Below are 72,089 nucleotides of genomic sequence, written 5' to 3' on the forward strand. Positions count from 1 at the left end.
TCTAGCTCATAAGTATTCTTGCTAGCCAATAGCATATCATCCACATACAGTGCCAGGATTATCAGGCTATTATCCTTAGCCCTTTTAGTGTAGAGGCAGTGATCAATTTCACTCCTTCTAAGACCTTGGGACCAAATGAAAGCATCAAACTTCTAATATCATTCTCTAGGTGCTTGCTTAAGACCATAGAGACTCTTCTTTAACTTGCAAACTAAATGCTCTTTGCCCTTTTCTTCAAAGCCTTCCGGCTGCACCATGTAAATTTCCTCATGCAGAGCCCCGTGCAAGAAAGCTGTCTTGACATCCATCTGCATAAGCTCCATATCTTCTACTGCCACTAGTCCAAGCATGCATCTAAGTGTGGTCATCTTCACAACTGGAGAGAATATCTCATCAAAGTCCACACCCTTCTCTTGCTTGAACCCTTTAGTGACCAAAGGGCCTTGTACCTAGGCACATCATCACATGTGACCTTCATCTTGTAGACCCATTGACATGGCAATGCTTTCTTTCCATGTGGCAAAGAAACCAAGTCCCAAGTCTTATATTTCGTAAGTGAACTCATCTCTGATTGCATAGCATACTCCCACTTGCATTGATCCTCGTGCATCATAGCCTCTCCATAGCAAGAAGGCTCCTCGCAATCAGTAAGCATCACATAGTCTACCCCTGGAACAAACCTATCAAGTGGTCTAGACACTCTAGATGATCTTCTCAAGGGCATTTCAGCTTGCTGTCCCACCTGCATATCAGCCAACATTGGCTCATCATTTCCACCAATAGATGATCCATCATCTACCCTTGATTGTATACCTGTGGGAGTACTTGATGGTACCATTTCTTGCACATTTGGTGCATGGACAGCTTGCTGTCTATCAACATATGTAGGTGGATTCACATTCTGGAAAGTGATTCTCCTCACTTCCACATCCCTCATGGGTGCCTTATGCATCTTCTTCTCATTGAAGACTATATCATGGCTGTGTATGATCTTCTTTGCTTCTGGATCCCAGAGATGATAGCCCATCTCTCCACTTTCACCATAACCATGAAAGATGCATTTCCTAGACTTAGGATCTATCTTCTTTCGAAGCTCTTTTGGCACATGTGCATATGCCTCACACCCAAATATATGCAAATGAGAGTAAGAGGGCTTCTTGCCACTCCCTCTTCAGGAATACCACCATCCAAACTCTTACTAGGTGATCTATTGATCACATGATCACATGCACTGCAGTCTTCATTGCCTCAGCCCAAAAACCACCAAAAAGACTTGCATTGGAAAGCATGCATTGCAACCTTTCTTGAATGGTACGGTTCATCTTTTCTGCAACTTGATTTTGCTCTAGAGTATGAGGGGATGTGAGCTCCCTCTTAATCCCACATGTTTCACAGAAATGCTGAAAGTCATGAGAGAGATACTCTCCACCATTGTCAGTCCGTAGGCATTTAAGCGTTCTACTTGACTGATTCTCAACCAAGGCCAGCCATTTCTGAAATACCTGAAACACATCACTCTTCCGAGCTATAGCATAAGCCCACACTTTCCTAGTTGCATCATCAATGAGTGTCACATAGTATTCAGCCCCGCCTAATGACCGTGTAGGCATGGGACCACATACGTCTGAATGCACCAAGTCAAGCTTTTCAAACTCTTTCTTTCCCCTTCTTTTATGGGTTGATTTAGTCTGCTTCCCATAGAGACAGTGCCCACAAAATTCAAAATCAGAGAAAATCAAATGCGGTACATAACCCAAATGGCATGAGTTTCATTCCATCCTGGCTCATGTGCCCCAACCTAAGATGCCACAAAGTACTTGGCTGCTCAGTTATTGCAACAACATGATCAAACACTCCTGATACATGTAAGGGATACAAAGTCCCACACTTGGCACCCCTGGCCAAAAGCATAGAGCCCTTCTGAATTTTCCAACTCCCAAAACCAAAGTTGGTTTGAAAACCAACATCATCTAGCTGACCTGTTGAAATGAGACTCTTGGTCAGCTTAGGCACATGTCTCACATGTTTCAAAATAAATGCAGACCCATTTGCAAAAGAAAACTTTATGTCACCTACTCCCACTATGTCACATGCATAGTCATTTCCAAGATGCACACAACCTATCTTTCCAATGTCATAAGTGGAGAACCATTCCCTATGGGGAGTAACATGGAATGAAGCACCAGAATCCAAAATCCAATCCTGGGAATATGCATCATCTGAAGTGGTAAGCAACTCTGCAGATAAACTAGACATGAAGAGAACGTCATTGTCACTATCATGTGTGATTGCATTGATCTCCTCGATCTTCACTTTTCCTTTGTCCTCCCTTGGACTCTCTTCCTTCTCATTTGCACCCCAATTTGCATTCTTTTTCTTATCCTTTTTCTCTCTTTTCAGCTTGTAGCAATCCTTTTTCATATGTCCCTTCTTGCCACAGTGGTAACACTCAATGTTCCATGCCCTGAATTTACTACAAGACTTTCCTCTTTCTTGGGACTTCCCCTTGAACTGTGATCTGACCCCTTTGCACATTTAAGGCTGCATCCTGCTTGTTGCCATCTATAGACTTTCGTCTAATCTCCTTGGCCAACAAGCTACCCACAACATCATCAAATTTTAGTACTCCACCAAGTGCAGAGTTACTGATAGCTGTACGAAAGGTATCCCATGAGGATGGCAATGAACATAAGAGAAATATTGCCTTAGTCTCCGCATCAAAATTCATCTTCTGAGTGTGAAGCTGGCTGAAAATAATATTGAATTTGTTCAAGTGAGAAGAAATGGAGACCCCTTCCTTCATCTGTAGCTCAAACAACCTCTTCATGAGGTAAACTTTATTAGAGGCAGTTTCCTTCTCATAAGTGGCACACATATTCTTCCACAAATCTTCTGTAGTCTGCTCATTTACTACTGTGAAATAAACTAACTCTGCAAGATGAAGTCTAATAGTAGACTTTGCTAATGCATCCAACTCATTCCAATCATCCTCAGATATATCTGCAAGCTTAGCTTCAATCTCTACCAAGGGTTTAATCTACTTCTTTTGAATAAGCACATCCCTTATCTGTTCTTTTCACAAAGAAAAGTTTGTCCCATCGAACTTTTTAATGCTGAAAAACTCCTTTTCAGACATGGAAGAGGATGCCATGATGGAAATGAAACAAAATCCCAAATGCTAGTACCTGCAAAAGAGAAATCACACCAAATACCAGGTGCACCCAAATGTGTATGCCACAATAGAGTGAAATGTCACCAAAACTCAAAGCTCAAAGCATCAAAAGATATAGATGACTCATTGCATGTACTATTCATCCATATGAGCAAATCTAGCCCAAAAGAAAATGCCAACTACAATGGCAATCCAAATCGCCAATAAGTGCCAAATGGCTCAAGCATAAACACCGTCCATGGGCATATGCATCAATAATATCTCATCCAAGAGAGCATAACACTATCAGTGCATCACCTGCAATGTGTCAAAGCTGTCCCTCAGCATAAAATAGCATCCATGTGCAAAGCGTCCATAAAAAATAGCATCCCACAAGGTAATCTGGGCCTATCAGTGCATCCAATAAGGATCGCAATGCTTCTAAATGGCCTATAAATCATCCACTGCAACCCAATGCACACCACGAATGAGCGCACACCGCTCAAACTGCAACTAGAGTGATCTGCATAAGGTATGCTCAAGAAATCATGGTCCCACGGCAATGACCGCTACTAAAAAATAGAACCTGAGATGCCTCAAAGCTTGGTCGTCATTGCATAATCAGACTCAATAAGAAAATTTCCAAATATCTCTCTTCTATTGGAACTCCAAAATCCCAACCGATGAGTGAGAAATGGGAGTCAACACTTATCCACTGCCATGTGGCATAAATCTAAGGTTTCAAAACCTTACAATGAAAAATGCATAACAAAGAGACGAAATCCAATACACAAGGATCTATAACTGTGAAAATACTCCATTGAATCACGCAAGAACTGACAGGTAGGGGTTTTTGGGCGTTCGAAACGCAATGGGATAGACAGTTTTGGAAACCATGGTCTCAATCACTAGGTCCAACACACAGACTGAAAAACGTTTTTGGAAACAGAACTATTTGTAAACTCCACCAGAGTGTGAATGATGAGCAACATAGAAGTTTTAGGACCTCTTGAGTCCACCAGAACTAACAGATCTACAAATGGTTGCTCCAAACTTGAGTTCCAACACCCGGGCAGAAAAACGTAGGAACTGACACAGTGAGTCAGAAATCCAATGAAATGATCCCAAATTCAAGAATGAAGGTGTTTCCAAGCTCTTGAAGTGAAGTGGACACCAAAAGCAAGCAATAGTTGCCTCTACAAGTCAATACGGAGTCTCTGTCATCGAACGGAACATGGAAAAGCTTAAAAAACGACTTTTTTCTTTGAAAACACTTAACATGCTCTCAAAACCACTTCGCAAAACCAAAGTGACTTTCCAAAGGTTCCTTCAAGGTCTTTGCAAGTAAAGTCACCAACAAAGCTTCCCATAGAGCTTCTCCTTCCACCCATACAGCTACTGAGCTTCCAAGCATTCACGCATGCTCACCTAGATCACCCGGGCTCTAATACCAGTTGAGAGTGCTCTCAACGGAAGCAAGAACGGAAGAGGGAGAGAGAGAAACACAGAGCCACACAAGATTTGGTGGGTGCAGAACACCCTAATCTTCTTTTTTCATTCATTTATATATGTGTTTGAGTATTGTACATAACAGGGGTAAAGGCACAGTGACCTTTAACCCCCACAATTGTTCCATGGGGATTAATGCCCATGTCTCCCTGATGAATGCACAGTCTATAGGCCACCTAGATCCTCATCATGTGTTGCAAGGGAGAGCAAGTTTTGTAGCCTAAGGTCTTTGTGGGAGCCAATTGTTTGTCCAAAGGGAGATCGTGAATGGCACTACATTGAATGCATTTGTGGCACATGCAAGAATGCATTCGTGGCACATGCAAGCATTGGAGTCTAAAGCTAAAGAAGAAGACATTTCATGTCTGTCCAAATGAAACGAGGGAAGACAATCATGTTGCTCTAAAATGAAGGAGATTTGAAAATGTCAATGTTGAAGGATCCGATAAAAAGAGATGGCTACTATTGCATAAGAGCACCCAACCAAGGGAGCTTATAGATCACATGGTTCAATCCATCCCAAAATATGTGCTTCAAAATTTCACGGCCAGCTAGTAGGATAAGAAGTTCAGGATGTGTCTTACTAATTTTCCCATGACACTATTGTCTCTGTCATAGATTTTGCTAAAAGTTATTCATTTCAAGAACAAGATGAGATACAAAGTGCTCACTGGTACAACAAGTAGATAACAATTCTTATGCATATTATGAACTATCATTTGCTTGATTCTCCAATGACTGATGCCAATCTACTTGCTGACTCGCAAGAGTCTAGGTCAGTGCAACACACATACCATTTCTATATTTCAAATGATAGGGAACACCTTATTTGTGCAACATGCTTTTCCACTACATTGGGAATGGCTGAAAAAGGGAAATCCCCATGCAAAAAATATAAAACAACATTGGGTGTGGTTAGATGGTGCTACCTCTCAATTTAAATCAGCCCATGGATTCTACTTTGTCTCAAGGTTCAAATCCCTCAATGGTCTAGACATGATATGGAATTTCTTTGAGTCTATCTGTTGCAATCAACACGGTTCTATGAGGGTGCTGGGATGTCAAAACTAAGGGCTTGTTTGGAAGGGGGGTATAATTTGTAGTTGTCTCACTGCATCTAGTGAGAACGAGGAAGATGACCCATACTTTCTATTACAGTGCACAAAACCTAAGCATAAGGTTGAGGAAGCATTTAACGACAATTTGGGAACAACCTATGAGAAATGGGAATTGGAATGTAGTAGTCAAATCTTTTTGGTACAAAAAAACATCCAAGAGAGGCTGCAATTATGAACTGCTACATACGAGCTCACAAACATTTGTGTACTCTCATCTAGTAAGAGCTATTAAGTTCCAGATGCAACCTATGCCACAACAAAAAGAAGGGAAAGAGTGTCTTCAAATTGGATTTAGACATGCATGAGCACATCTTGGGGTGCCATGGAGTGGTCGACGAGGATGACTAAGATAGTACTAAGAGAATGTAGTCTCATTGCAAGGAAACAATATTCCACTTATCCTAGAGAATGGAAAATGTATTTGAGACTATGCTTCTTTTAGTAAATCCCAAACTAACCACCGCGCTTGTTTTTGTAAATCCCAAGCAATAAATCCCAGGCTTGTTTTTAATATATCCCAAACAACCACCACACTGGTTTTATCAAATCCCATAACGAATCCACAAATCCACAAATCCTAAACGAATAAATTGTAGGCCATTCATCTTGTAATAATAGAAGCAAACCACCACACTGGTGGCTGTTAATATCCTAGTGTGCAACCAACCACCGCACTGTGGGGACCACTTATTTTGCATACTTTGAAGTCTAAAAAGGCAAAAGAAATCAAAACTTGCAAATGCAATTCAAATTGTATCAAAGAATAGAAGGCATAATGCTTGGAAAGCATCCATAGGGAGTTGAGGAGTCGCACGTTGGTTGCAAGCTAGAGTGAGAGAAGGGAGCAGATGGGTCCAACCAACAATAGAAGCTATGGTGTAATTGTATACAGTTATGAAATGAATATCTTGCTTATTTTGACCACAGTTTGTGTACTCACTCTTGGAGTCCAAGGTCTGTGTGAGGTAAGGAGGTTGGGGAAGGTGGGGACAGGGTGAAGGAGAGGGAAAAGAAGGAAGGGGCACAGGGCGCGGGGCAAGGCGGGGGGTGGAGTGGTAGCAAGGGTGGGGGGAGGGGGGGGAGGGATGCGATGGCGGGATGGGGGGTATTGGGGAGGGCGATGAGTGTGGGCAGGAGAAGTAGGGGGGAGGGCAACAAGGTGGAGGGCGATGAGGGTGGGGGTGAGCCTTGCCCTCAGCCTTCCCCTCCCCATGAGAGGACTTCCTTAATTGATCAAAACATGTTTGAGAACCTCCCTAATATCGAGAGGCTTTTAAATAGGGGTCAACGGACTGCAAGAAAGAGCATGATCTTCCCTCTCCTGGTGATAGCACCCATCATGGACATGGTCCCTGTGCCTATAAACAGGGTAAAGCAGACACCAAGGAAGCCCCATCCCAAAAAAGGTGAAAGCTCAAGACATCGCGAGAGGGGGATTTAGAGGAGGATCAGTGAAGAGAAGAGCAATGCAAGAAGTTCAAGGCAGACAAGAGGCCATGGAACCATGTTTGGGTACCTGTACAGTGTCCACCAAGAGTCAGGAAGCCATATAAAGCAAAATGTGTTTGAGAATGGCTCTGGCGAAGCAGCTATGGATGAACCCAAGGTTGAAGCCCTAGAATCTCTTGGAGCCCACCGTTAAGACTTAGACTACCCCCTGCCCTTGAAGGCACAATCTTGTATCTGAGGCCCAAGGTCCGATCTTTTTTAATAAAATATATCTACATTTTGTACACTATTGCATTGTTGTGAATTCTCCATGTTTATGACTGAAGCTATTGTTCATTTTAATGTAGCTTTTGAATTCTACCAAATCTTGTTTTTTAATAAAATATATCTACATTTTGTACACTATCACATTGTTTTGAATTCTCCATGTTTATGACTGAAGCTACTATTCATTTTAATGTAACTTTTGAATTCTACCAAAGGAATTTCATCGTGGGATAGAAGGAAAAAGTGTCCAAGACGTTGTGAGGAGCCCAAATTTCCCTAAACCTGCCATGGCATGAATTTGGGCATTCTCTTTGCGAGAATGCCCAATTTCACGCCGTGGCAGGTTTAGGGCATGAATTTGCGAGAATGCCCAAATTCACGCCGTGGCAGGTTTAGGGCATTCTGGGATCCTCGCGACAAAGAGAATGCGAAGATTCACACCATGGCAAGTTTAGGGCATTCTAGACTCCTCACGACGTCCCAGACACTTTTGCCTTCTGCACCATGTTGAAATTCCTCCAGGATTTGACAAAAGTGAACTTTGGATACCTAGAATTGGTGAAAATCATACTAAATTGGCTAGAAATGCATTAAATTAACACAATTAGAAGGATGGAGAAAATATATCATCGACGACTTTAAAAAAATACAATGGAATAAACATTATGAATTCATGAAGAGCAACAATGACTTAAAACAAATAACAAAGACATGTAGTCATTAAAGTCATGTATCCGTTGAAATCTCATTGAAATATATGTTTATATTTACAAAAGGCCTCACACAGGCTATCTTTCTTCTTAGCTAGTTTGAGTACATTGAGAATAGGGGTCTTTGAATCCCCTAGTGGACTCCTAGATATAAACCTAGCTGCAATAGCCATCCTCCTCTCCTGCTATGCCAAAGACATAGCTGTTGTCGTCAATGCCCTGCCGTGAATCTTTAATCCAAAAGCATTGATAGCAGCCAGGGGTGTACCAAAATCACTTTGTCGGCATTTCAAGTAATGTTGGAGTATCCAATAGCGCGCGACAATGCCTTGCATTTCAGCAACTCTGCAGGCCCTCGAGGAGAAAACTTGTCGTGAAAGACCACGAGGTGCTCTGCGACTTCGCCCAGGTAATGGGCCAAAGAATGATCTCTCCCAAATGTGCTGCGAACATTACCCCGTCGATATGAGAATTCATCAACCTCAAATGCCTCTTGCAACTATCAACAAACATAAGAAGACTAACAAAACAAATTATACCAAAAGAACATCAAAATACAAAATATTCTTCGAACTTACTATTATAGCATTTTTGGCTTTTATCCCTTCCTCATTTGCAATGTTGATGGAATCAGGTGCTGTGTGATGTTCCATTTTGGGAGGTGGAAGCTTCTACATGAGAGGGCCATGCATCATATATGGACGTCTGCATCCCTAATTGAAACCAGCATCATCAAGAGAAACTCTTCCATTAACGTCTGGTCTTCAGAACCTAAAACCCTGAGATCTTTGACACTTGTGTCAGCATAGAACCCAGGTAGGACTCCGAATGCCTCATCCTCTTGTAGTCCAAAAAGAACCTCTATGTCATGGAGGAATACATACTCTTCTCCATCAATGATGAGGGGGGGCCATAAGTCTACTTCTGGGTCAGCGGTTTCTTATGCAGATTCTTGCTTTACTCTTATTGGGGTCTCTTGAAGTAGGCTCAATGCTTGAGCCTCTTCCATCTTGCATGGTCAAGACTCTCTTCTGTGTACATGTCAGAGTCTAGTCTAGAGACGAGGATATCAACAGTTCTACTAGAGGGGGTGCTAGACAATGAGGCTTCTTCCTCTAAATTTCATTTTTGGAGAAGAAAGATGAATGTCATCTCCCATGAAAGGAATTTAGTGCCTGTATTTCATGTGATCCCCGCTTCTAGGATGTCTTGTACTTCTACTGTCCTAAACCCTTCCTTTGTAAGATAATCACAAAAGCGAGCCAAACGCTTCACAAACTTGGGTTCGCCATCTAGGAACAGATACTTGATGTAATCTATCGGAACCCATCCCTTTGAAAAGTTGTCAAGTGTATATGCAAAGTTTGTGAAATTCTCTTGCATGTAGTGGATGAGATCTATGAAGTCATCCTTGGCTTGCATATATGTGCCTAGGACATCTAAAGTCCTATTAAACACAAAAAATAGCTCTTCCTTGTGACGTCCAAATGCAGTTTGCGAGATGAAATCATGGAACACAGCTCTAGCTGAATCCATGGCAAATAGCCGACTGATGGAGTGAGTAATTTTTCAAGGTGAGAGTTTCTAAGACTCTAAAAGTGAAAGTGAGAATGTAATGTAAAAATGGCTCTTTCCCCTTTATATATATCAAAACCCTAAAAATTAAAACTAATCATAAAATCCCCAAATTTTTTGAAAAACATTTACCATGAACTCAAAGGAGAAAACATCAAAAGAAATAACATGTCAATTTAATTTTCCATGATCTTTTGAAACAAGAACTAGGATATGGCAAAAAATTAAATGCTGCACTAGTCAAACACATTGTTAACAATCTTCAAAGTTGTATGAGGAATGAAAATGGTGCTATGCATGCACTTCTCCATACAGTGGCTGATCTTACCACCACTTAAGGTAAAGTTGAAGGACTCTGACATGCCATCCTCCATGTCCAATAGGTGTTCTCGCACATCCCTGAGAGTCCATTGTGATGTGACATTCACATTCTTGACATCTCCCTCTTCAACATCAATAGATAAACTTACCCCCATATTGTCTTCATCATTAGAGTCTAGGGGAAGCCACCGGGCATTTGTTTTCTTCCAGTGCTTGTACTGAAAAGCTAAATACAACATTTGGCATGACAAATGGTATCTAATAAGCACATTGTCTTTACATGCGTGACATTGAAACACATCACCCTTTTGTTCACTTGACCTGATTCCCCAATTCATCCCAAGTAAATCTTCAAGAACATTTTCATCTACATGCTTGCAGGACCCCATAGTTTTTGTTCTATGCATATGTATATTCTGAAACAAAGAAGCAAAAATATGCAGAGGCATAAATCAAGATAATCTTACCCATTTGGATACAAATAATTCCCACATCCTTTGCGATCTTATCCTTGTATGATTGCAATGTCCTCGAGTCGACATTGCTACAATCCATGTCTTGAAGTTGTGGTGGTGCAATGGTTTGCAGACGGCCATAGCTTTGACGATGTTGTTGGAGCGATGTATGTTGCATTATACCAATACATATTCTTATTTCGCAAGGAGGCCAACTTCTCCCCTACATGCATTTGCTTACCTAAATCCTCATGAATCTTAGTGAACTTGCCTACGAATGATTCAAGTGGTTCCCACTCCTCGAAGTCCGAAGGGAAAACATCTGCCCATGAATAAGAGCTCTTAGAAACCAAACACAAAATTTCCAAATGGACTCATTACACTTACAAGTGAAAAAGGTACATAGATAGAAAGGCCCACGGTGTGATGGTATCCTATATTGATTGAATGATGGAGGAAGCCGCATATCTTTTCCCATGTAGACATGTTGCACTTTTGCGAGCCATCCTTTCTTCCCAAACTTGAACTTCAAGATGCACCCCTTCCACTCATGCAAGATATCACCTCGCAGAGGGCGAGCATCGCATCGCAAGCATTTTCTCCAGTAGTTCAAGGACTCCATCTATCTTTCCCTCCTTGCAGATTGCAAATCCATGGATGAGAGTGTTGCAAGTTATAGTGTCCGGTCTGCATCCCTTCTCCATCATTCGAGTGAACATCAAGAGAGCCATGTTGCATCAGACGCCTTGAGCAAGCCAGGTATGACTGTGTTATAAGTCATTGTGTTTGGATGGCACCCCATAGAGGCCATTTGCTCCATGAATGACATAGCTTTGCTCCTTTGTATAGAGTAGCGCATTCAAGAGTGCATTGCCAAGCGAAGAGGAGAGTGAGAATGAAGGTAGCAAATTGAGGAGAGGAAAATTGGGATCGGAGCTACTAGGAGAAAGTGTAAGAAAGTCGGAGTTGGGCAGTGGCGAAAAACTGCTCCACAGAAGTTGGCATTATGAGAGCCATTGTTCTCGAGCAATAAAATGACCTGGGAGGGTGGAAAGCTTGGGTAGAGTCTCACACCTAAACAACGATAAGACAACGATGCATGCTAAAAGTAGAGCAACAACCAGGAACTACCAATAATATTTCTTCCATGTGTCAGTCGCGCTACTAAAAGGGGAGTTGACTTACCCATAAATATAGCTTTTAAATTTCCAAAATTCCCAAGAAATGCCTCAACTGGATCCTTAAGCACTGTCTCTAGGAGAGCCAGTGCTAAAAGTACTAGCTTTTCAATGATCCGCTTAAAGAGTGTAATGTGCATATATGTACATTGCACAAAGGGCTATAAGTTGGTATAGGTTAGTCGTGTAATAATAAAATAGTTTCTTAAAAACAAGGAACGATATGCCTCTTAGGTGTCCTTAAATGGCCCTCTGCACCCTTCGAGTCCATTACTAGGTAATGTATAATTTTCTCGACCTAGTTTGTGGTTGACCAGGTGAGTGTGTAAAGGTGCGCATTTGTGGACCCTATGCCACTAGTCAAGGGCAACATACGACCATGGAATCTGGATGGGTAAGTGTGGGGTGGGTGCATTTTCTAGATAGATGCCTTGGGCAAGGGGTTTCCTCGTGCTCTCAAGCAATTCGCATTGTGAACACTGAAGTGCACACGCGTTTTCTATACCTCCACCCCGTTTATGTGCTATTCAATCTAGAGACTAGTAGATGTAAATCTCAACAATTTCTCGTTTGTCCCCTCTCGATTGTTGAAACTGATAGAAATAATTGAAGCCACAGGTTAGGGCCCATTCCCATGTTGGCAAAAATGCCAACATATGCCAAAGCCTGCTAAAGCTTGCTCTGTTCCCATGAGGACAAGCGCAATTCTGGATGCCAAAACTTGGCATTTTTGCGCCAAGCTGGAGAGCAAAAAATTTGCTCTCCACCCTATCATTACGGGGCCACGGCTCACTGCAGCTCTCCCATTCGCTGTTCCAGCCCTTCTTCAATGCCTGTCACACTGCCTTGCTTCCGTCGCATGCTACTGCAGCCTCCTGGGAACACTTTCCGTCCTGATGCTTGCATTTGCCAGGCTCCTAGCATCTTTGCTAACCTAGCCCAACGCGGGAATGGGCTCTTACAAGCTGGAAATAACTGAAGATTTATGGAAACTGAGAGCCAGATCCTACAACGACTTTGGGAACTTAAAAATGGAAAAACGGACTTGGACTGGCACGAGCTGAAGGAAACCGGTGATGCAAAAAGGATCGAGTTCCTGCAAAGATCTGGACTTTCATCTCCAGAATATCTGCGCGTCATCGACTGCCAAGCTTCTCTAGAACAGAGTGTCGTTGTGCTTATTGAGTGGGATGTTAAAGGGCCGGAATCAGCGGGAGGTGGCTACACAGCCATTTCCCACACTGACGGGCAAGAAGTGTATTGACGTGTTCAACTGTAGATGTGCTACAAATTGCTTCACGAAAGTGCCTCGCGCTGCTCCTGCAAAAACGCCATGCAAGGGCCATCCTGATGAGCGGGATCGGGAATTGCAACAGAAAAAGGTTAACGCCGTCCTCAACATGTTCAAACTTCTGCTGAGGGCGGGGGCACACTATGCCTGGAGGCTGGCACGATGGGGTGTGTATTGCTCAGCACGACGATTACGAGGTGAGGCATGTGGTCCAGCACATGGGTCGGATCCATGCCAATGCAAAGGAGACAGTGATTTTCCTTCACTCCATAGACAAACCTATGGCACCGGAAACCCTGACCGTGATGTGATCATGTCGCGTTGGCAGGCTAGGGTGTGGACCTTCCAAGAAGCAGCACTTTCCAAGCGTCGGGGGTACTGTATCAGAAAGGGTGAGAGCCTACTCGGCTGCAGAAGTTCGAGATCAAGTTAGCTGTGTGGTACGAAGACGATTCCAGCATTGCCATCGTTGAAGAAACCCAATTCTTGAATTTAGTCTGCGAAATAAAGGATGCATTGTCGGAAATAGGCGGCAGCTTTGTAAAAGGTAAAGATATCCACCAGATTCATCACAAATATGAAAGGAAGACCTTTAAAAGTATATAGTAACATTGCTCCCTGTACGCACTGCCAGGTGATACATCAGAACAGCGCAAATTCCAGATGTGGACAAAGTGCCTTGTGTCATGGCAGTACGACTTGAAAAATAGCTATGTTTCGTTTCCCACCATTGAGAATGCACTTGAGAATTGCTCAGCTCGTGACAGCACCCACGAAGGAGATCGCATCAACAGCATCCTTGGGCTGGCAGGGGTGCAGGATTTTTATGTTGGGGAAGAATGGCCTTGCCCTTGCAGTCTTCACAACCAACAGGTTTTGCCCAGCGTCAGAAACTATTAAGCATTCGCATCAACCAGGTTTTCTCGAACAGGTTTGCTCCAGCCTGTCTGACCTCTGTAGGACATGGCCGCGTCTTCAGATCCAACAGGTTCGCTCCAGTGTCAAGGTACACTGTTAAGGCTAGTCATCATCGTCTACATCACACATGGGCTCCCAGCCTCTCTGGACACTTGATGATGTCCCCCTGCCATTATTATTACCCCATTATTACTCACTTCCGTATATTTCTCTTTTACCTTTTCGGCTAAAATATTTAATTAATACCTATGGGTTTTAAAATTGATGAATGCGCAAGTAGGACATTGTTCCTCTTAGAATTGCTTTTGTAGTGATCTCAAAGTTCTAAAAGTGCATTGCTCATGGTGGATTTAAGACTTTCAATTTGAAATGCATGGTTGAATGGGTTATTTAATCATAAGAGATGTGTGGATGTAATTGGATTAGTTTTGAGAGCATCAGTTTTTCACATAGATTTATTCACATCTTTATTATTCTTTGCAAGGCCATTGTAAGACTAAACGATCTTGTATAAGCTGAAAAATGGGTCTTGGATTAGGTATCCCTATGTCTACGAGAAAATTGGTTTGAGATTATTTATAAACCAACGTAGGAAGGTCTACATGCTTGACATTCACAAAGACTTTCTTTATGGGTTTCAGTCTCATTTTCACCTTGTAACTCCAAAAAAATCATGGTAAAGATTTAACAAAAGATATCACCAAGAAGCCATAAATGACAAAAAGTATTCTACTATAGTACTACACTTTTTCTATCCTAGTCCTTTCCATGAAATGCATGCCTCGATCCCCTGATAGACTTGAAGGAGTATGCACAACAAATGAACCCTTACTTGGGAATACTTTGTCAGTGGAAAAACTACCCCATAGTTCCCAACGTAAGAAGACTACATAAAAATATAGTCCCTAAGAGCCTCAAAAATTGATTAATGATACTATGCCACCCAGTACCCAAAGCACATGTTAGGCTAGTTCAACACCATTAGAGGTTGATCTTTGAGAAGTGCCGGAGTACTTCAAGAACTACACAAGTAGTAGTGTCCCCATAGCAATGCCAAGACAACTAACAGAATCTAAAGTTCAAGAAACTGATAGCATTGGAGAGCCTCCAATCTATGAGGGACCGGCAAAAACTCGAACAATAAACCTCGCCCTTTAAGGGGAGGAAGAAAAATTGATTTTCATTGGGAAACAGCTTACACAGGAAGATGAAACCAAGCTCAAAGCACTCCTAATGGAATACCGAGACTGCCTAGCATGGTCATACAAGGAAATGAAAGGAATTTCACCAAAAGTGGCAGTCCTACACATGATACCTATAAGGGAAGGTGCCCACCCTAAGGTATGTGGACCTTATTGAACAAATCTAAAATATGGCACCATTGTTTATGATGAACTGGAAAAACCCTTAGATGCTGGATTCATCTATGAGATCGAGCACACTGATTGGGTTTCACCCATCGTCATCATGCCTAGATGCAACAAGAAGCTAAGAATATGCATTAACTTAAAGAATGTGAATGCCACCATAATCAGGAATCACTATCCCCTACCCTTAATAGAAATAGTGTTGGAAAAGGTGGCACGTTCTGAGATATATAGCTTCTTGGATCGCTTCAGTGGCTATAACCAAGTACAAATTGCTCCTGCAGACAAAAAAAAACAACATTTGCTACAGAATGGGGTATATTTGCCTATAGAGTCATGCCATTCAGCCTTTGTAATGCCCCAGCCACATTCTAGCGAGTCATGTTCACAGCTTTCAAGTCATTTTTGAATAAGTTTTTACAGGTGTTCTTGGATGATTTGTGCATCCACTCGAACAAAAAAGACCACTTCAAATGTCTTGAAGCAATTCTAATCAAATGCAGGGAGTATGGCATCTCCCTAAATCCAACAAAATGCCAGTTCATGGTCACCCATGGAGTTGTTTTGGGACACATCGTTTCTCAACATGGGATTGCAACGAACATGGAAAAAATCAAAATAATCATGGAATTGCCTCCTCCTACAAATTCCAAAGGTGTACAGGTCTTTATGGGACATGCCGACTATTATAGAAGATTTATCTTGAGGTATGCCATGATAGCCATACCACTTTATAAATTATTAGTGGAATTCTTAAGGACAGAAGAGTGCGACCAAGCCTTTGAGCTTTTAAAGTGGCGCCTATTCAATGCACCCATCCTTATATCTCCCAATTGGGATATTGATTTTCATGTTCATACTGATGGCTCCAAGTATGCAATTGGGAGTGTGGTTTCTCAACTTGGTGAACATAAGAAAGACTACCCATTCTACTTTGCCAATCGACAATTCAATGATGCGGAGATCAACTATACTACCACAGAAAGAGAAGCCCTAGCAATGGTGTATAGTGTTAAGAAATTTTGGCACTATCTATTGGCAAACGATTTTGTCTTCGACACCGACCATCAAGCATTGCTTTATCTTGTGAACCATCTGTGTATAATAAGAAGAATAACCAGATGGCTCCTCTTGCTTCAAGAATTCAGCTTCAAAATAGTGGTCCGCAAAGGTGCCCAACACTACATTGCTGATCACATGTCTCGTGTCAAGTCAGGTGAAGAAGCCACTAGAGTAGAAGATGACTTGCTAGATGCCACACTATTTTAGATAGATGCTGTTCTAGATTGGTGTGCAAATATCATTGGGTACTTAATGGCAGGAAGAACACCCCTTAAAATGAAAATAGTGGATGCCAGAAAACTAATTTTAAGGGCACCCTATCAACTCATTGCAGGACAACTATACAAGATGGGCAAGGACCAAGTTTTAAGAAGGTGTGTAATGCCTCATGAGATCATGCCAAACCTGAGTGAAGTCCATGAAGGCATTGCATGAGGACACTTCGAAGGGGAAGCCAGAGCAAGAAAAGTCCTCCTTGTAGGCTACTGGTGGCCAACACTTTGGGCAGATACCTATGAATATGTCAAAGGTTGTGATGTATGCCAATGGACTACTAAACCACAACACAAATACTTAAATCCCCTAACAATAGTTGTTGCACAAAAACCATTTGAAAAATGGGGGATTGACTATGTGGGTCCCATCCATCCAGCAGGCAAAGGGAGCACAGATGCTACATTATTGTGGCCACTAATTACTTTACCAAATGGGTTGAAGCTAAAGCAATAAGAAATGCAGATGCGAGAAGCACAGCAAGATTCTTATACGAGAATGTGATCACCCGATTCAGATGCCCCATTGAAATTGTGTCGGATAGAGGCACGCATTTTGTCAGTGAGGTAATCCAAGAACTCTTGTCTGGCTTTATGGTAATCCATAGAAAAAGTACAACCTACTACTCCTAAGGGAATGGACAGGCCGAATCCACCAACAAAATATTATGCATTATCCTCAGCAAGGTAGTAGAACCACAGTGTTCTAATTGGGTAGAGAAACTAAATGCAGCCTGATGGGCATACTGAACCACACTCAAGGTAAGTACTTACAGGGAATACAGCTTTTCAATTGGTGTACAGGTTTGAAATTATGGTCCCACTAGAATTTGTAATACCAGGCCTACGCATAGCATTACAGGAATGCATGGGAGATCATGCATCCCTGAAAGAAAGACTATATCAATTGGAGAAGCATACAGAGACCAGATTAGTTGCCTACCATGCCATGACAACAGAAAATTGCAAAAGAAAGGCATGGTTTGATAAGAATCTTAAAGCCAAAGAAATCAAGGAAGGTGACTTGGTCTTCGGATCAAAAGTGATGCCTGAGTCCTAGCTGCCCTATGAAATCCTAGCAACAACAAAAAAATCATATAGTTAGTCCCTACCTAGTTACTAGGTCACGTGCACTCACATCCTTTTGCTTAGACACATAGTCGATTGCATGAATAATTGCACCACACACTTTCATTCAACACTCTCAAAGCATGTGTTAAAAAAACATCTCTCACAATACACACACAAATGTCATACCTGCAGGCCAACTAATCTAATGATCAATGGTACACCATATGAACATGGATGCAGGTTTAGAAACAATGCCGCCACTAAAGAGGATGCGAAGAAAGAGCCCACCACCTCAGCCAACGAGACCCCCTCCAGAGTTTGTAACCATCTACCCCCTCTTAACCATGGCAACCACATGCATTTGTGGTTCAAAGCGATAGCTCTAAGGAGGATTCTGTGCATGACATGGAAACCCAAGAAGAACAAATGCCACCCCAGTCACCACCGGCCTACACAACCATTGATGGAGCCCAGTCCTTGGAACTTGTATTGCCACCTACATCGACTTATGCTCTTTCCAACACAACAACATCTTTCTTAGAGCAAAGGGGTCTGGGCAGTTTGTATGAGAGCCTAAAATCTTTGGAGGACATTCCTACAATGACCACATACATCACGGACTTTCTCCATTTATACCACTCCAGCGATGCATAGGTTATGCACCATCACTGTACATCAGAGCCCACTCAACATTATCCTCGGCAACACAGTAATTCAAAGGGCCTTCTCACTCCCAACTCAAGGTGCAAAAAACCCTACAAAGGCTTGTCAACACTAAATTTCTCGAAATACAGCCCTCCTCTCCAAGGGCACAAAGTTCCATAGGGACGGGATATTACTTCGCGCCATCATTAACCCTCGCCTCAAGGAAGCAGCATAATTCCTATCCACAATCATGGGGGCTAAGTGCGGTAACAATCGATCCCTTCCACTAACCAACAGTCACAAACTTACGAGCCCCTCACACTCCCCTCACAGCTAGCTTCTTCCCTTCCCTTGTTGCTAATCCTGCCCTCGAGGATTACCAAGCTGCTCAAACCATTTGCCTAGTTCTTCCCCCCCTCCCCTCTGATTCCCCTTCCACAACTAACACTCTTCCACATTTCTTCCCCATGTCCCCAATTTCTCTCCCTACCCCGTCATCACCTCCAACACTACTTGTGCTGCCATCATCAAAAAAAGACCCAGAATTTGATTTTGAATATTAGGATCCAGATAATACAATTCGCACTCCCATCCAAATTCATATGATGGGTATGATTTTGATGTGATACCACTTCCCAGTAACCCCATCAAGGAATTTCGGAGCAAATATCCTGATATGAAATCTCGAGGTGGATGGACCCTGGATAACTTCCCTACCAACCTTCGTCAACGTCAAGTTAGTGAAGATTGGGTAAGCAAGTTGGATCCCCAACCTGATTGGTGCCATCCCAAGCTCTTTGATGTAATCTTCTTGAAAGAGTACCTGCATGCACCTCCATGTCTCAGAACCCATCCCAAGTTCTATGCAGTTCCACGACGTCATAGATGGGAAGCCAACAAACACACTTTGGGTGAAGATCACACCATTAATTAGCCAATGATCGAGCCATACTCTAGTATAGAATGGAATAAACAAGGCACACCGATATCGATGCCCAAATTACAAGCCGACTCTATCAAATAGTTATCTTCTTGGAAGCACACCACATATCTCTGTTCGAACAAATGGTGGATATAGGCTACCTGGAGACATAGCAAAAATTGTATGGTGCCAAGGCTTTATAGTAGGATCAACTAGCATGACACAAGCTCCACAACCACTGGATTACATGCATGGCATCCCAACTCCGTGACCACAATAAGCCATAACCCAAGGGCAGGTAATAAAATGGATCGGGGAGTATGTTGTCTCTCTACCAACATGGACTTAGGTAGCACAGAATGTGTGTGTAAGGTAGCGGCAAAGCTCCACTTGTACTTGCATAAGGCTAGGAATAATCTCTCTTAGGAATCCTCAACATGCAAGTTCTACTTGTAACTCCTACATGCAAGTCCTACATGCGATTCCTACATGCATGTTCTACATGCAACTCCTACATGCATGTTCTACATGCGAGTTCTACATGCAACTTGCAACTCCTAAATGAAAGTTCTACATGTAGAGAGAGAATGTCTTACAATTCCTACATGTAGAGAGAGAAGCTCTCCAACTTGTATAAATACCCCATAATGGAATGAAGCCCACACTCTTTGGGGCATTGTGTTGAGTTCTACTTTGGTATTCCAAGCAATTGTCTCCAAGTGTCCATGCTTCTTTGCAGTCCAAGTCCAAAAGCATGTCCTAACCTTGCAACTCCTCCTCCCTTCTCCTTTAACCTTGCAACCCATCCTTTCCATCTCCTCCTCCTCCCTCCTCCTCCCCCTCCCTTCTCCTCCCCCTCCCTTCTCCTCCCTCCTCCTCCCTTCTCCTCCTCCTCCTCCTCCCTTCTCCTCCTCCCTCCCCCTCCTCCTCCCTCTAAACCCTTAGTCCCTCAACCCTTGACCTCCATGATCTACGAAGGAGATGAGTCTCCGCCATGTATTCTACCTTGAACCTTGGATCCTCCTTCTGAACCTTGAACCTCTTCTAAACCCTGGAACCTCCTTTTGAACCTTGGAACCTTCTTCTGAACCCTGAACCTCCCTCTAACCCTCAAACTCCTCCTAAACCCTTCAATCCTCAATGAAGGCAAAAGCCTTCATTCCCCAAATCATGATGATGCACGTCCCTTTCACACATGCATGCACTGTGTTTTCTTAGCAACACTTAAGCCTACGTCTCTCACTAGAATATGACCCAAGGTCCTAAGCTACACTTATACTACAAAAGATGACACCGATATAGGTGACAAAAAGCCTCGTAACCTTACATACAAAGAATAAAGAATATCCTGCTCTTCCTATGGAAGCCGTAGGAAAGAGATAACAGGCAGCATCTATTATACAATCAATTTCATTATGATCATTATGGAGCTACCCAATTTTATTGGGGAGATCTTGGCTAAAAAGTGCAAAAATACTCCATGATTGCGGTCCAGAGGAGATGACTATTAAGACATAAGCTCAAGATGTGTGCAAGAGAAAGGCCTCCCAAACGAGGCAACTCTAGCACCATGGCTAGTCTACATTCTGCCTGTAATACCTCTGAAGCTCTCGTGGCATGCATCTTCAGAGATAAGGACTTAACATGGTCAATTGTAGTAGCTTCAGCAACCTTAGTTGCATCAACCTCCTACAAGCACTCTGTAACTGGCTTTTTGCATCCTGCAAGCCTCTTCGTCGTAGCAAGAAGCCAAGCCCGCTCCAATAGCACTCTAATAGCCTCGGACCTAAGAGCTGGCCTGCAATGACAACAAGCTCTTGACGGCTCACCCATATCAAATGGGTCTTCCCTAGACTTGACGCCAGACCTCGCAGCAACACCCTCGATGGACGACTAAGGCTCCTTCAATGCCCATGCACATCAACACAAAACACCTATGACTGCAATGGCCAGTCTCCAAAATGAGCACTACCTCTCGACTGTGCCTACTCTAACAACCATCGACAACAAAAGTAAGGCCAGCCCACCGACGGCTCACTAACTCTAGCCTCAACTGTGGCACCAAACGGGGCTCTAACTACTCTTCAACACAACACACGACTACCCATGAGCTTCTCCAAGGGAGCTCACAGAGCCCCTCTATAGCCTCCTCTAAAGGAGCAGATGAGTGCCACCCTCTACAGTCGCTCCGTCTCAAACGCCTAGGCTCCATCGACACAACAATAGCTCACGAGCAAGCGACTGAGTACGCATATCCAACGAGCCCACGCATAGGAAATGCACATCGAGCTTCTCCTGGAACAAAACATCTCCAATGAGTGCATCGCCTCCAAAACTCTGCTCAAATGATGCTCCAAGCCTCATCCGCGTGACGAATCTCTCCTAGCCACAGCTCTGCCCACGACGATCAAGATGACACAGAGCTCACAGACATTGACCTTTCCTTAGAAATCCAAAGTTCTCCAAGGTCTCACCAAAAAATAACACATGGCAGACCAGAATAAACTAGGGTTAGTCAAGTAAACCCAATGAGGTAAGGTTATAGGTAAGGGCTTGGTCAGTTTTCTACCACGTGGCAGATCAAAAGAAACCATGGTTAAGTTAACTCACCACACGAAACCATGGTTAAGTTTAGGTTTAGGATTGGTATATCCCCTGCTAAGCACAATTTGGAATTCAACATATGAATCCCCATGCCACATCATCAAGCCACCTCTTCTTGACAAAAACTTCGACAAGGCATAACTTGCAATCCAGGAAGAATTTGCACATGCTTCAAAAAGGAAAAATGATCATCTTTTCAAGCTCTATGCGCTTGTCAAGTCAAAATCATTATTAGCAATTAGACACTACCAATACTAAAAGAAATCAATTGGTAAGACATTTGAAACATGTGACAAATCAAAGCATGAATGTACACATCGCTATCATAAGCATGCTAGAAGCACAAGTGCATGAGATGACCATAGCACAAAACATGGCATCCACACATAAAGCATTAAGGCACATGGAATAACAAAGCATTATGCATCAAGCTACATCAAGCAAAGAAGAGAACGCCATCGACATCAAGCATTGAGAAGCAAAAACCTTGCCACCTTCAGCCCACACGTTTGTAAATCAAACCTGACCACCTAAAAGTAGCCATGTAAGCACCCAGGGGAGGTATTGACATGTAAAAGCCACACTTGACCACCTTATGTAGCAAGGTATGCACTAAGGGGAGGTGATGGAATGTAAACTCACATCTGACCACCTTGCAATAGCCAAAGGATCATGGCACCAAGGGGAGGTGTTGAGATATGGTGCCATGAGCACATAGATTAAAGGCTAAGGTATGGTATAGGAAAGAATTGAAGTAGCCACCTTAGGATGTGGACTACAAGATGTGGAGATGTGGATCAAGGATATCCACAAGGAGAGATGTGGATGAGAGGATCCCACAAGTGTTGACTGTTCAAAGGGCACTCTCTATATAAGAGGCCTATCATGTATTATTGAAAAGAAGAAATGCACATTCACTGAAGATTATGTTTATGAGTTCAAACCTAATTGACTTGAGGTACATGTCATGAGCACTCTCTTCATCATGTTTCCACATAGGTTCCATCCACCTTAAAGCACTCCATAGATCCTGAAGTTCACATGTTTTGTCACTCTTTGCCTCTGTGTTTCTCCAATAGAGTTAAATACTTTTTTTTTTGGGAAACCTATCGGAAGATGCATTTCTGATAGATGGGGTTGCGGTAAAGCATTTTCATGAATGTAGTCTTTCAAAATTGTTGTTGCCGCAACCGTTGAGGCTCTTGTTTTGGGCCTTCCTGTGTTTCCATGAATGTTAAATTTTACTCCATACTTTGCTTTATTGGCCATATTCCAATATGTGCCATGTGATAATCCTGTAATAATGCGATATGCATTTTTGAAATACTTTTTCCATTTATAAGAGGCCTTATCTGTTGTCCTGAACTTCGCCTTCTCTTATCATTTACAAGAAAGCAAGACAGTCTTGTGAGTAGGTATTCATTTCTTCTGCTCCCTTTCCTTTGCCAGACATGTTCTCTACAGCCCTTGATGTCATGTAAGTTAATGGATCGCATACATCTATGCTTGCAGCATGTAGATCACATTGCTTTTAGCATAACATCTTCATTCATTACTCTTATTCTCTTTGGTTGCTTTTCTGGATCTACCTAGACTCGCTTTCATTTCATGCATCTATATGTCCGTTTTGGAGCCTTTTCTACATCCTTATTTGGATTTGTGTAGTTCTCCTTGTAAGATTTATTTGTCACTTTGTTTTCATGGGATGTTGCATCCTTGATCTTATCACTCTGATAGTCAAATACTAAATAGTCCTTTGTTGATCTCATCCCTACTTTTGATACATTTGTAGAACCATTTGTAATATTAACTGTTTCATAGTCAAAGTCAAATACCAAATAGTCCTTTGTTGATCTCATCCCTATTTTTGATACAATCGTAGAACCATTTGTCACAGTGGCGATAGAGTGTCCAAAATGATCTTCAAACTCGTCTATTCCCAAGAGAACATCACTCATTGATGCACTTTCTATGGATTTCATAACTCGATAGTCTTGAAACTCCTCGACTCCTGAGAGAACATCACTCATTATATCATCGTGCATGGTTTCCATAATTCCATAGCTACTTGGTTTGACTCCAAGAACTTTATCACTATCCATGAAGCCATCCATGCTTTATAAGATATCACTTTTGACATCTTTGCCCAAGTTCTCAATGCACGAACTCATCTACTTCGGATAAGGCATCACTAGTGAAATCTTTTTCTTTCTCGGTACCAATGAACTCATCAACTCCTGATAAGATGTCAGTGCTATAGCTGAGTGCATTGGAATCTCATTAAAAACCACATGTTAAGTCTTTCCAATCTTTAAAAATTGCATGCTCCATCTCAAATCCTTACCTACCTCATAGTAGGGACCATCCAATGAGATTGAGTTATCATCCATACCATCATCAGTAACTTTCTGAATTATCATCTGCACAAATGTCCAGTGTTCCACTTGTTCAAATCCCAAGATGACCTTCTGCTACGTTCTTATTTGCAAATGATAACATTTGTAAAATATCTCCCACTCTAAAATCCAAAGATATGTACTTTGTATTCCGTTATGACATGTGTTGAATAAGTCTCATCTCAGTCCCATGCAATAAATGCTTTGTTGGAAGTATTGTAGGGCATAACATCTCCAAGGATTTCCATATCCCCACACTTATGCTTTAGCTCACATGTGCATTAAGAATCTTTGATATGATAACCACCACCTTATCTTCGCCAAGTCTTCCAAAGTGAAATAGAATTTGGATCACTTTCATGGATTGTAGCAAATGCAACTACTTCTCTTTTGCAACTTAGAATCACCTCCACCCTCAGAATAAAATTTGTAGCCATCTCCTTTTTGAGTTTCCTTTGCAAACAAGCTGTAACAACCATTATAAAGAACATTAGTCTCTTCTCAATAATCTACTTTATTAATTATTTAGAAATCTAGATCTTGTTTAGAATATATGGGAGGTCTTATTAAGGAATCCAGGTTTTCAATAAAGGATTTAAGATTTAGTAATTAGCAATTTGCTAAACCCAAATCCTTTAAACCTTGCCCCCTAAAATAAACCCTAAATCCTAAATCCTTAACCCAAACACTTTAAACCCTAATCCTTGCTCTTTAAATCCTAAACCCTAATCTTGGCTCCCTAAATCCTAAATCCTAAACCCTAACCCCTAATCCCTAAACCCTAATTCTAGCCCTCGAAACCATAAACCCTAAATCCTAAACCCTAACCCCTTAACCCTAAACCCCTAACCCCTAATCCCTAAACCCTAAACTCTAAACCCTAAACCCTAAATCCTAAACCCTAACCCCTAATCTCAGCCTTAATTCTGGCCCTTGAAACCATAAACCCTAAACCATAAATCCTAACCCCTTAACCCTCAACGCCTAAACCCTAAACCCTAAACCCTAAATCCTAAACCCTAAATCTTAAACCCTAATCCTTAAACTCTAAACCCTAAATCTTAAACCCTTACCCCTAATCCCTACACCCTAAATCCTAATCTTATACCTCTTAACCTTAGACCCTAACCCTAAATCCTAAACCCTAAACCCCTAAACCTTAAACCCTAATCTTGGCCCTCTCAACCCTAAACCCTAACCCCTCAACCCTAACTCTCAAACCCTAACCCCTCAATCCTGATCCCTAAACCCTAAACCCTGATCCCTAATCCCTAAATCTTAAACCCTAATCTTGGCCCTTTAAACCCTAAACCCTAACTCTTAAACCCGAACCCATAAACCCTAACCCCTAATCCCTAGACCGTACATCCTAATCTTGACCCTTTAAACCCTACCCTAAACCCAAACCCCCAAACCCTAAAACCTAGACCCTATGATTGATTTAAGTAATATCGTTCATTTCAGTAATAGTTTTCATTAGGATTGATAAGTGGGAGTGGAAGTGAAAGTAGGAATGTGGGAATGGGAGTGGGAGGTGGGAGGTGGGAGTGGGAGTAGGAGTGGGAGTACTGGGAGAAAGGGAGGGTGGGAGTAGGAGAAAGGGAGGGTGGGAGTGGGAGAGGGAGAGGTGGGCGTGGGCGTGGGAGTGGGAGTGGGAGTGGGAGTGGGGGATGTGGGGGTGGAAGGGTGGGAGGGGGAGTGGGAGTGGGAGTGGGTGGCGGAGGGGAGTTCATGATTTATATTGCATGCATACACGACATAAAACCTTGAGACAAGATCTTATATTTACACGAATTCTTGAGACAAGATGAGAAGGGTGGCGAGGGTGCGCGTATACCTTCACACTTTGAGCAGGACTATAGTCTCTCGGATGTGCCAGATGATGACGAGGGTATGGTGGACATGATGGATTCTATTTTTAGGGGCACTACATCACATGTATACGTGTTGTCCAAGTCTGAGGTTAGTATCCGAGAGTTGCAATCAACACAGTTGTATGAGGGTGCTAGGATGTCTAAACTATGGTCTTGTCTCTCAATCTTGAATCTACAAGCAAAGTATGGGTGGTCGGATACAAGTGTCTCGGTCTTAAGAAGGTTAGCTCCCGCATTAATTTGTCTCATTATTTGGATATTGTTTGTTTTGAGAATCATCATTATTTGAAGCCTATGTATGTTTGAATTACGATAGGTTACTCCAGAAGATGTTGCCTGCACCAAATACCATGCCCGCATCAAGAGATGAAGCGAAGAAGATGCTAACAAAGGTGGGTATGGATTATGATACCATCCATGATTCTCTTTCGTCGTGAGCATGGAGATTTGTCTAGTTGTTCAGAGTGTGGGGAACAACAATATAGAGATGACTTGCAAGGTGAGTAGATCTCGGTAAAGGTCTTGAGACACTTTCCCGTCATTGCTAGAATACAGCACATGTTTCAATGCAAATGCATAGCGGAGATGATGACTTGGCATGCATCTCATCGGTCCACCTATGGCACATTGAGGATTCCCACATATTGTGCAGCTTGGAAGCACATAGACAATTAGTGGCCGGACTTTGCGAGGAAGCCACACAAGTTATATCTTGGGCCCGTTCGAGTTACGCTCGACATCTTGGTCGACATGGCCCATAGTCTTGGTGAATTACAATATCCCACCGTGGCTAACAATAAAGAAGGGACACCTCATGCTTGCACTGCTTGTGCCAGGGAAGTACAAGGCCAAAAATATGGACATGTACATCGCACCTTTGATAGAGGAGTTACAGATCTTATGGAAAGGAGTGCGGGTCTTTGATATTTCCAGAGCTCCTAGACATACCAAGGACATTTTGGTCAGGGGAATATTGATGTGGACCATGCATGGCTACCTAGGATATGGAGAGTGTGCAGCTACATGGTTGTGTCTTTACATGTATAATATAGAATTATGCCTTTATGACTCTCTTTCGCATGCATGTCTTATACTAACACATTCATGCACGTGTGCAAGACTTGTTACAAGTGGGTACCATGCTTGTCCTGTTTGTGGACTGGGTTTGAAACTGCTTGCACGATACTCCAAACATATGAGGAAAAATGTTTATGGTCATGATCGATACCTTCCGCTGGACCATCTTGCGCGTGGAGGCCAGCTTGATCCACCACCACCATATTTGAAGGCAAGTGTCTGGGTTCAGGCTTGGAGGGCGAATGGAGAGGAGCCTCCTCATGGTATGAAGGAAAAGTTGTTGCCAAAGAGGGACTTTATAATGCTTCCTTATTAGGGTCAGTTACAAATCAATCATCTCTTGGATCCCATGCATATCTTCAAGAATATGGAGGCTACTATTTCGGCACACTTGGTTGGTTCCAAAGACTCGAGAGGAGTGCGAGAAGACTTGCGCGCTATGAATAGGATGCCTCATTTGTGGCCCCAAGTGCGTGCTCGTAAAGTTGTCCTCCCAAAAGAAACATGGATCCTCTCCAAGAGAGAGGAGGCAGTGGTCAAGGTGAACATTGCCTCTTTTTGAACACCGACAGGGTACATGCATTGCTTGAAAGGAGCATTGTCAAAGGACAATAAGCTTAGTGGGCTTAAGTCCCATGATTGGCACAAGGTCTTGTAGGTATTATAAGCAGTAGGATTAGTGTACCGATAATCGTGATGCGTTAGTGTAATTATGATTATGTTATATTATTGACATGACTTCTTTGTTGCTTGAATAGTTCATCCTCCCAATTACAGTGAAAGGGTGCTTACAAGAAGATGTTAGAAATGCTATATTCAAGATCAGTGGTATTGTGAGATATGCTAACTATCAAATCACATTGATTGCATTTTCTTCAATTTAAGTTGAATAATCTATAGACTGATTATGAATATATCTTACATAGGCATGTGAAATAGGTGGATATCTCAAAAAGAGATCTCCATATTGAGCATCGAGAAGGCTAGAGTGGACTCCATCAATGCTGTATGCTTGCTTGAGAAGCACTTTCCCTCGAGCATTATGACAACTCAAGTGCACTTACTTGTGCACATAGTTGATAAGGTGGCCATTACAAGTACCGTTCATGGTCGGTGGATTTTTTTTCTCGAGTGGTTTATGAAAACTTTGAAGGGATTTGTAAGGCAAAGAGCAAGACCAGAAGGAAGCTGGCAGAGGGATGTCTTGTGTAAGAGTCATTAGTATATATCACCATGGATCCCAATATACCACAGGCTTAGCATAACAAGGATGATGATCGCATTGTTGGTGAGGTTCCCTAGGGAAAAGGGATTGAAAGAAAGATGAGCGAAGACAAAATGGAGAAATTCAATAATTTTTATATCCTCAATAGCAAGGAGATGCAAAAGTGGATTGAGAGATATGAAGCAGCCAAAGTAGAAAGAATAAATGCAAGGAGGAAATTCATAGTAATGTATAGGCAATTGCAACCATATCCATGAGATCTCGCCCTTCTTCCCACTCACATGTCACTTGATTGGCTACAACTGGCTCTACCTGATGGAGAGACAATAAACGAGCACGAGCAAGAGTTATCATCTAGATGTATGATGCATGTAAGTTTCTTAACTCTTGATGGAATTAAGTAATTATTTGTGGCAACATACACTATAAAATAGATGCATCCTCATTGTTTTAATGATGCTCTTTTGCAGTACAAAAATTACAGTGCATTATGGTCATATGGATGACATTTCCACGTGGAACACATCGATTCAAAGAGAGTCACATATGATTGTGGAGTCATGGCTAACTTCACACAAGATAGCCCAGCACTTTGGATACCAATCTTCTCTCCTCGCAATTGGATTATTGTGGGACAATATGCAAAATCTAGGAAATTGATTTCAGATTCTCGATGTAAAATGGTTTAGAACTATTTACAACGGTCCCCATGCGACAATGAGGAAAGACATTAGTGGTTTCTTTGCAATAGACTCCAACAAACTTTGGACCGATGAAAGTGATACTTTTATTCTTCCCGAGCATTATGAGCAGGTGCATACTAATGATTTAATTAATCGAAGCTTTCATTTTTAAAGATCCATTGGTACATGTACTTAAGCATAATTTCATATATATAATTGATGGCATTTGGAACCGAGTTAGAACCCATCTTCAATGTAGGTGGTTTTTCATCTGAATCATTTTGATCCAAGATGGTGGTACGTGATCTAAGTTGCACCACAAAGTAAGCAAATTTTTGTAGATAGAGATGTGGATATGGAGATGCCACTACCAATGTCGGATCCAATTGATCCAGATGGATCTAGCAAAGAAGATGAACATCACAATATGAGCCAAGAGGAAGATAAGCATAATGACATCGTACGAGAGGAAGATGGAGATCACGATATTGAGAAACAAGATGACAATCATCAAGAATCACCCGACTTTATTGAAGAAGATGATCAAGTCTTAGGTGAACATATGATGCCAAAGTACGATGATGATATAGGAGATCAACTCGGTATAGAGTTGGAGATAGAGTTGTTTGGTGCACTAGACTTGGCTTAGGATGAAGCCCTTGATGTAAATGCTCTTCATTGATTTTTTTCGTCTCAAACTTGGACATGAATATATGAGCTTCAAACTTGATGTACATGCTCTTGTACTTTTATTCTTTCAAAGGATCAAAATGTATGAAAAGAAAAAAAAAATTATCATTGGGAAAAACTATCTTTAAAGGTCGATATGGGAAAAAGCACTCTCTGTAAAATGTTGCTATAGGAAACTATCTTAGAGTTAGTATATAACGACCTTCTACAAGTCTGGCAAGTGTCACTATATAGCAACTATATAAATGTTGCTATATAGCGACACTTGCCTAGAGTCACTATATACTGACACTTTTCTAAACCAGCTTTGCTTACCGACAATTAGCGACCCACGCATGCTAAACATTGGTGCTTAAGCGTCGGAATAAGGGCTGTGTGTAGTAGTGTATGGTCTACCCTATTGTTGGAAGTGTAGTCATCTATTCGAAGTTTCCACCTGTAGCAACCCCCACTCCACCCTCCACATCATTGCATTTCTAGCTAATGCCACCTTGATTTTTCGAAAGATAGAGGATGTCATGAGAGTCTTCACACAGTGGACTTTTGTTGATGCCAAGAAGAAATCTTGGTTTTTAGTAGCCAAGAAAGAGACTATTTTTAGTAATCTCAAAGAGAGAGTTTGAGAAAGATGTAGCCATGGAATGCGCTCTGGGGGTTTGAACCTCACAAAATTTTAGTATACCACATGCATTCAAAAGGAGGGGTATTTTAATTCAACTTTTGGAAAAAAATTAAAACGATTACAATAACGGGAGGGGTTTTTGAATTCAACTTTAGAAACAATTCAATTAGTTCACAAGTAAAGAGGGGTGTTTTTATTGAGTCAAAAAAATTAGTTAAGGGGTTTTTTAAATACCTCTTGAATGCACGTGATATATAGGGTTTCTTAGTAGTGCACCCCCTGAGGGAAGGTGTCTTGGGATTAACGATCAAAAGGAATTGTCCTAAATTGTCAATTTTCACAAATTGTCCCCATCCTTCCTTGGGAGGTTTTTGATTTGCTCCATCAATAAAGGATGCCAAACACTTTGTGACTCCGCCTATAGAACCCTCACAATTTTTTGACCTGATGCCTGCATTGGTGGCTCTTTACAATGTATGGAAACAGTTTCCCATTGTGGAAGCATCAAGAATGCAGTCAAAGGTTATGCTTGAATACTTTGAGATCAACACATGCTCATAGGGACCTGTACGTGAAGCACGACATGCAGTCTTGCTAGAGGGACCTATAAAAATGGATTATGCCACCCATAAACATCACGATGAGAAAGTCTTGTCTGCACATCAGTTGCAAACAATAGAAAAAGAAGAAGGATGGTCCAATGCGCTCATCGTAAAACCCTCCCAAAAAAACCAAGACGTCAAATGCAAAGGGTGAGTACTTCAAGAGCCATGTTTCCAGATGCAAGTACACAAAAAAGAGGTTGTCTCTCTACGATCTCTCTACAAAGAAAGGTCCTCGAGAAGCAGAATTGGTAGAACAAGAGGAAGATCATATTGTACAAGAAGAAAAGAGAACCTCACTAAAATGCCTGACTCTTTGTCTTAATGAGGTTTGTCATGAAAGATGACCCGAGATATATTTGGGAACATAAGCCCTATCTTTTGGAACTTGCCTCTGCTGTGGAGAGAGCAAGGCACAAATAGTAGATAGTTGGATGTTGACTATGACAAATAGATTTTTGACACTTTGGTGGATGGAAAGAAGCCAATGCAATCATATGTTGTGCTCTGTCCAATGAGATATCTATCAAAAGACCTAGTTGGAAGGGTATGGTCATTCTCCATGGGCCTTTGGAGTTTTAGAAAGAGTTCATTAACTTTCTTGGAGCACAAATAGTAGATAGTTGGATGTTGACTATGACAAATAGATTTTTGACACTTTGGTGGATGGAAAGAAGCCAATGCAATCATATGTTGTGCTCTGTCCAATGAGATATCTATCAAAAGACCTAGTTGGAAGGGTATGGTCATTCTCCATGGGCCTTTGGAGTTTCAGAAAGAGTTCATTAACTTTCTTGGAAGAAAAGTTGTAGCCATGTGACATGTATCTATTATTAGAGAACATGTTGAAAGATGTAAGGAGATATTTCTTACTCCACTACATATTTGAGCATATAGATGGTCAACACTTTGCATATTATGATTGCAAGGAACTTTTTAGAGAGGCACTCAAATAGAAAGGAATTACAAGGGAGATCTTCTATAGGATACATGTTCTAGAACTACACTATAATGATATGCATCTTCAAAAGCAAGCACAGATATCTAGTTGAGTCTAAGAGACTCAATCATCATCAAGTTGCTCTTTGAAATATTATCTCTACTTCAGAGATGCTAACAAAAGTGAGGACCATAAGTGGGCAACTCGCAAGGACTTCAAAGTAGAGAATTTCCACAAAAGATGAGGCCAAAAATCTCATTCAATTCTACACTTGCTTAAGTGTAGTTCTTCCAAGGACAAAGAAAGAATGGCCTGAGATGCTAGTTTCAAGGTGGTAAGAGATAGGTATCAAGATTACAAAGAGTTACACAAGTCTCATTTTTCATCTTGATGAAGTGTTTGAACTGTCATTGATGTATGCACTATATGTGAGAAGCGAGACATCACATATGAATCCCCTTTGTTCATTACAGAAAAGCTCAAGAAGGCTGAGAAAAAAGAGGTGACTACCAGGATCTGGAGTCCAGTGAGGCACTTGCCAAATAACTACATAACCATGGCAGCCAAGAAGATTCTAAATAATTAATGGTTCTTTGGGAAAAGGGATATCTAAACATCACTACATGGAGGATTGCACCAACCTTGCAAGTGAAGTGCGATGCTATAGAGTGCCATCAATTATTTGCTCTCAGAAAAGCACGTCCCAATAAGTCAATACAATATTGTCAATACTTTCATGAAGTAGATAACAATGACTTTATCCTCAGCTAAAGAAAAGGCATGGACACACAAGTGGATGAGGGTTCAAGAAGAAGGGTCAAGGGAGGTCACTTCAAGCATGTGTGAAGACATCCCACAACCGTTGTTGACGTATGCAAAGAAGTTAATCAATGACTCTCATTGAGAATAGGAAGTGGACTCCAAAATGGCTTAGTGACATAATTTTAGAAGATGGAAAATATGGAAGCTTCAGACCAGGAGTTTCATATAATGACTTTCTATGTGATAAAACAATGTGGGAGAGGCCACAACTCTTTTTTATCGACAAAATACATTCTAGTTTTCATTGATAAAATATTGGATACCACCATTGCTAGAGTACAATGAGAGTACAACTTTGTAATAATGTCATTTTTTTGTCAGTAAAGAGGTCAAAGAAAACATGTCCTTGTCTTAAAAAGGTGTATTGATGACACAAAAATGAAATCTCTACAATGGTGTGTATGCATGCAACAAAGAGAGACAAGTGAGAGGGTAGCTTAAAGATACAAAATCTTGAATCCTTCATCTTGTTGATGCAGAGTTTGCAACCTGATCTCTAGAGCAACATACAAGGAGAAGATAGGAGGTTGTGTCAAGGTTGTGTCTCATGCTAGAAGAGAGAATTCCCTAGAAAATAACATTATATGCTATATGTTCATGTAATCCCATGCAAAAGTGCTAGTCTTATAGTGGATATGATAGAATTTTTACAGCTGCCAAGTTGGGAGGTCACCCTATGCCGAATGGCATATCTATGGGAATCCTTGATAATGAAAGGACATCACACAAATACTATTGCACATACAACATGCAATGCCACACTTTGAAGTGCTCGCTCATGTGAATTCGATTTGATAAAGCATTGCAAGGAGATGCTAATGATGAGGAGCAAGAGGATGGTGAAGAACTCAAGGTCGGTGCTCATGATGATGAGTGGGTAGAGGTTGATCGTGAAGGACTCAAGATGGGTGTTGTTGATGATCGGGTAGAGGTTGATGAAGAAGGTGGAGAGGAATACGAGAATGAGGATGATTATGAAGACGATGATGACGCATCACAGGGGTCCAAACAAAGACCACAAAAGTACCTATAGCAGGTATGAAACCATTTACTTATGATACTTTTTCTATCTGTTGAATTATCTTTTATGTAAAGCTTTTTTCTATCGGTTTGTAGATGAATGAGGATGAGAACGAGGATGAAGAAATCATTGAAAAAGTAAAAGTGCAAAAATATTTTAGACTTCTTCAAGAGACTATAGAAGAGCCCTTGGAAACATTAGACTATGGAGCTACCTCGGTCTCTCTTACAACTTTACATGATTCGCCTTCAGCTTGAGAATCATTGACTATTGCCACCTCCTTCACTACTACATTAAAGGAAGACAGAAGGAAAGAAAAGGATAGAAGTTCGGCTATTCACTCAAATCAATTCAGCCAAATAGATTGCATTAGAGAAAATTGGGAGCCCATTTGATGTTATGTTTGTCATTGCACAATAGCGTCTGTGCTTCCCATTTGGTACAAATTAGATATAGATCCTCTCTAACCCCATGAGAGAGGTTAATGATAAATTGATAATGTCCATACTCAGGCTCGATACAGACTTTCTCTCGGTGTCTGACTTCAGTGTTTTCATTGAATGTAATGAGCTAATGATCATTTATTTTTTGGTTTAGTATGGTTATATCTCAATTTTCTAGAGCAATGCAAAGCCATGTATATATGCTTGATTCCCTCCTATCTCATTTACTTAGCAACAAGGAAAAGATCATAGAGGATGTTCATGCATGGTTACAACCTATAAATCTAAACGATGATGACGCATATAATGAGGCATAAGTAACATCGCAAACTTGTTTTTACTATTGCATTGGCAACATTGTGTCAAATAATAATTGTTAATTTGTTTGTAAATGAGTGTATAGGTCACATTGGAGTTTGCTAGTTTTTTACCTTGAAACGAAGAGATGTTATTTTGCCAATTCACTTGTAGACTATCATGGCACGGTGATAGTGTGAGTGTACACTTAATATGTTTATTACTCCCACGTTATGTCTATTATGCAATGTACACATTCATTTATACATTATGTCATGATGTGCAGGCCGCGACAAGGAAGTTGCTATCTACATGAAGATGAATTGGCAGGAAAATTTGATTTAATAAGTTGTAGGGTAGTTGAGCAAAGGGACTCTCATAGTTGTGGGTGCAGAGTGTGCTACAACTACATGTTGCTCCTCAATCAAATAGTTTATCTTAGCCCTCGCCCCTCAATGTTAGCATATATGGAGATAAACCTACATGCATTTAGGTCTAACTAGTCCGTCTAATTGCTGCCATTGGGGAGCACCCTATGCCAACAGCATCACAACCTCCAATGGAAGAAGCGGAGATGGAGTGTATATAATCACAGCATCATAGCCTCCAACAAAGGAAGAGGGGATGCATTCTACACCAACAGCATCACAACTTCCAATTGAAGAAGACGAGATGCAGTGTACACCCACATCATCACAACCTGCAACGGAGGAAGGGGGGATGCAGTCTACATCCGCAACATCATAGCCGTTAGGAGAAGCAATGTAGATGGGAGAAATGTAAAGTGGCTAAAATTTATTGAGAAAAAACACATTCAATGTAAACACCATAATATTTCATGTTCCCATGATGTGTTTCTCATGTGCTCTTCTTCTTGAATTTTATGAAATGTGTCATGATATTATTTTTTAATGATATTAAATGTTCTAAATGAATTAGGAGCATAATAATGATAGCAACCCTATCCCTTGCATATTCTCAACTTCCATTTTATGTAAAATATTTCAATCTAATTTATTAGCTATTATATTAAATGTCTCATGATAAGAAATTAACAATTATATTGAACATATCCCAATCACTTTGTTTCAAATCTTTCACTTGCTCTTTTAAAGCTACAACACTTCACACTATCGACAATGCCATACTCCTATCCTCATTTTTAAGCACTTTTGAGTACACCATTCTCCCACCCTCCTCAAATTTTCAGCAGTACCACTCTTGTTCCTTCTTCCATCTCACCTTCTTCTCTCTCTGCATTGCAAAGCACAATCTTGCCCTCTCATTAGTAATTTCCCACCCTAGCCATTGCTTAATTACTTTGTCTCTCATGCTTTCTACCATCTTTCCTTCTCTCATTAGTATTCTCCAATAGTATCCGTTGCTTAAGCACAATTCATCTCTCCTTCCTTCTTCCATCTTGCCTTCTCCTTGCTTAAGCACTTCGTCTTTCCTTCCTTCTTTCATCTTGCCTTGTCTTGCACCTTCTTCCATCTTGCTTTATGCTACTCTCGTCTTTGAGTTATTTTCATGTCAATGGAACTTTTCAAAGTTGTAACTATAGTGGAGCAATGAATAAATTTGGGTTTGGCTTGGGTTGCTAAGAACAAAAAGCACATCGAGCAGGGAGAAAAAGGCAAGTAGGATCATTCAAGGTAGCAGATGAGAAATATTAGTTTGCTCTTCAAAAGAGCCAAGAGAAGGAGGAGATGGAGAACATAAGCATGAGTAGAGAAGAAATAAAAACTTTATAGGATCATATTTGGCCGATCTTTCTCATTGTAGTGCTGATTATGGGCGATTTGCTAGAGATGAAGAACAAGTCATAAGGAACCAACAAAGAAATTTCCAAGAAACAATCTCAGATTCATTGCAGCTTTTTGAGCAAGTAGCCTTCACAGCCAATATCAATATTTGCTTATTGAAAGAGACAAAAGGATCGCAATGTTGGAGGCTTGGAAACAACATTTGGTATCATCTATGCAAGCTACAAGTGTTCAAATGTCTATATGATGGCATAGAGAAGAAAAATCACGAATTATAGGTAACGGTTCAAACATTAGATGCTCAATTGAGAGAGAGCACTATAAATGCAATTCACTTACAGATGCAAAACACAGCTCTGAATGATGAGATCAAGAAGTTGGATGGCGCATCTAATAGCGCATCTAACAGTGCGTCTATTTGCACGTGTATTGATGCCTATTAGTGCATCTACATTGAGAAAATGCAGGTGCATCTAACACTACATCTAATAGCGCGTCTATTTGCGCGTGTATTATCGCTAACTCTTTCTAATTTTTTACCTTTGCCCACCTCACTTTCATCAAGCTTTAGTACAATCTTCAGAGTACCATTGCATTCCTCCATACGCATATCATAAAACTTCACCATGGCTTGCAGAACTCTTTGAACATCCATCACAAAGTTATTGTTGACTGTCAATTCCAATTCTTTAGACTCTCCAACCTTTGTTTTCAAAGTTGGTGTACTACACACATGCCAGGGCTCACCGACTAAATCAAGTATGCCCAAATTGAGTGCATGCCTGGCCTTATCAACATCAGTCAGTTTAGGAAGTGGGGCTTTAACTTTTGCTCCCATGAAAGACATGCTATTTTTAAGCTCTTAAATATGAGCCGATATGCCATTTGTACTTATCCCTCCTTGTGCACTAGTTGCATTGAAATTCTTCACAGCTTTGTTCATTGACTCAGATGTTATCTCTGATTTTAGACTTTTGAATTTTGGATGTTGTATAATAGACTCCAACATTTTTTTTGTTAACACTTTACCCATAGCACCATAGTGTTCATCATGGATAGACATGAGTTCTGAAACACTTCTACAAGCTCTCATTGGACGCTTCCAGTGACCACTTTTCTTGGATATTTCATCCATTGGATGCGATTTCCTCTTACATAGTCTTGGACCCATTGGAGTATCCTTCATGAATGATAATTGTGATTTTATTACTCATGAAGAGATGTGTGAAATAAAAGACTCAGTTGCTACTGAGATAGAGAGCACCAATATACATATCTTCCAGTAACTATAATGAAGAAGAATAGTTTTTCCATGGACTTTTTTTCCTCCTACACGGTGTTTTTAATACCATTACAAAATTTACTTGAGATTTTATCAGTGCTTGTGATGTAACTCTACTTTGGATATAATGTTACATTAAATTTCATAATTTTAATTTTTTGAAGCTTCAAAAAACTTTTATTTTTTGTTTTAATATTTTTTTCAAAATTTGATTTTTTCCATCCAATTTTAACTATAGAAATGAATTTGGAGAGTGCACCAATCCAAAATTAATGAATACGGTGTTTGTTGTAAAATATTATTGGGTTCTATCAAGACCCAATGCCAATATTGACACTCTATCTTTGACAACCATACCAATGGCCATATTGATATGACATTTTTCCCATTAAAAAAAATTCCAATGTATTTTTTGTCAAAATATGCATTAGAAACCAACCAATACTGTGTAGTATATGAAAGATTATGTTTGATATATTTCATTAATTGAAACATTTTAAAAAGCTAAAAGAAATTAAGATACTCAAATATTTCTTGCCTTCATCTGTAGTAGGAAAAATAGATTAAACAAGTGGACTATAAATTCAATGAAGCCCAACTTGAAAACATTTAGTCCTTCTCATTTTAAGAAAGTCTACCTTTGATTACTCACATTTTATATTAATTTAAGTGTCCTTCCATGCAAAGAATCTTACCATCTACCCAAAGTCATAAATAAGTAAGGGGAAGCAAAGAATCTTACCACCATCATAAATATTAATCTGAAAATAAATAAAAATGCATCACAAATTGCATCTTATTGAAATTCAAATTGATAACTATGCATATTCACAAAGTGCACCTTATAAAAATTCATATAAAAAAGGATTTTAGAATTATTTAAAAATATTAAAAAACCAATACTTTTTTTGGTATTAGGATGTCTAAAATTACATGATAAAAATATTATATATCAAGCTATCATGTTACTTTCTAGATATTTAAATTTCATTTGATTTTAAATTTTAGTTAAAATTTAGTACTATTTTGAGGGATTGTAAGTGGATCACACACAATAGTTCTCACTTATTATGCAATAGTGTTCTCAATGTGATAAGTTATGAAGGCTATATACTTGCTATATATAAGAGTGTGGAAGCACACCAAATCAAACTATAGAGAGAAGATACAAAATGACATAGCAACAATAAAAAGCTTAGAAACATAAATCTCACAAGCTCACACTCACACACCTATTGGATAAGGCTTCTTAACATTTAGTAACCTCTTCATCTATGGTTCACACTCACATTATCACGAGCTTGGAACCCATGGTAAGCCACGTGTACAGTGTGGGAGTGCAGTAGAAAAAAATCCTTGAAATATTTTGTAATATGTATGAACTCCCTCATGTTTTGAGAACACCATTGTACAACCTTACATCTCTTCATCTCAAGAGTTTTTGTTTCCAAGATATACAATAGAAAAGTTTCAAAAATCTTGGCTCTAAGGACTAAGACTCAAAATGGAGTTCTCTTTAAAATCAATAGAAAATGTTCTAGTGAAATGCATCCTCGAGGATGATTGTCCTTGTACCCAATGGGATTCACTTGGATGAAACATGTGATTAAGAAACCTTGGCTTCTCTCAACATCAGTGTTTGATTGAAGCTTCCGCTCATCTTTCCTTGAGGGTTTACTACTATGATGATAGAGTCGATGTTAGACAGTTGATCCAAGGTTCACTGCCTTCGACTTCTTCATCCAAACAATCATATTTGGTAAGCCTTACAGGACTATTTAAATTGGCATGATCACCTGATCAATCCAAACTAATAGTCATATACATCAAACTAAGAATGGCCTCGGTGGTAGACATTTAGACACTGTGTAGCAAGACATGCATGAGGTGGACTGCACTCAATTGTTTCTATGGTGGCATAATCCAAGATATTATTATGCTTGAATTTCGACGCTTCTTTGTGTATGTTTTGGATGTAAAGTGGTGGTGAAAAGAGGCCCTAATGCAACAATCAAATGCCATGCAAGTGGCTTTGTAACTATTGACTCCACAAAGTTTTGGCAAAGTAGGAAGGACACACTAGTACTACCGCAACAATGTGAACAGGTACTGTGCACACATATAAAAATACTCGCTTTTAAATATTTGATGCAAGAAAAGTAACATGATTGTATTTGTGTTTGAATTAGGTTGTCTATCAACCAATGGTGAATAATAATAGATGGTGGCATGTCATACCTATTATGCCACGTTCCAAAGTGATGTATAGTACATTTACTAATATGGAGCGTATGGAGGATGATCATGGCCATGGATGTGATGATGACCATGATATGAGAGAGGAGGATGATCATGAGATAGGAGATACAGATATTGAGGCCATTACCCGTGAGGACGAGCCTACCATTCAAGATGCTGATTTCGATGAGCACATGAGTCGCACAAGTAGTAGTGGGTTGAATGTATTTGTAGATCTAAACACTTGTTTGGATTTTGAAGTAGATAGTTTGGCAAGGGTTGATCTCATTGAGGATGAGATTGAACCGTAGCCCCATAATTGATATTGGCAAAACTATTTTACATATTGTCTCATTCTCCTCATCTTAGTTAATTCTTGTATATGTGGGCTTGCAAAAAATTATGTGCTTTGGTAATCATGGGCAATGTTTGGAAAGCAATGATGTACACCAAAATCTCACTTTCTGTATTCTCTGGTTTGCGTCTACCTACGCATCTAAACACGCAAATAAACACGCTAATACACACACAAATAAACGCGCTAATAAACGCGATGTTAGACGGGCCCGTATTTTCTCAGGTTAGACGCGCACGTAGACGCGGTAATTTACGTGCAAATAGACGAGCTTTTAGACGCGCATTTAGACGCGCCCGTAATTCCTCTACTAAAGCAACGCTTATAGACGCGCCCGCTATTTTGCGCGTCTACCAAGCGCGTCTATAGTTGCTTTGTGTTGTTGTGACTAATAGGAGAGGAGTTGGTAACTCAATTTGTAAATCGCTCGGATTGCTTTTGTGCATAGAAATTGTTGCATAAAATGGCTAGAAATATGGGGTATCTCCAATTGTGACAAAGGAACAATGGAAGTTCTAAACTGCAAAACAATCAATAACATCATCGATGTTTAGCTCCTAGAAGGTGCTCAAAGAAGCAAGAATGGAGCTTTGGATCCAGACGTTTTATTTTCCTCTTAAGGGGAGCAACCACCTTTACCTTCATTCTTGCTCCTTTCCTACCTATTAAGGCCAGCTTGAACAGAACCTCTAGGCATTATGCTCCTACCATGATCATTTGCCCATCCAGAAGCTTGAAACTCTTCTCTAATGCTGACATCGATCGACCTCTATCACATAATTATGTGCACATACACTAGCTTCTCTTTTGATTTCACAATTTTGCACTTGTCTTCCCTCTATCCAAATTGAGTGCTACAAATTTGTAATTCAATAGATACAACATTGCTTCGCATGATGCAGGCCCAAGTTAATTAGGCAAGATCATAAATTTGCAAGGCGACATTAGAGGATCCAAATGTTGTAACTCTGCCAAACATTGTAACTGCAATCTAATGCCAAGCCGTGGACACATGTCCTTCTCCTCTCCTCCAAGCTACCAGGTGTCCACTTTTTGTCCTATGGTTATGATAGGTAGAATAATTTCCCTTCAATGAGAGTGTGAAAAAACAAGATTTTACTTCACCACTCCCTTTGACAATTTGTGGTATCCTACAATCCCAAATAATCCATAACGGAGTAAAATTCTCTTTACAAAACTAATTGGTGAAGGTATCAACCAAATTATTTCAATTGGACAATACATGAGTTCAATGCAACCTCTCACAAACGTATGCACCTCAATGTGATTTGTTATTGCATGAAGAATCACAGTGTTTGAAATGCCAATGGTACTTTGACTACTTGTATAAAAGAGTTATTATTTTATGATCATGGATTGCCAAAGTCATGTGTAAACCATGATATGCCCTCAATATGTCGGCTATGATACGAAAAATTGTGTGTATAGTGGCTATACACACTACTCTAGTTATCTCACTAGATGAGAAATAAATTGTAGGTAGATTTTCACTAGGCTATGAAATGTGGGTCCCAATGACAAACAATATCGCATTGTAGATATATGAGTAGCATCATCACTATGTACTCCTAGTCCAAATCTTAGTAGCCATGAAGTGTAATGTAATTTCCTTGAGTGCAAACAATATCCCATTCTAGACATAAGATTATCGGCAAAACCATCGCAACTTGAATCTTAGTAGCCATAAAGTATAAGGTCATCCCCGTGGACCTATTAAATTTGTACAAGCTATAATCCTAAGCAATAGCATCTTTGAATATGATCAACCTCATCAATATAATAAGAGATGATATCTTCATAGGACCACATGGTCATCATTATGAATAAGTTGTTGAAAATGAGATTTGGATCTCATGTACACTTTTTCATTGTGTTGAGGATTGAAATTCTCAATTTATTCACATTTTCATTCTATTGAGGATTCATATTGTCATTGTATTGTGAATTCTCAATAATGTAGCAAGGATGGATATTGCACATGGGAGTGACTCTAATTCACACAGCTACTCCTTTCAATTCTTATGGTTTGTAATTTTGTAATTCCATTAGTCCTTGTTTACATCACTTTTTTACAATGTTTCAAACAATTAGATTTTTTTGCTATACAAATACCTTTGCCTTAGTTTTATACTACACATCATCATGCATGGGAAAAAAATAACAAAATACAATACCCACCCACATAAACGATATCGATCCATATGAAACTTTACAAGCGCGTGAAAATTGCTCAAATTAAATCTTGTGCAAATTAGCATATCCTTCCGACACCTCAACATATGGTTAATCCCACCGAGATCTCACCCATGTGTATTTCCTTGCATTTATGCACCGCACATGGCAAAAATAAAAAAAGATTCATGCCCACCCACAAAAACGATATCCAGCACACATGAAACTTTGCAAGCATGTGAAAGTTAATCAAATCAAATTATCATGCCAATCTAACACTTTGACTTATGGTTTAGGATCACCTTGCAATCTAGGGTTGAGGGTTTAGGGCCTAGGGTCTAAGGTTTAGGATTTAGAATTTAGGGTTACAGCAAGGATTAGTGTTTTAGAACAAAGTTTTATGGTTTGAAAGTTTGGGTCTTTGAAGTAGGCTGGAGGAGGGAAAGGAAGGGGAGGAGGAAGGCCCACGGGCTAGGTTATGGAAAGTCCCTATAGGAGGAGGAGGCGGTGGAGTAGGAGGGGGAGGATTGGCATCATCAAGATTGTGCTCTTCACTCTCACTTTCGCTCACAAGATGTTTTCTTTCGCTCTTGCTCTACAACTTGATGGGCAACATGTTTCCTATTCATATCACCTATTTTGTTTCTGACTTTGCAAACCCATTCTCTATGAAGCTACTACGAGGTAAAAGGATATCAAGATGATCGAGACGAGATGAGGACTAGGCTTGAAATGAAGAAGGAATGAAATGAGCATAAGGAGAACTATATGGGGATTCTTCCTAAGTGCCTACTTGAAAGGGCATGAAAGCACAATTTAACATAAGCATTCTTATTTGAGAGCAAAGAGGGACATGGATTTATAATTGATGTGGAATTGTCTTGTAGAGTTACATACTTCAACTTTTATAATAGATGAATCTTCATCAACAATATACTTGTCCTATTAAAGTTAAAGATCTTTGTTCATTTATTTGAACATATCTTCATTAACAATATACTTGTCCTATTAAAGTTAATTTAAAAGATCTTTGTTAATTTATTTGAACATGTGAATTATACAAAATAAGGTCCAACAATGAATGATGTTTACTTAAAGTTTTGGCTTTATTAACCATATACCTTTAATTAGGGAATGATGAATCTTGTTTACTTTCTTTTAAGTTTTTGCACTCATAACCATATTATAATATCTTTTTATCTATGGCGTTTTTAAGATATTAATAGTTGTGCAAGGTTGGAAAGTTAACAAATTGTTAAGTTCTCTCTCTCTCTCTCTCTCTTTCTCTCTCTCTCTCTCTCATACACAAACACACACACCCCCCCCAACCCACCCTTGACACACATGCACATGTGCATGCACATACAAACTCAAGAAAAAATGTGCTTTTGTGTGTGCGCATGTGTGCACACACTCACAACACACATGTGTGAGTGCGCTCACTCATTCACATGCATTCACACACATGCACATATATATATATATATATATATATATATATACACATACATACATACATACACATGTATAAAGAGAGAGAGCGCGCAGACTTTTCGTTCATCGAGAAAGGCTAAGGATCGAAGTTCATCGAACACACATGGAGAAAGAGAGAGAGTGAGATTCCGCTCTCGAAATTTGCACCAAATTAGGAAGGTAGTCCTAGAAAGGGATGCATATACGTGAGAGAGTGTGCGAGAGTGAATTGAAGTCTTTTGAAGTACAACGGAGCGGGTGTACGCATTGCATGGGAGAACGCAGGCGGGGCATTTATAATAAGGCGGCGTGGGCGCGACGGAGGGCGGAGACAAAAGAAGAGAAGGCAGCGGCGGAGGAGCCCATGGGAGGCGAGGCGGCGGCCTGGGCGGCGTGGGAGAGGGCGTGGGAGCGCGAGCGGAGGTCGGGTGACCGCAAGGCAAAGGAGATGGTGGAGCAAACGTGGTGGCGGAGAAGCGAAGGAAGGGCCACGGCGACCCTCCAGTGGTGTACTAGGAGGCGGAAATTGGTGGCTTGCTCTTGTTCCACAGGCCAGCCGATAATAGGCACCCCTAGCGCCACCGCTTCCAGGGCGGAATTCCAGCCACAGTGGCTCAAAAACGCCCCCACCGCCGCCTCCGCCAACACCCTCACTTGCGGCGCCCATCCCACCACCCTTCCTCTTCCCTTGGTCCTCTGCTTAAACCCCTCCATGAACCCTTCTAACTCCCCTCCTTCCTCCGTCGCTACCACCCACAAAAACGCTGCCCCGCTCTCCTCCAGCCCCTCCGCCACCCCCCTCGCTTCCTCCCTCCCCAACACCACAAAGCTCCCAAACGACACATACACCACCGTCCCCTCCCCTTGCTCCCTCAACCACCTCACGCACTCCTCCCCCTCCTCCTCCCTCTTCCTCCTCCTCCTCCTCTCCTTACTCACCCTCCCCTCCTCCTCGACCTCCTCCTCCTCCACCACCTCCTCCAGCTCCTCCTCCTTCTTCATCAGACTTTTCGTCGGTATCAGTGGCCCCAGTGCATATATGGGCACTCCGTCCTCCCTCAGCGCATCTATCACCTCGCTCTCCAGCTCGTAGATCGTGTTCACCACTATAAACTGCGACTCTTTGATCCTCTCGAACGGCCGAAACAGTATCTGGTACATTGCGTCCGACAGGTCGTTGATCCAAAGCTCCTTGGCTATGTCGCTCCTGCGGAGTGGCGGAAGCCCAGGAATGCCGGTGATCAGCCCGTCCTTTTCTGCAACAGTACCATACTTATCAATCCCGTAAAATCCTATACTAAATTGAACAGAATGAAAGAGACTAGTTTTTACCTTGTCATCTCATAACCATTTCTATGAAATACAAATCTTACTATCTTACAGATTTGTCCCAGTATGAACTGTTTCCAGTTAATTCGCCGTGTAACACAAATATCTTACCATCAACAGGAAATATGCCGTTCGATATCCTAGAAGTTATGTGCTTATCGATCGCGAACACCGTCGCTGCTGAAGGAAAGAAATCGACCTTCGGTACTCCAAACCTCCTAGCTACGTCGTGCATCCCAAACAAGAATATATTAGCAATGATGCAGCTCACGGGCGATCTTGTGCTCCTTGATTTTTCCATGATATCCTCTACAGCAGCTTCGATCTTCACAATTGCTTGCCGGAACTTCGCAGGCGAAGGTCTCTCATTCTTCGTATAGACAGGAAGTCCATCTGCTATCCTGATGATCCGGAAGTCATCACTTTCATAGCCATGTTGACATAAACGGTCTGTACCAGCCTTCATCATATGCGAGTGGATACGCTCCGGAGAAGCAAAAGTTATGACAAAGCCTGAAGACAGTAAGTTGAAGCCAAGTTGTAACATCGGATAGATATGGCTATGAGCTGGAATAGACACGATCAAAGCATGAGGCTTGTTGACAATAGCAGACTGCAGGGCCGCCATAGAACTTCTTTGGATTCAAGTTAAAGGGAGACACCTTTCGAAACGAAATAACTTAACGACTCAACGGTCCCAAGTTATATAGAAAGAGATTACTACTGGCTCGCTCAGTTTTCGGACGCACCAAGAAGCAGGTGAGATTCAGCGTGATGCGCAAACGAGGGTGGGCTTGATGAAGTACGCACATACAACGGGAAGTTGGCAATTTGGCAGATGGAACTTTCATTTACGTATGAGGCTGTGAAATACGGGATTGACATGAGGATACTATTGTCAAACAACATGTGCTCAATTCTTCGAGGAGTCCAGTCTGTCCAGATATATTGGTGTCGGAGACAGAATCCTGCTCCCTGGTCATTGTGAGGAACATGCTCGCCAAGCTGGGAGTGCTGACGGCTCATTAATTATCTGAATGGCCCGAGTTCTCTGAAGTCTAAAGGACGTAAAAAAGACGAGATAATTAAGACTTAGAGGGCGCCACTAAGAGGAAAAACAGCATGAGAAAACCGGGTATTCTTGTGTCTTAGAGTCATGAGTTGATTGCGTTCCCGGATCGCGTTCGGTAGCTGATTTGTAACGATCAGGCCAGTTGCCGAATTCCAAGTTGAAGATAAACCTTGTTAGAAATTGGCCGTGAATTTCACGTCATCCGGGGTCCGGATTCTGGACGTTAGGTCATACGTTCACTCTTGATGCAGCAGCGGCCAGCCCAAAGACATCCACGTATGATGTGAGACGTAACACTATGGTGGCAGTGGAAGCCTGAAGGCATGCTCTGACTGTGCATAGCGTCAATGTGATTTTCTGGACTTCGAAGAATCATCCTTCATGCCTGTCTTCGCCGATTTTTGCTTCTTAGGGAAAGCACAGCACGTGGAGTGGACCAGCTTTTCACAAGCTCTTTTCCGTACGCTACCGGTGAGTCATGCATTCTATTATGATCAGAGCTTGGTCATGAATTCCAATTGTTGTCGAATCCGTTTCAATGCAAGAGTCGGTGGGCTGCACCTGCATTTCGTTGATGGTCATTAAGTAGCATTTCGCTCTCAAAGATTTTATAGTTCCACGGACCACGGCCTTCTTTCTGGCTGTCAGATATTCTGCAAATTGGCCACATTACTTTACATTTTACTAATACACGCAGGCAACTGCGATAAAAGGAGAGGCATCTGAATACCCCACAACCTTAAAGGCCATGTATAATCACCCTCAAAACCTCAGCTCCTAGATTCGCGGTCACTTAAAATAATCTAAAGCTTATGGACTATGGCAAAGGGTCTTTATGGGAAGACTAATTCCTCATTATCAATATTATAATGCTTTATCAAAATGTGGTATTCCTCACAAAACCATTCACCTCAAGAGATCACTTGTTGGGAAAACAAGGTGGGGAACCCACAAAGGCCCTACATCATTTAATGTTCTCACTATGGTCATATTCTTCGATTTAGAGTTCAGATAAGGGGGTAGGCTATGTCTAATTATATGCTATGGAGTGATTTGTCCAATAAGCAAATGAGGTGCCGGATTGGATGTTGTTGCTGAAATGGTTAGTCCATTGTGGTCTAATTGAGAACCGTAAATAGTGGTCAACTCTACGAACTTACTGTGAGGTTAAATAGGTGCATCATGCTTTGATGGTTTGTAGATTTCACTGTTATTTTACACATGTCTATGTTGAAGTCACCTGGTAAAATTGTTGGAGAATTCGTAGAAACTTGATCTATGAGTATATGTTGAAGGTATAATATATTGTATCTTATAAATGGAGGTCTCTCGGAGATCTATATATGTTTAAAATTGTAAAGTTAACATCCTTTATAGTTAAGCTGATGCTTGTGATTTCTATTCCTTGTTGTACGTATTTACTAATGTTGTTTATTGCAATGGTTTTGGCAATAAGTTTGCAATGTGCATGTTCTAGAGTGCGAGTAATTTTTTATACGTTAAACTCTTATGAGATATATTGGTGTGGGTTTTTTGATCCAATTTCTTGTAGGCAAATAATAGTGGAATCCATGAGATGTTTAGTCTGTTGAATATCTATTGCGTATTTGGGTGGTGACCTTGTATTGAGCGATTGAATGAGGGATGTGAAAGTTCCTTTTTTTTATAGTGTTAATTCTACTATTATTTTCCATAGAGCTTCAACGTTAAGCCTTGTCATCTCATTGCTAACATCATTCTCGACATGGAGGTTTTTCATTTCTAAAGGTTCCAACATTAAGTACAAATTTTCAATTTTCTTGACATGCGATTGTCAAACCTTGTGCTCCATGGATAATTCTTACTGCTATAGGTGGAATGGAAATTGTTCTCTGCTTGATTTTGATGGTTCTATTTGAATCTCTTTTGTTATCCTAAAAGTTGGAGTCCATTGTTTTAGTATTTAGGGTCTATATGCATTGGTATTTTCATTTCTAGTTTGCATTCCAATTTTTTTTAGAGCGACACTAACTAGTATTGTTGGTATATACCGATACTGGTTTTAAAAATTATACCAATAGAATTACAGAACGTTGTTTGCAATAAGACCCGAAATAATGTTTAATGCAAGTCATCTATTGAAACGTAAAACATATAAGAGTATCTACACCAAGTTTGAGATCAAAATAGTCATGTTTTCATGGCGAATTCAATATACAAATGTACATAATGCCACTATAAGAGTGAAAGAGGCAAAGATAAAAAGCCTTGTCGATGGGAAAAGAATCAAGCAGTAGGATTTACATCAACGGCTTTGTCTTTGACTTGATCCATTGGGACCAATTGGATCCATTGTTAGCATCTCTGTATCCACATCCCCATCTTCAAAAGTTTTATGTTTACTTCAAGGAGCAACTTGGATCACATATCACCATCATGGATCAGAACAATCTGGATGGAAGACCACCTATGTTCAAGATGCAAATTAAATGCCATCAATTTTATATTAATGGATGCTTAATTATATATGAACATGTATCAATTCTTTAAAATAAAGTGCACTAGCCTAATAAATTCATGAGTACATACCTGCTCACAAAATGCTCGGGAAGAGCAAAAGTATCATTTTCATCGGTCCACAATTTGGTGGAGGCTATGGCAACAAAACCACTACTATCTTTCCTGTTATAGATAGTTCTAAACCATTTTACCTCAAGAATGAAAATACTAAATCATCTTCATAAATTTTGTGTATGGTCCCACAATAATCTCATTGTGAGGAGACAAGATAAGTATCAGAAGCACTGGCTCGGCTATCTTGTATGAAGTTGGCCATGACTCCACAATCATATGTGACTCTCTTTGGGGCCTCAAAAGGACCTCATTGTGAATAGATTAGCAAAAGATTAGTTTCCCTAATACAATCCTACGTGTAGGTATCATAAAAGGAGGACAAGGTGGTTTTAGAAGACTGTACATGGTTTTGCCTTGCATTTATGCTCAAGGATTCACCAAATGAAGAAATGGGGCTATTTTATATTTCATGTGATAGGGGGAAGTGTCGCCATTGGCTTGGTGGCCTAGTGGTCAAGGCTTAAAACGGAGCACTATACGAGCATAGATATCCGAAGGGAAAGGAGGAAAGATGCCCACCCCTTCTAGGAGACTCCTTCACAGGACAGACTCCCACAATAGGTTATCAGAATGATCCTAAACCCAATATACAAGCTAATGAAGGCCATGAAGATTCCGAGACTTTGTACCTTGAGTACCATTAAATGAAATATGTTCGCAAATGATTTCTGCATTGCCAACTCACAGTCAAATGCTATGGGGCTAGGAGCGGCGAAATCAGATGCAAGGAAAAACTCAAACTGACATTGAACATGGGGATAACTAAAACTACGCACAACCTCCTGTGCATCATTCAAGAGCCCCGTACCAATCATAGTTCTTGGCTTATCATATGCCTGGGACTCCATAAATCCCTTACTAATCCCTTGAAATTAGGAAACACTAATTGGGGGGCCTTTGCAGAGCCCATTTCTCCCCTAATGTCCACACAAAAATGGCATCCATATGATCATAATGCACTATACTTTTTGTACTACAAAAAGGAATCATTAAAACAATGAGGATGCATTCTATTAAAGCGATTGTGACCATGAATAAATTAATTGATTCAAAAGGTTAGAAGCTTACTATCCCCCCATCATCTCGCTCTCTTGTGCAAACACTCTCGCTCGGTTACTATCCCCCCATCATCTTCGGCTTTACAAAGAGCCACTTGTACACAATCCATTGACATGTCTTTGAGGAGAAGTGTAAGATATCATGGATATGGTAGCGTTTGCCTATGCATGACTCTAAATCTTGCCCTGCATTTACTCTTTCTGCCTTGGCTGCTTCATATCTCTCAATCCACTAGTTGCATGTCATTGCTATTGAGGATACAAAACTTGTTGAATTTCTCCCTTTTTTCTTCACTCATCTTTTTTCCAATCCCTTTTTCTTCGACGACCTCAGTAACAATACGATCATCGTCTCGGTTATGCCAAGTGTGTGGCATATCAAGATCCATGGATGCAAGAAACTCTGTGATATGTACTATTGACTCTTGCACAAGGTAGCCCTATTCCATGTTTGCTTCAAGTCTTGTTGTTTGCCTTACAGATCCCTTCAAAGTTTTTATAAACCAGTGAAGAGAAAACATCCAATGACTATGAATGGTTCCTATAATGGCAACCTCATTCTATGCATACAAGCAAGTGCACCTGAGTCATCATAATGCTTAACGAAAAGTGCATCTCAAGCAAGCACAAAACTTTGATGGAGTCCACCCCATCCTTCTTGATGCTTGATATGGATATCTCTTTTTGAGATATCTACCTATTTCATGCGCCCATGTAAGATTCACAATCTTCTATTGATCATTCAATTTTTGTTGAAATATATTCAAGGTGATATTATAGTAAGCATATATATAACCTCACAATGCCTTTGATCTTGTAGATAGTTGTTCTGATGTCTTCTGATAAGCATCCTTTCATTGTAATTGGGATGATAATCTATCTGGCAAGCAACAAAAGAATTATAACAATGCATCACAATTATAGCTATACTAAGCATGAGGACAATCATAGTTCTAGTAATCGTTCAAGCATGTAGAATACCTATAAGAACTTATGCCAATCATGGGACTTGAGGCCACTAAGCTTATTATCCTTTGAAAATTATCCTTTCATGCAACACGTGTCCCATCGGTGTCCGAAAGGAGGCAATATCACTTGGCCATCGCCGCCTCTCTCTTGGAGAGGATCCATGGTTCTTTTGGGAGAACCACTTTTGGACCATGCATTTGGGGCCACAACTCAGGCATCCTCTCCATGGCTCGCAAGTCTTCTTGCACTCCTTTTGTGTCTTTGTCACCAACCAAGTGTGCCCAAATTGAAGCCCCCACATTCTTGAAGGTATGCATTGAATCCAAGAGATAAATGATTTGCAATTTACCCCAATGTGGTCGAAGCTCGTGAAATATTGATAGCCTCTTGATACCATGAGGAGGCTCCTCTCCATTCTCCCTCCAAAGGATAATCCAATCATTTGCCTTCAAAGATGGTGGTAGTGGATCAAGTTGACCTTCACGCACAGGATGGTTAAGCAAAAGATATCAAGCATGACCTTCATAAACCATTTTTCTCATATGTCTGGAGTGTCGTGCAAGCTCATTCACACCACCACCACAAGTAGGACAAGCATGGTACCCACTTATTGCAAGTCCTATATGCATGCATAAAAAGCATGTAAATATCAGTAGGCATGCCCAGACCTACAAGCACGTACTTGAGCACAAGTCCTATATCCGAGAAAGTCATGCATGGTCCACATCAAAACTCCCCCACCATGATGGAAATTCCTTCGATATGCCTTGGAGCTCTAGAAACATCAAAGACATGTATATACCCCTTCTTAGGGCCTAGAGCTCCTCTATCAAAGGTACCATGTACACATCCACATTATGCGCCTTATACTTCCATGGCACAAGTAGGTGAGGTGTCCCTTCTTTATTGTTATCCATGGTGGGCTATTGTAATTCACCAAGACTATGGGCCATGTTGACTAAGACATCAAGCATAATTCGAGACGGTTCATGCCTTCCATTGTAAACCCGAGATATAAGTTGTGTGGCTCCCTCACAAAGTCTAGCCACATGTTTTTTTATACGCTTCCAAGTAGCACAATCTACAAGAATCCTCAAAGTGTCATTAGTGGACCGCCATGTAGCATGCCATGTCATCAACTTTGCTATGGACTTGCATTTGAACATGTGTTGTATTCTGGTGATGATGAGAAAGTGACTCAATGCCTTTACTGGGATCTTCTCACCTTGCAAGTCTTGTCTATAATGTTGTTCCCCACACTTTGGACAACTAACCAAATCCTCATGCCCATGATGAAAGTTAATACAATCATTAGGACAAGCATGGATGGTGTCATAATCCATCCCAACCATTGACAACATCTTTTTTACTTAGTCTCTCAATGCAAGCATGGCATTTGGGGTAGGGAACAATGTAATACGTATAACATATGCAAGAAACTTCAAGAACGAGATACTAGTAACTGTTAAAGAAATTAAGATCCAAACATCAATCGATATGTGCTACCTCATTAAGGCCAAGAAACTTGTGTCTGACCAATCATACTTTTCTTACAAATTTAAGATCGAGAGGCAAGCCCGTAGTTTTGACATTCGAGCACCAACATACAAGAATGTTGATTGCAACTCCCGCACCACGATCTCGGACGTCACATGCATATGTGATGGCATGCCTTTAAAAATAGAATCCATCATGTCCACCATACCCTTGTCGTCATCTAGCATATTAGGGAGTCTATCCTCAAGATCCAAGAGTATAGGGGCATGTGGTCCCTCGTTTCCCTCCTCATCCAAAATAATGGTTTTGTGTAAATACACAGTTAGTGTGATCCTAAACTCAAATACCATTGACTGACTGATGATCCACTAGTGCCACCAACAACCAGCGGGGGTACTTCTAGCAATCCTCATATGCTTTCACATGTCATATGATAATATGGCATGGATGTTGAACCTCTCACTTGCAACATGTGCAAGGACAAGGCAACCTCACCCTAAGCCACTCCATGCTCCCGGGCCTTGGCCCCTCATCCGAAGAGCTTTTGCTCACCCTCTCCATTTGCACACGTCCAAAACCAGAACACAAAACCAATTCAAGATGCAAAAATTGTTAGAAATCACCCAAGCATCCATCAATTTTAAAAAGTGCCATGTTTCGTCGGTATATACTGACATCAGATCCTATTTCCATCAGTATGTGTTGAAACCCCCTTTTTGTCATTGGTATATACCAATGCCAAACCCTATTTTTGTCGATATATACCGATGTATAAGTGTCGGTATATATTGACACTATGTGTTAAAATCATAAGTATATACCGACGATTGCTTGGCAAAAATGGCCGAGGCCACGAGCCCATGCTTTTCAATCCCATGATTTTGTTTCACTACGTATTTCATCATTTTGCCTATTTCACATCCTTGCAAACAAAGCTTCCTCCCCATCTCCCACTTCCCATCCTCTCTACAAGTCTTTGTCTCCACCTCCTGGTGTTGCAGCCCACCTCTTGTTCCCTTTCTTTCAAGGTATGTGTTTCTTTTCTCCTTCTTTCTTTTCAAAGTTCAAGCTTTCTTAGTTATTTGTTTGCTATGTTTTCCTCTACTTTTCCTCAAGTTGTTCTCCACTTTCCCTCACAATGCCCTTTCTTTTTCCTTTAAGAAGAACCATAAGATATAGCAAGATGTAGTGAAGAACCATATAACCTCCCTTGCTTTGTTGCTCTCACTAGTTTTTACTACACTAGCTTTGATTTGCTTTGTTGCTCTCACTAGTTTGCTTTGTTTTCTAGGAGAACTGGTCAAAACTACAATCTTGTGCTCCAAGGTCGTCCCTTGTTCTTGAGCTCTAGGTAAGGAACTTCTACTTTTCTCTCTTTTTATTTTATTTTATGTTGGAATGGCCTTTTGCTAGAGCCTTAAGTGATAGCAAATGCGATGGGCATAGGACCCTTATCTCCCTCTCTTTCTTTCTTTCTCTCTTTCTCTCTTTCCTCTTCCTCTTCCTCTATTTTCTCCCTTTTTCTCTCTTTTCTATCCTCCTCTCTTTCCTCTTCCTCTCTTTTCCTATCTTTTCTGTCTTTCTCCTAGTCCCTTCCTATCTCATCCTCCCTTTCCCTATCTTTTCTCTCTTCCTCTCTTTTCTCTCTTTTCTCCCTCTTCTCTATTCCTCCCTTTTCCTCTTCCTCTCTTCTCTCTCTTCTCTCTCTTTTCTCTCTTTTTCCTCTTCCTCTCTTTTCTCTCTTTTCCTCTCCTCCTTTTCCTCTTTTCTCCTACTCTTTTCCTACTCAGTTTTTCTTGTTACCCTACTCTTTCCCTCTCTTTCTCCTACTCTTTTCTCTCTTTCTTTATCTCTTTTCCTCTCTTTTCTCTCATTTCCTCTCTTTCTCTCTTCCTTTGTTTTCTATCTTTCTTCTACTACTTTCTCTCCTTCCCCTACTCTTTTCCTTTGTTTTCCTCTCTTTTCTCTCTTTTCTCTCTTTTTTTGGGCTTTTTCCTCCTCTCTCTTTTCCTCTTCCTCTCTTTTCCTATTTTCTCCTACTCTTTTCTCTCCTTACCCTACTCTTTCCTCTCTTTCTCATACTCTTTTCTCTTTTTATTCTACTCTTTTCCTCTCCTTTCTCTCTTTTCCTCTCTTTTCCTCTCTCTCTTTTCTCTCTTTTCCTCTTTTCTCTCTTTTTCTCTCTTTTTTCGATGGAAATACCAACCTTTTTTACACAAATTTTTATTTTAACGTTCGCAAAGGTTAGTATTTATGTTGCTATTAGCATAGAAAAAGAATAGTTGCTATATAAGTGTCGCTATATAGCAACATTAGTAAACGTCGCTATATAGCGACACTGGTAAACGTCACTATATAGCGACGATTAACAGAAGCTTTAAAAAAACATTAGTGGGACTAAGTAGGGCCACAGCAATCCCTGTTTTGCCCCACTAATGTTTTTTTTTAGTAATTACAAAAGAATGATGTTTGTTACAAAATTTCCCTTATGAAAGGAGTGATACAAAATCAATCAAACAAATCAAGCGACAAAAGCATATACATGCCGAAGATATACAACATATTTGTTACAAAATTACCCTTTCGAAAAGGGTGATACAAAATCGCTCAAACGAGCCGACATACAAAAGCATATACATGCCGAAGTATATACAAACTACTACTAATACTACTACTACTACTACTACTACAACTATTGCTCATCTGAATCATCATCCTTGTCCTCGTCCTCATCGCATTGTCCTGATCCCTGTCCCTCGTCGAAGCCGTGTAAGCCTAATCCCTCATCATCACCGCTCACCTCCACTGATGGGACGTTTGAGCTTGCATTCTAAGAGTGAAACCATATTAATTGGAAATTAGATTGGAACTTAAAGAATAAAATAATTTAAAAAGTGAGATTACAAGTAGGAGTAGACTTATAGTGTGTGAGCAGCCACCTCAGCCCAATCGACTGTCGCTCCCAGTGCCTCTTGCTCAAATAAACCATGGCTTTGTTCCTATGCAAAACCTGCATCTCATCTCTGCGGCGTCTGTGGGAAGGCGACCCATCGCAACTTGATATGGGCCCAATTTATGAGAGTTAGATAAAGTGCATGCAATATGTAATACAACAAATAGAACAATAAATTATATGAGAAGAAGTAGACTTACCACAGTTGCCTAGAATGCCAACCGTCTACCTGCACCAAAGTGCGAAGAACCTATGGAGTCAAGCCGTCTCCTCGCAGCCCTCCTCTAACCCTCGAATAGTTCGAGATGGTCCCTGTACCGCTTCTTGAAAAACTTCTAGTCAACTTTATCTGCCCAGCTGGGTTTTGCCTTCCCTTTTGCAATGGAAGTATGCAAGGTTGACCTACGATGCTTCAAGACCCCACCCATGCGTTCTCATATGTAATCCAAATTGAACTCCCAATTTAGGGGGTTAGGGTATTGTCTTTTCAATTCATCGATGATTGCCTACTTCTTTTGGTTATCTTGGTACCACCAGTTAGTAGATATGCCACTCCTAAAGTGGTGGCTCAACAACTGCCTCATGGTGGCCATCATTGCTGAGCCCTTTTTATTTTTTATTCTCTCCAGTAGCCGTGATTTCATAGGACAGGTCCTCGCTTGGGTAAGGAGGACTCATGGTAGTGGCAGAGCTAGAGCGAGTGGTGTTACTGCGAGCACTTACGGAGCAAGGAGTAGTAGTGGGAGTAGGAGAGGGCAAGGGACCTAACTGGTACTAGGTCTTGAGACCAAGTGGAGACCTTTAGGGATGTGTGTGTTGACTCGTCTCCATCTCCTGAGTCATCACAACATAAGCGACCCTTCCTACTCTTCCTTCTCTTATGATGGGCATGCCCAGGTGATGACTCCTTAGTCGAAAGGGCTAGAGGGGATGGCTGGACAGTAGGTCCAGACATCGATGTAGGAGAGGGATTTGCTGAGGTCCTCTAGGATAGTAGAGAGAATAATCTCACTACCTCCGCATTGGTCATCTATGTGACAAACTCATCAGGACTCCCGACAAAGCCATGGGCTGCTAGCAAAGGAGTTCCCTGAGGGGTAGTCACAATGCTAGGTCCAAGAGGAGTTGGGCTAAGTCGCAGGGGTAGGCCCCTGAGGTGTTGCCTGAGTGGAATCAAAGTCCTCTAGAGAGTAGAGATCATGATGTCTCCTCCTACGAGGATTTTCATACTCATCGGATATGCGACGTGATCCCATATCTAATTTGGGGGGATTGGACAAACGTAGACATAAACACAAAAACACAAACACGAAGACAAAAAACAAAAAATAAAAGCGGGTAAGAAGCGGAAAGACAATTAATTACTTAAGACAATTATGAAATTCAAACTCATGAAATTATGAAAAGGCAATTAATCACTTGTGAAAATTATGAAATGGCATCAACGCATAAAGGATAAATATGAAAGGACAATTATTTACTTAAGACAATTATGAAAAGCCAATTTTGAAATGATAAATATTTATGAAAGACAAGTGGAATCCAAGAAGATTTTCATATCGCCTGCAAGTATGTCTCCAAAAGTATGTATATAAAAAATATATGTCTCCAAAAGTATGCTAAAGCAAAATTTGTCTCCAAAAGAGACATTCTCCAAAAATGCCAAAATGGTGGAAGAGGTCTACTACTCTACGTTACTATCTGAGGTACTTTCCTCCTCTGCGCCGCTAGGTAGGTCACTGGGGACCTCATGCTCCACTTCTTCTAATATGCAGTCATGCTCTTCAGCGATTATGTACTTGCAATCCACGAATGCCTCCACACAATCCATTATGTCCTTTAAACAATCATATTTGAGGCTCCACCACTCATGGCAGTCTCTCCATAACCTACGAAGATCCCATAGGTTGTGTTATGCATTCCTTAGTCACCCATTCTGCACTACCTTTTGGCTTGGACTCCACCCAAGCGCACGCACCCCCATGTTGTACTTCACCCAGTCGCTCTCTTATGTAATCTTCTCTTTTACATGAGCTAGCAGAGAAGCTATGTCTATAATCCCTGTGATGTGGGGAACCAGGTTGAGGTTTAGGGAGGACACCTATGGGTCAGGATGTGGTTGTTCCATTTGGAATTTGTTTGGAAAAAAAAAGAACTAAATACAGCTAAGCAGCATGTGAAAAAACACCGAATACGAATAAGGAGAAGAAAATAAGCATAAGCATAGGCAAATGCATATGAGGGAAAGCATTTAAGGGAAAGTTGAGAGAAAGCATATGCTTATGCTTATGCATGAGCATATGAGCATATGCTCATGCATAAGCATAAGCATAGGCAAATGCATATGAGGGAAAGCATTTGAGGGAAATTCGAGAGAAAGCATAAGAAAAGCATATGCTTATGCTCATGCATGAGCATAAGAAAAGAGAGAAAGCATATGCATATGCTTATGCTTATGCTTATGCATGAGCATATGCATATGCTCATGCTTATGCATGAGCATATGCAAATGCATATGCTCATGCATAAGCATATGAAAATAAGAGAAGAGATATGAAAAAAGAGATATGAAAATAAGAAAAGAGAGGAAAAAATAGAGGGGGAAAGACGAGAAGGAAGAGGGGAAAAGAGAGAGAAAGTATATGCATAAGAGAAAAAGAGAGAAAGCATATGCTTATGCTTATGCTCATGCATCAGCATATGCTCATGCATAATCAAATGCTTAAGCATATGCTTGAGCATATGCTGATGCATGAGCATATGCTGATGCATGAGCATAAGCATAGACATAGGCATATGCTTATGAAAAGAAGAGAAAAAGAGAGGAAAAAAGAGAGGGGGAAAGAATAGAAGGAAGAGGGGAAAAGAGATTGAAAGAGGGGAAAAGGAAGAGGGGAAAAGAGCATAAGCATAAGAGAAGGAAAAACATATGCATAAGAGAAAAAGAAAGAAAGCATATGCTTATGCATGAGCATATGAGCATAAGCATAAGCATAGGCATAGGCATATGCTTATGAAAAGAAGAGAAAAAGAGAAGAAAAAAGAGAGGGGAAAAGAGATTGAAAGAGGGGAAAAGAGCATAAGCATAAGAGAAAGAAAAACATATGCATAAGAGAAAAAGAGAGAAAGCATATGCTTATGCTTATGCATGAGCATATGAGCATATGCTCATGCATAAGCATAAGCATAGGCATAGGCATATGCTTATGAAAAGAAGAGAAAAAGAGAGGAAAAAAGAGAGGGGAAAAGAAGAGAAAGAAGAGGGGAAAAGAGATTGAAAGAGGGGAAAAGAGCATAAGCATAAGACAAGGATCAACATATGCATAAGTTAAAGAGAGAAAGCATATGCTTATGCTTATGCATGAGCATATGAACATATCCTCATCCATAAGCATAAGCATAGGCATAGGCATATGCTTATGAAAATAAGAGAAAAAGAGAGGAAAAAGAGAGGGGAAAAGAGCATAAGCATAAGAGAAGGAAAAACATATGCATAAGAGAAAAAGAGAGAAAGCATATGCTTATACTTATGCATGAGCATATGAGGGAAAGAGGGGAGAAAGAGGGAGGAAAAGAGGAAAAGAGGGGAAGAAGAGGGAATAAGAGAAGAGAGGGGAAGAGAGGGTTCCTACACCCATCACTGCAGCTTGCAGGCCAATGCAAATAACAGAAATAACAAAAGGAAACAAGAGGAAGCACTTTCTTACTTAGAAAAGTTCCGCTCGATGTTTTGTGGACTGGCCTGATAAAAGAGAGGAAACAAACCATTTAAGTAATCTTTCATTTAAGTGCACCAATTCCTTCTTGATTTCACAATTTCACGGCCAGCTGGCAAGATAAGTAGTTCAGAAGTGCCTTGCCAATTTCCATGTGACACTATTGTATCTGTCATAGATTTTGCAAAAAAATATTCTTTTCAAGAACAAGATGAGATACAAAGTGCTCACTGCTGGTACAATAAGCGTGCATATCACGTATAGTCATTTGCTTGATTCTTCCACACCTGATACCAATCTACTTGATGACTCACAGGAGTCCAAGTTAGTGCAACACACTTACCATTTCTACATTTCAGATGATAGGGAACATGACACCCTATTTGTGAGAAAGAAATGGTCAAGAGGGATAGAGCATGAAGCAGTGAAGGAAATGGAATAGTGGAGGCTTGAGATTGCAAGGGAGAATGAAACATTCGAGAGGGATATAAGAGGAAATGGTTAAGGGAAAGGAATAGCCGAGTGACACTGTCAAGGTGAGAGCCACCGCAATGGTTGGCCCAATTTTTGAATAATTTAAGACGGCAGTATTGACTTGCATATGGTAACGAATGATTAGAGGTGGTGGCATCTAAGATTCTCAGCCATGTCTATGGTGGTAGCTAAGATCTACTGGGTTGTCAGTTAATTACCAACCACCACAGTAGCCCCCAATTATTGAACTTCCAGTTACCACCACCGGCTTGCATTCATGATTACTACGAGTGTACTAAATTATGGTAATGAGGGATTAGAGGTGATTAGGCTTCATGATTTACTTTTGTGGGAATTACTGCCCGATGATGGTGGCTGTCACCGAGATCGCATGCTTAGTAGAGAACCAGAGTGCATGGTAATGAGTGATTAGATATGGCAATGAGAATTACTGCTCGGTGGTGGTGGCTCCCATCAGCCACGTCTGTCCTGGCTAAGTTAATTACCAGAGCCACCAGAGTGGCACCACAAGGAAACTTCTTCATGATTACCTACCTGTCTTGGGGATTCCACTACGGTGGCCTGTAATTAATATGGATGGAATGTAACATCCACTGAATTAGAGGGCTCTGTCTGCTCATTCCTCCCAGCCACTTTCTAGTGATCCCTTATTCGTGAGTACCTTTCTTTTTTAGATCACCCTGGAGATCTCTCTCTGGAAACCTCCCCCAAGCCCAATGCTTGCAAAGTGGCCTCCTCTTGTGGTACCATGTGTCCCACAAGGGACCTTACCCTTCTAGCCCTCTCATGGGCTCTCTTTTGCACCTCTTAACTAATGTCTAGGCCTAGGCGTGACCCTAGACCCAAACCCTCTAGGCCTCATAGTATGCAAGCATCGTCAAGCCCTCTGGTTTCCTACCTAACCCCACAATCACAATACATGGTTCCGGGATTATGGCTGATGTAACATTCCTTTTCCCTTAAGAATGGTTTACGTCCTCGAAAACAAAATTGGGAAACCTCCTCTGGAGACTGTTGCTTACACTTTTCCATGTTGAACTCTCTTCAAATCTATCTTTCCACTTAACCAGACATTCTTGCCATATAGTATGTTGCGTTCTTTTTTCTTTTCTATCTAAAATTATTTCTGGTTCATGTGGTAAAGATGCGGCCGCGGGTTCAATGAGTTCAACTAGGACTTCATTTCCAATGAGATTATCATCATCTCCTAATTTTCTTTTTAGCCTACTAACATGAAAAACTGGATGTACTCTACATCCCTCAGGTAACACCAATTGATTCGTAAGCAAGTTCTTCAATCCTCTTAAGTATTGTGAATGGTCCACAATACCTAGGAGACAACTTTGGACATTTACATGCCTTTAGAGATTCTGAAGATTCAAGAACCTTAAGGTAGACTTTCTCATTTAGTTCAAACTCCAACTTTCTACGGTGGGGGTTTGCATAACTTCATGCTCTGTCTTGAGCTCTTCTTATGCTATCTTTAGCTAGCTTAAGCATTTGATTCATATCTTCAAGAAAGTCTTTGGCCGCTTGAACCTTCTCTTTTTCAAGTCCCACTGTCATTGGGGCTCTTGGTTGAAATGCATACATCATCATGAATGGACTAAAACCTATAGCTAAATGTTTGGCACTGTTATATGCAAATTCTAATATGGGCAGATAGTTTGCCATTTACTTACAGATGCTCGAAGCATATCCTCAATGATCTGATTGACCCTTTTAGTTTAACCATCACTCTGTGGATGATCCGTGGTGCTCATATTCAATGAAGTTTCTAACCTCTTAAACACAACCCTCCAAAAATGGCTGTTAAATTTTCTATCCCGGTCACTAACAATACCGACTGGTAGCTCATATAGTCTATAGATATGCTCCACAAATAGCCTAGCTAGTTCTAGAGTTTTAACATCTTCACTAGCAGGAATAAAATGAGCCATCTTGGTCAACCGATCCACAATTACCCACACAGAATTGTGCCCCCTCTATGTCCTAGGTAACCCCACAATGAAATCCATCGAGATGCCATTTGCCAAATGGAATCTCCAATGGATGTAGGAGACCTCCTACCTTAAGGCATTCAGCCTTATTGACCTGGAATTTTTGGCACTTCGATACATAATCTTGGACGTCCTTACCTATTCCAGGCCAAAAGAATTGTCTTTTTAGAAGCACATATGTCTTCTAAGTTCCCGGGTGTCCAACATTCAGACTATCATGACATTCAAAAAGGATTTGGCACCTAATGTCATTATCATCCGGGACACATACTCTACCCTTGTAGAGCAGGTAGCCATCTTCAATAGTATTTTTTTTCCACTTGAGTCCTTTATCACCAACTTGTGGTGTGTCGCCATTTCCATGTGACTCCTCAGTGAAAGCCTCTCGATTAGTTGGATCCCTATTTTTAATTGCTTTTTATATTTCAGAGAAGTGAGGATCAAACTCACATTTCCCCTTTAAGGACTCTAGGAAATCATTCTGAAATTGAGTAAAACTCAATTCATTAACAATTGGTATTCAACTAAGAGAGTCTACTACCACATTGAACTTCCCTTTCCTATACGTCAATTGTATATCAAACTCTTGCATTAACTCAGCCCATCTAGCTTTTCTACCTTTAAGCTCTGGCTGATTACAAATCCACTTAATGCTCTCCTATTCAAAGATGATCTCAAATTTTGCACCATATAAGTAGTGCCTCCACTTTTTTAAAGCATAGATTATAGCATATAGTTCCTTCTCATATGCTGAGTACTTCCGTTGGGCACGATCTAACTTTTTGCTTTCAAAAGCCACTAGTCGACCTTTTTGTATAAGTACCATCCCAATAGCAAAATCATTGGCATCTGTCTCAACCACGAATGGTTCATTGGGATCCACTACTTTTAAGATAGGAGCTGCCACTATAGCTACCTTTAATTTGTCAAAACTTCTCTTTTGAGGTTCATCGCATATAAAGGTGCTTCCCTTTCCCTTAAGCTGGTCCGTCATTGAAAAGGAAATCCTAGCATAATCTTGGATGAATCTCCTATAGAATCCTGACAAACCTAAGAATATCTATAATTCTTCTAGATTTGTAGGATGTGGCCATTCCAATATGGCCCTTACTTTGTCAAGGTCCATACGAACCCCTTCTTGGGATATTATATGTCCCAAGTATTTCACTTCTTTTGCAAAGAATTCACATTTGGATTCTTTAGCAAAGAATGAATTATCCCTAAGCAGCTAGAACACTTTCCGCAAATGTTCTAAATGATTTTTTTAAGTTTTACTATAAATAAGGATATCACCTAAAAATACTACATCAAATTTCCCTAGATATGGCCTTAAGACACTATTCATAAGTGTCATGAAAGTTACTGGAGCATTTGTTAATCCAAATGGTATTACTTTAAATTGATAATACCCATACCTAGTACGAATTAATGATGTCTTAGGGACATCCTCTTCCCTAATTCATACTTGGTGATATCCTGATCTTAAATCAATTTGAGTAAAGTATTTCGCCCCTTGCAATTGATCAAAGAGCTTATCAATGCAAGGCATAGGATGCTTATTTTTTATGGTGATCTTATTTGTGCTCGGTAATCTATGCATAAATGCATAGTACATCCTTTTTCTTTACCTGTAAAACTGGTACAAACCAAGGTGAGCTACTTGTTTGGATTTGGCCCTTCCTAAGATATTTTATTAACTATCTTTTAACCTCACGTTCCTCCATTTGACTAAGCCTATATGGGGATTTACAAACAGGGGTAGATCCAAGAATTAAATCTATTTTATGATCTACTTCTCTCTTAGGAGGTAAACCTTCAGGTAAATTAGATAAAAAAACATCTTTAAATTCAAACATTAAATCGTTGAAAGAAGATTTATACTTTTTAACATTACCAACAACAACATTACTTCTTTTCGGTGCAGAAGACATAAAATCACCAATAAAAGTAAGTTCACAAAAATATACCTCGCATTCTTCTTAGTGTAGTAGTCATTCCAATTCCATCGAACAAATAAGAGGAGAGTTAGGCACATAATGTTCTCCTTGAATATCCAAGACTCTACCCTCTTTTTCAAACATAATGGAGTTATTAAGATAACTCCTTTGTAAGCTATGCCTAAGACTATATAGCCATTCTCGACCAAGCACTACATCTGTTCGGTCGAGATGCATGATTTAGAAATCCAAGGCATCTTGATAACCTTGAATATCCACCTCTATACCATGTATCATGGTGTCCCAAACTTTTTTATCATTGCCCTTTGCCAAAGAGACCACATATTTATGGGCACTGGGACTTTCAAGCAATTTTAATTTCTTAACTAACGAGTAGTTCAAGAAATTGTGTTGCACTATCATCGACCATCACTCTTACTCTTTGCCCCTTAATTTTTCCATGCATCCTCATTAAATCATGAGGACCAAAGGTGGGTTGCCACATTGTCGATGATAGACCGCACTGGGTGCTATCCTCATGATAGACCTCAACCTAAGTGTACATTTCAGTACCATTAAGCATCAACACTTGCACGGCATGCACTTGTTTTTATGGAGGCCTATTTGGGACTTTAGCTCCCGTTGGTTTATTTTTAGGGTAGTTCCAGGCAATTTTCCCATCGTGTCATCATATATTTGGGCATACTTAATAGCTTCCTTGAAGGTTTTAGGAGAATTTCTTTTCACCTCAACCTTATAAGTGTCTTTGAGACCTCTCACGAAATCCCTTATCTTTTGGAATTCATCAATTCCCTTCACCTTAAGGACTGCCTCCCTATAGTTCACTATGTACTGGACTAGAGTGTTTTTATCCATAGTGCGATTATCCCAAGCATCCCACGCTCTTTCTAATTCACTTTCCGGTAAAAACTCTTTTAGGAAGGCTTATTCAAACTCAGTCCAATACCTAGGAATTCTATCACTCTCCCTAAGGCTCATCCACCATTTATAGGCTTTATTTCCAAGGGAAAGACTTGCTTGCACGACTTTATTTTTAGGAGTATTCCTGAGTCGATGGAAGTCTTGCCACTTTTGCAAGAATGTATTAATCGCATCTTTATTATGCTCCATTTCTTCCCCATTGAAAATTGGCAATTTTAAGTCCTTAAGGATGTTCGAGGTTTCTCTAGGTCGAGAGGTGGACCTCTGAACTTGATTAGGAGAAATCGGTGATTTTTCAGTAATGGATACCGATTGAGAATCAACTATCTTAGTTATAGCTTCAGCTAGGGTTTTAGTGTGTCACTGATAACTCCTAGCTGTGTTTCTATTATTGCATTCGAGTTTCAAGTTTAGTGAATTCCGTATATAAAATTCCATAATCACCATAGTCTTTATCATCCATTTCCACGATATCCTCTTGATTTTCAATTTGTACCTCCTCATGTGTTTCCTCTCCAACTATTGCTTTTCCCTTTCTAGCCCTTTCCTCGGCCTCCCTAATCATATCATCCCTTTTGGAAGTTGTCATTATAAAGACGTATATTTTCCAAAAATTATAAAGCGGAACGCTTTATGTCAAAGAGAAAAAATGTAGTGCCCACTTCCCTGATATTTGTTCAAGGCATTGGATTTGTCTTTCAAGTTGACGCATCCTCTCATGCTTTTAATTCTTGATCTCTTTTCCCGATCCTGCTCTCCTTTATACTCTTTGCTTCAGACTTTTTGACCCGTTCTTTGATCTTCTTCTTCGAGTTTGGAGAGGCTAAGGAGTTTGGAAAGAAGAATGGGGTGAAAAGACTTTGAAAAGAGAGGGGGACTCTAGACTTTAGAACGAGGTAAAAAAGAGAAAAGTGAGGTGGCTTTTGTCAAAGGTTGGGGAACCTTAGAAATGATGTGGAAACTGTTCTAAGGAAAAAAACGGCGATCTTCACATAGAAAGGATTTCTACGACCAATTTCGACAACAAGCTGTCAATTCATGACTTCGTTTGCACAGCGGGAAGATGCAGTCGTTCCCGTGGCACTGGACTCGTCCTTGTCCTGGAAGCATTGATTGTATTGCATAGTAGGGTTCCCGAATCCCCACGTTCTGGCGCAGATATGGTTGTAAGAGCAGATATAGCTGTAGTCTGTCAAAAGGATGACTTTGGTTACAGGTGGGCACAATGGTAATCTTCAGGCGATACGAGACCTCCAATGTGACTAAATATTGATGTAATATGAATACATAAGTCAATGGCATTTTCAATTGAACATAGGTGGTCTTTCACCGAGGTTGTTTTGATCCGAGGTGGTGGTATGCAATATAAGTTGTTGCCCAAAGTGAACCCAATTTTAAAGAGTATTTCCCATTAGCATAAAAAGTCATATTACTCAAAAAAATTAAAATCTAAAGGATAAAAATGATGCACATCTGAAGCAAGTTTGGATCAAATAATTTCATATATATATGATATATTAATCAAGAATTAGTATCTACATTTTCAACCAAGGCCATCGTGTGGGAAGCTCCTATGCACGTATAGGATAATTTGTTGAGACTAATAGGTTTGTGGAAAGGTTCCATGAGCAAACTAATGGATGCATTAGTGACGTGGGATTTTCAATGAACTAAAATTCGCTATTTCTAAAGACTTTCCCATTGGGATTTCATAGAGGATAACATTGGGAAGAATCGAAGCTGCTACGTATAGATCCAACGTGTAAGTCTTACGTAGCTACGTATAGATCCACCATGCACATTCTGGCATGGAGCCTCGTAGTTTAGCGTGGACACCGCGTGAGACAACACCACCGATCGATCTGAGTTTTGTATCACCTTCACACCCACAAAGACAAGCGCGTACGCTTGAGATATAAAATTGTGTCCATGAGACTTAGGAATCTTCTTTCACGAGTGCCCAAGGACAATGGGATCAAAATGTTTGAGGCTCCAAGCATCGCAATTGCCGTCTGCATACAATGAACACCGAAGAATAACTTGGCTCGAATCCTTGAGATCATTTTTATTCCCGAATGTGCGTGTACAAATCGCTTGTCTGTTTAAGGTCGAGTTTTTAATCGCGTCAAAAGCTTCGTGTGACATGTCGATATGACTTGCAAGGTTATGGGAACATATATCTTAGATATTTCTAAGCTTTCGTGGCATCTACATCAACTTATCAACCCACTGAATGAAAAGCATGCAGCGATCTTCGAATTATTCAATTGATGCCCGATTGGAATGGCATCGAAACGCTTTTAAATAAAAAAGGAGGTCGATCTGGCATCCCACCTAATGGAACTTCCCAATGCCCATACACATCCCCGTGCCAGCCCGTGGCTTCCTATCCAGATTCACGTGGGCTGAAAGGACAGATCAGTGTAAGTACCATTGTATGGCACCCTCGTGGGCTCCCTATCCATGACCGCGTGGTTTGAAAGGACAAACAAAGGCGCAACAACAGAAACGGTCCATTGAAAGCATCTTAAGCAAAGAGACAAAGTGTACTTGGGGTTAACATGCACAACATTGTAAGATTTAAGCGTTTCGGACTATCATTCAATTGTGTACATTGCATCCCACCACATCATGCAAGGGACCCTTCGCCAACATCTTTAAACGTGACGATGTGATATGTCTAACCTCAAACTTCGTAGCATGTAGCGATTTCAAGTGACCTATTTAGAGTGAAAGTATAGTCAACCTTTTATGGTGTCACTATGGTGGAAAGGGTGTCCACTTTTTGACCACTCCAGGCAAAGTGTGACACCCCCAACTCGCAAATACAAAGAATTGCACTACCTCGATCGTGGTACTGCATGCAATCGAGCTTCAACACGTGGAGGTTCGGGAGGATCAATAAACTTGATCATGGTATTGTGCAGAAATCACAGCTCAGCAAATAAACCTCGAACGTGATTATGTGTCATCCAGCATGCCTACCTCGTTTGAGGTGTGTGGTAGCCTATGTGCGCATCCGAAAACCTCAATCATGGTATTTGGGCATGACACTCTAGGCACCCATGGTAGCACTAGTGGCAATGAGCTAGCAAGTCAAATACCACAATCGAGGTATTTCATACCACGATCATGGTATTTGCTACCTTGATCATGGTATTTAATGCCTCAACTGTGGTATTTCATACCTCGATCGTGGTACGCATGGATGACACATCTTGCGCCTGTGGCAGTGAGTTGGCATTCCAATTACCTTGAACAAGGTATGTTGACGTGGCATATGTTTAGCATTTAGCGAGGCAAATCCTATGTGGTATGCTTGCATGGTCGCAGAAGTACCTCAATCGAGGTAAGTTGGCATGCTGAGTTGGCCGAGAAAACCTCGATCGTGGTCGTTTCATGGATCCTTCACATGCATAGGTGTTGCATGTAGACCTCGATCGAGGTATGGTTCTTCATGCCTCACATGCATACGTGTGTGAAGGAAACCTCAATCGTGGTATGTTCATACATCCCTCGCATGCATGGATGTCACATCAAATCTGCTATCGAGGTATTGATTATATGGTATGCCCTACCAATTACCACGATCGAGGTAATAAACTATGATAAGCCATTATGATTACCACGAGGAGGCTGACACCTATCCGAAGTTTAGTCCAAATCCAGGATCGAGGTGGTAATTGCAACTTTTCAACGGAAATCACTAACAGACATCTCAAACGGACATGGCGAGTAGAGGTGAATTCAGATACAGGGTATCACGACGAGGGGAGGGGCAGCGCAATGATGTAAGGGGTGCCCAAAGATTCCAAGTTGGCCCTCATGTATAATGTATTTCAATAGGGCGCTTCCTTCTATTTTTCTACAATGAGACCTAGGGTGGCTGAGGGAAGGGGGAGGCGAAGGGAGTGGGGAGGGAGGTGGAGGCATATGGAGGGAGGTGGAGGCGTAGGGAGTGGGGAGGGAGGTGGAGGCATAGGGAGTGGGGAGGGAGGTGGGAGTCGTATGGAGGGTGGCTAAGGGAAGGGGGAGGCAGAGGGAGTATGGAGAGAGGTGGAGGCATAGGGAGGGTGGCTGAGGGAAGGGGGAGGCAGAGGGAGTGGGAAGGGAGGGTGGTGGAGGGAGTGGGGAGGGAGGTGGAGGCATAGGGGGGGGGGAAGGCAGATGGAGGCAGGGATGTGGAGGTGGAGGTGGAGGTGGAGGTGGAGGTGGAGGTGGAGGTGGAGGTGGAGGGGGGAGCGAGAGGCATGCATTGGGGCAAATTCTAGGTGGAAATCCCAATCGTTGGGGGCATCTGAATGTCCACTTGTTAGGCTATGCTATTATGATGCATGCACTCACCAAAATGCATGTTCTCATATTGATTGTTATCAAATGCTGTTATCAATTGACTCACCAAAATGATGTTATAAAATGCATGGGCAACCATATTCGTCAATGGATACCACTTATCTGTAGGTTTAGGCATCAGTTTTATTTTTTGCATGTTAATGTTGCATTTTTCGTGTCCTCATTTGGGAATTGTAAGCTTAATCTTCATGCTATGAATTCAAACCCCAATGGCAATCTATGCTCTCATTTCTAGTAAGCGAGATTTTCATTCTTAAAAGGGCGTAAAGACACTGAATAATATCCAAGTTTAGATAGTTTAATTTGGTTCTCTCATAATGTATGATTTGATAAGGTTTGTAAGTTTAGACTTCCATGGTATATGATAACAAATACATAGTCTTGTGAGAACTTTTCTTCATAGCTGGAAAGTTTATCGAACCAAATCAAGTATAGTGGTAATGAGAGTGGGTTGTGTCTTTTCAAAGCATACTCATGTACCCTAATGAAGTGACAACATCATTGTGTACCCCAATGAAGTGAAGTATACAAGTAGTAATGGTAGGAAACATTAAAGATCTAAAAATGTGTGTAGAGGGTTTCTCACATTTGCTCAAAAAGAAATGTAGAGGGTTGTTTTGCTGGATAGTTTATCTCTTCTCATGTCTGTCTGTTATAAAATTTGGAACTAGTGAACATGAGATTTTGAGGATTGTACGTGAGTCTCTGGGTTTGGTTTAATGTTACAAGTATTTGTCTTTGAATGCTTAAGTCTTTTGTTGACTCACATTTTTATCATCAATGCAATTATAGTCACGAGTAGAATGACTTGTCGGTAGACAAGCTAAGCATCCACCTTTGTCCAATTTAAAGGTTTGCATCCTAGGTTGCCTTAATTTCTACAAATGGATTACCTTATGATTGCAACATGTATCAAGAATAGACGTCCTCCATGTAGTTTTGTTAAAATGTGCAAAACAAATAAAGAGGTAGAAATAGGCCTTGTTCTCTCAGAGCATATACCTTTGAAGTCTTTGTGTGACTTTGCTTAGCTCAACACACACCACAACTTCTATATTGATTCCATTTTAGTATTATTAATTTAGGAGGTTAGCATAAGGGCCACATGGTAGTGCCATGTGGTAGCCCCTCTTCGGATTAAAAGGAGGCGCCTATATGTACATGTTAGCAAGTGGGAATCTAGTCCCTCCTACTTTCTCTCAAGAATTTCAATGCCATAGTTTATGCATCTCTAGCATAATGTAAGGCTTAGTCAAGCGACACTTGACTACTCACATTGACAAATAGACTCACCTAATACAATGGTAGAACCCAATTCACCTCGTTGAATAGTGGCCAACACATTTTACAGGTTTAGTAGATAATTTTCATAGAGGCAATAGCTATCGAGCTATTCATCCAAGAGCAATAAACTTTCAAAGTCAAGAAAGAAATCATTATACCCTTCATCTGGATTTTGCCATTTGAAGTAGAAAAATGTAAAAATGAAAGAATTGTCGGCATACATTATTATGGAGAGATAGAAGAATAGTTACACTTGATGGTAGTCATGGATAGAAACATGTAGAATACCCCAAAACATGTAGCAAAGACTTGGTCCTCTAGGGACGCCAATGTTGTTGTTATGGAGCACTAATTTGTGTTAGTGCTTGAAATTATGGAGCTGAATCCAAATCCATTTAGATCACCTTTGGGTTTTACACCTGAGCATGCATGTGTATGTGGGTAGACACATGCAAACGTACATATGCAACTTGAATTAGTGACCTTAGACATATGTGTTTATTTGTGCAAACCTGACGCAGCTCCCGCCACTGTATAGCAGCAAATTGAGATTAATTTGAGAGTCAAGATGAGGCCTCTGCACGATGCTGGGGCCCCCCTCACTTGGTCACGAGTGTGGATGCATTCATTGATGGTCTACATCAACTAGGTAGTTACAAGGACCTTCAGTAGATGTTTCAGTCACAAGCAGAGGACGAGGTAGGAGGTTGGATTGGAGAGCCGTACATGCCCTATTTAAGCATGATTCTCCTCATAGGGCGGCTCTAGATCTACTTTTTTGGAACGGTCAGACATCATCCTAGCGATCTCATTCAAGACAGCCTTTTCACATGTATTGCGATGTACGCACCCCATCATGGCAGCACATATCTATCTAAGGTATATCGTTGTTGCCAATGGTGGTCGGTTGCCTCACAACCGCCAGATCCCTCGCTCATTAGTGATGCAACTATATGTTGAGTTCATCCTCGGGCATAGGGTGGACTATCTCAATGTGCATCTTGGATCAGGAACTAGATGTGGTAGGATGGGATGCCATCAGCAAACAGTAGGTGTATGATGTCAGCGCGAGGCACCAGAGCTTCATATGGTCCCTGCACCAGCATTATGATCTGACGACTACATTTGAACGTTCATTCCATAGCCACGTCCTTGCACGACATGGTCTCCGCCTTGTCAAGATCTGTAATATAGGTAGAGATCATTGTCCTTGATCTAGAAAATTTGCCATGTTTTTTTTTGTTGCAAAGTCACGAATGATTTTTGCATGTGCACACTACAGATTCCACCTCCCACAGATGACCGTGATGCACGTATTGTTAATTTGGAGGCACGATTAGTAGAGTCTACCAGCGAGGTTAGTCGTTCATCATCTTTTACTATATTTTGGTGCCGCATGAGTTACTCATGTGCCATGCCCCTTTCTCACCTCATTATGTGTGTTTGTTTGGCAGATGGAGACTCGAGTATGACAGCTAGAGGCAGAGCTACAGATGTAGAGGGTCTCGGCACACATTGCATACCATCGAGCTGAGCACTGTTTGTATCATTTGAGGCACATCTCACGTCACGAGAGTCACCATAGGATACACCCTAGTGTGGCCTTGTATCCTGCCCCTCTTTCCCATAGACCTAGATGTACTCTCTAGGATCCCCATGTCGACGTGCATCCTTTGCCAAGAGGATTTTGATAGCGTAGGAACTTTTTGGCCTATGATGCGGCCACCTCGCCCATCTCCACTGCTTGACCCAACATATGGTTTCACGGGCATGATACCCAGTTTGTTTTTATGATATCAGAGTGCCTACCTATCGCGGTCTAGGCATGGATGACCTATACCCTGGACGTGGCCAGGCTATTGACCCCATTGCCCACACAATCTTGACAGAGCATTATAGGGAAGAGGCACAGAGGGACTTGATTTGATGCTGCAGTGATTGCCACATGTATACCCCAGCAGTTCTCGTATGCAAACTTCATGCTCAG

The 72,089-nt window shown here is 40.9% G+C and overlaps 1 protein-coding gene and 1 pseudogene across 1 annotated transcript; one reads left to right on the plus strand and one right to left on the minus strand.

Moving 5' to 3' along the window:
* The first annotated feature begins 12,718 nt into the window (after positions 1–12,718).
* On the plus strand, positions 12,719–34,094 carry LOC147891073 (uncharacterized; annotated as a pseudogene).
* Positions 34,095–44,178: 10,084 nt separating this feature from the next.
* On the minus strand, positions 44,179–45,841 carry LOC147891074 (UDP-glycosyltransferase 86A1-like). The gene is made up of 3 exons (XM_087389141.1): positions 45,325–45,841; positions 44,842–45,140; positions 44,179–44,793 (listed from the first exon to the last, which is right to left on the minus strand). Exons 1-3 carry the CDS (start codon positions 45,839–45,841, stop codon positions 44,179–44,181), a joined length of 1,431 nt encoding a protein of 476 aa, XP_087245267.1.
* Positions 45,842–72,089: the final 26,248 nt, after the last annotated feature.

This window comes from Dipteris shenzhenensis, chromosome 18, assembly GCF_047967505.1.
Source record: "Dipteris shenzhenensis isolate YYH24624 ecotype China chromosome 18, Dip_SZ_1.0, whole genome shotgun sequence".
Taxonomy (NCBI): Eukaryota; Viridiplantae; Streptophyta; class Polypodiopsida; order Gleicheniales; family Dipteridaceae; genus Dipteris; species Dipteris shenzhenensis.

Bases quoted from the DNA above. Each gene is read 5' to 3' on its own strand.
- LOC147891074 (XM_087389141.1), bottom strand. From the start codon at position 45,841: ATGGCGGCCCTGCAGTCTGCTATTGTCAACAAGCCTCATGCTTTGATC. The intron at 45,141-45,324 runs GTAAGATATTTG...GTACTGTTGCAG, and splicing joins CGGCATATTTCCTGTTGATG to AAAAGGACGGGCTGATCACC. The intron at 44,794-44,841 runs GTCGAGGAGGAG...AGGAGGAGGAAG, and splicing joins AGGTGGTGGAGGAGGAGGAG to AGGGAGGAGGAGGGGGAGGA.